Genomic DNA, 71,518 nt, shown 5'->3' on the forward strand with positions numbered 1-71,518 from the left:
AAGACATTATAGTACAAATGTGAGTTATACTTCTTCTTATATGTTTTAATTAAAATTAAAATGTTTTATTATAATATAATATGTTTGATTAATTAAAGAAAAATTCATGTGAGCCAGCTTTACAACATGAGGAAGACGTTGACAAGAAAAATTGATAACATGTACATTGATTGAAGCGAATGTTAGTGCTCTTCTTGCTCCTATGAATGAGAAGTTGGAAACAATGGAAAAGGACTTTCAAAGAATGAAAGAAAAAATGTAGCTGATGAGAGAAAAAATTATGCAAATTCTAACGTTAATGAAAATTCCGATGTAAATAGCAACGATATGATATGTTTTAACTTTTTCTATAAAGATTATGACTTGTGTTTTGAACTTTTATATGTAATGCGATGATATATTTATCTTGTCTAGTCAATTGACTTTAATACATTTCTTTGAAGTCTTGGATGACGGAGATGAAATCCACATTGCATGATTGTTTATCTACTCAACGGTGTTGTTAAGAAAATGAAGAAGTAAAAAAAAATGTAGAGATATGAGATTTGACAATGTTTTTTTTATCTAGTGCAGCATGACACTTACATAGAAGTTGGAGATCGTTTAGATGTCTTCGCATCCATGGCTAGAAAGTTGAATAACCATACATCTCTCACACCTTCCCCACTTAGCACAAGCGCCAACACAAGCGCCAAACAAAACTAGTTTTAATCTTGGCTGTTTACTTTCATATGAAATTCTACCGTTAAGCGCATCATCAATCTCAACATATGATCTGTTTGTTGTTGTTGACGAAGATAAAATGCGAAACCTATTACATTTTCTACGGGGAAAAATATGTCTTCATATTTATCTTAAGTTTAATTTTGTCTTATGATTATATTTGTTTACATCTATATAATGTTCTTTTATGAAGAAATCAAACATAACTTGCACTAATAGTTCATAATTCTATAAAGTGATTTATAACTCCAAAAAGTGACATACACTTAAATATGGCTGGTTCACTAACATGGTAACCCTTCTTTGCCTTGATTCTCTCTTCATATTATTTGTTAAAGTTTTAGGGTTGATTCTCTTATTGGTAAACATATGGTTGGCTTGTATTCAAATGTTGTTATTTTTATTTTTTGGCCACTTAAGGTTTTGTTAGTCTTGTTAAGGTTGTTAAACTTTATAACTTGGGTTTTAGGAAAAAAGTCTGACCTTTGTTTTTCATACAATTTTACTATAATTTTTAGTCAATGTTTTATTATAGGGAACATGTGATTCAGACTGAAGTTGTCTTGAGTTTTAATGATAGATTTGTCATTTTTCTAACAAATTATTCTTCTTCTTATATTTCAGTGTATGTTATCTGCAATTCATATTTTCTATAAGGGATCACTTAGTGATCCTTCGCCATACAATTATCGGTGCATTGCATTATTAAATTAGTGAGTCGTCACCAAAATACTCAATGATTTCAAAGAGTTCAACCCTAAAACCAGGAAAGTGACATATACATGTAAGGGTATCTTCGGTGATGCATATCCGGCTGACCAAGTTACAAACAAGAATTGACTTCATGATGTTGATCATCTATACGCATGTCATTACATAAATGATAACCATTTAGTTTCATTGGACACTAACTTTAGAATGAGACAATTAGTGTTTGCATTATGACGGTATTAGATGATAAATGCATTCAGAACTACTGCCGACCATTTCCAAAGATGATTATGTCGATTATGAATGTTATGCTACCTACTACTGTTTGGAAGAAGAACGATAAAAAAATTATTGTACGTAGATTGAAAAATGTTCCATTTTTTTTTCTGGAGATTGTGGAGTCTATATTATAAAGTACATTGAGCGTTTCAAAAGGTTAACTGACGAGTTTCATTCATGACCTTTGATGGAAGCTAGCTGATGATATTTACGATGCTGTTGGAGATCCTCAAATCATTCATTTATTCTCTAATTCACCAAAGTCGTATTGTAATGTTTAGTTTTATTAGTGAAACGTTTAGTCTTACTTGTTTTAGTTCCTGCATTTATTTATTTAGTAATTTCAACATGAAGTTTTATCAATGTATCAAAATTTGTTTTATCTTCAGTTTGCTGTCTATTTTTACGTATATATATTAGAATAAGAATGTAAATAATACCATTTAGAAATAAAACAAGATGAGGAAAGAAAGTATCTATCACCTCACATATCCAAGGCAAATTAATATATGATGCAAACATGTAGAAAGAGTACATGGACAATGCAAACAGAGGAAGTAAGAGAAAACTAATTTTGATTTTTCTTCCATATCACAACAACGATTGATACCCAAACTTGGAAAAAATAAAACAAATCTTAAGAAAAATCATTTTTCTACTTAGTCCGGGAAAAACTTAACAACAACAACAAATCACCTCAATTTAAACAATGGTGTTCATAACTAGAAGGACATACTCAACTTCACACTCATCAAACTTAGTTTCAGGGCCGGCTGAAGAGTAAGGGTCAGTAGTGCGACCGCCTTAGGACCCACTACTGGTGGGATCCATATTGTTTTTATGTGGTTGTATAAATTTTTTATTGGAAACTAAAAATGTTACTTTTTTGTGAAACGGAATTAATGAATTTTTTTTTTGCAAATCTAAATTTATAGAAACAAAATCTCATATATGATAATTTGAATAAATTTTCACCAAATTGTAATTAACTAATAAAATAATATAATTAGCATTAAATAGTACTTAGTCGTAATGTGAGTTTTTTAGGTATAATTATATTGATCAAATTTCTTATTTCTCTTCTAAAAACTGTTCATATTTCCAGTTACGATTTTATTTTAAAATATTTCAAAATCTTGATTCTTCAAGGCTTCTTGAATCTGTAAGTGATCCTTATTATTTTGTTTACTATTTTGTTCTTTTTTGTTTTTGCTCTACACTTGATCTTTTAGAAAAATCATTGATTTTTTTGTTTGATTCTAAAGTAAGATGATTTTACACGTATGGACTATCAATTAGTATAAGAGAAGACGTGCTTAAAGAAATACGGACGGATCACTGATTTTGGTTTGGTATTGAGAAACTTTTTCTTCTTCTAAACCCGAGAGGAGGATTGTTTTTGTTTTATTGTGATATTATTTGTGGAAGCAAATCATCTCATTTTCAACAAAATCTATAAAAGAATCAAGACTGTTTTAATTTTACGGTTATGTTTACTGGTTATGTTTACCTTTTCAAACAAAAATTGTTTTATATTACTTAGTAGCTACAATATCAACATTACTGTTTCACATGTGAAGGATCACTTTTTTTTGGTCGAAGTTAAGGGTCATTTTTTTTAGTTTTGCCTCGGGGCCCGTGAAACGTTTGAGCCGGCCCTGCTTAGTTTCTACTCAAAAAATCAGAAGTCATAGAAAATGACTAACTATTAGCTAAAACTTGGCCTTGCAATTCCTACAGTTACGTTCAAATTGATGACACCTTGAACATACATGTTGTTTTCTAGGTCAGTTTTTCAATGACCTTATCGAAATAAGATTTTATCCTTGAATTTTTTGGTCTTCCTGGTTGTTTGTGTACCAACGGAGGCAAACAAGTCTTTGTTGTGATATTTTTTAGAACCAGTGAAACAACATCTCTTGAAATTATAGAAGTGGAATAAGCGTTCCACATATATGATATGTGATAGTAAGGATGACAAAATGATATAATGTATTTCTTACGGGCTTCTACTGCCGCAATTTCATAAACACATGGTAACTATTTCTTATCAGAGTGACGACAAGTATATTGTCTTCTTGTTAAATTAACTATATGCAGAGAAGAATCAGCCATAACTTGTGAATGATGCAAATTGATTGCTTGCATTGTAAGCATCTTTATATGTGGTATACATTTCTGAGAAAAGAAAATATACAATAATGTTACTCATGACTACAAATAACAAGTAACTAGAATAGGCAGACCATTTTAGCTCAAACATTTTCTTAATTTCACGAGTCAAGGTTGTCTTTATTGTTCCTATAGTTGACTTCCTATCCGCAAACTATCTTGTCATCATTAACCGTAATGCATTCAAAAATTTTACAATATGAAAACTTCTCAAACTTGAAATGACTTTGTTGATGGACTCATTAATATTTGTAGTCAATAAGTTGTATCCATCTCCATGAAAATGCACACAAGCCCACTTTTGTATATCATCCAAAAAAATTTGTAATCATGGATTCATGGTTTGGATCTCTTCAAATCTTGTATTAAAATCATTCAATGTAACAGCACTTGCAGTTTTTTTAACCAATCTAAATTCATCACCGCATATGAAACATACTAATATTATTTTTAGTGATGGTACGCACAAATTCTACGAATATACTAAGGATACACTTTTCCAATAGCATTTTTATAGCTTTATGCATATCATATATAAGTGAAAGTTCTTCGTCATTGGGAATTATATTTTCTTAGTTGTTGAAAGAAACATTCCCAAAACACATCATTTTCGGTATTAATAACTGCAAAAGCAATAGGAAACATCTGTAAATTTCCATCTTGAGTTGTTGCCATTACTAGTGTTCCTATATATTTTTCCTGAAGGTATATACCATCTACGACAATTACGTTTCTCATGTAGGGAAATCAAGGTATATTATCATTGAATGCAAAGAACAAATACTTGTATCTGTTAACCTCATCAACTTCCAAACATGTGAAAGTTTCAGGATTTGCTCTTCTTATATGATATAAATATGTGGGCAACTCTGAGTATCCACTCTCTGCAGAGCCTCCAACAATATTTCTTGCGCACAAAAGGTTCCGTTGGAACTTCCAATAATCCATGAAGTTTCAACTTTTTTACAATAATATATTAGACACATTATATTGTGTTATAATTAAACTATATTAATTATTAAACTTGCCGTTTCAGATGACACAACTTGACACCAAATCTCATATTTAATGCTTGCCCAACATATATTAGGAGAACTTTTGAATCAACATGTCCAACATATTCTATATATTTTATTGCTAAAATTTATGGACTTGCTTATAAGACATGGCCAGAACGTTCTATAATAAAACATGAATGTTCTGAAATGTGTGTATAAATGATAAGCTGGGTAGAATTTCCAACTGGTGTAGGTCTTACTCTCTGTGTACAACCTTCTACCATGCACTTAATAGTCAATATATTTGTCGCTGATTTATCCACAGTTGGTAATATGCTTTTCAAAATCCATTGATAGAATATTTTTCTTTGGAGTGATGTTGATGTCTAAGGAACGCTCTGTAGGAGTGTAACAAAATCCACAACATTGTGTACATATTTCACTATCTGATCATTGACTTTGAGGTGCTTTAGTGCAAATATCATTATTATCACCAGCATCATAAAACGATTCATCATAATAGATATTGAAAACTGGTTCACCATAGATCTCGTTGTAGAGATCTTCTTTTCTTTCAGACACTGTGAAATGATCCAACTAAAATGCGAGTGAGTCGGTCGTATCTTTCATCATTCTATTACAATTCTGAGTATTTCTTGTCATTTGATATGTGAGTATGTCCCTCTTTTATGAGTGTGCGTTTGCAGTGCCGGCACAGCTTTTTGTCATGTTGTACAATGGTTGGCAAAACAAGAATATGGTTTTATTTACGACACAACTAGTTGACGCTGCAACTCTGTCCGCTCATTTATTTTATTCCTCGATACATTGATTTGCTGTGAGAGGTATGATGGTACAATAGGTGAAAAAATATCTTAAAGAGAAAGTAATCCGAAAAAAGTATGGACATAAACATGCTTGCCCTGATACTAAACTGGCGCAACATCAAGTTGGATAGGCGCGAAGCTCGTTGCTTCCAAGGGATATATCCACTCGATGAGAACTGATGATCGTTCATTCTTAAGAATAACCATTCAAACAAGAGTTCTTGATAATTGTTACATGTTCTAATGCGTTGACAAAAAAAAACATTATGTGGAGGGACAGCAAAACTTTTATTGAAGTCTTGTGTGATTCAATTTTTTATTGTCAAATATGATAACACACGTAAAAACTTTATGAAGATTTTTGATTTTGCAATGAAGTTTGATGTTCAAGACCGTAAGTGGACAATTTTTACAGTTGATTATGTGGAAGCATTAAGAGTTAAGATTCAAAAATGAATCTTATCAAATCTGGAGAGAATGATGCATAGATAATATTCAGAAAATATTTTAAATTTCATGATTATCTGATTTATTATATATTAATAGGATCATTATTATTATTTTTAGGGTTTTATGGTTTTTATATATAGTTATATAGAATTTAATTTGTATTCAGTTTTAAGATTTAGTAAATAAAATTGAGAATTATCTTTGTTCCTTGTTTTTAGATCTATAGAGATTTTAACAAATTAATAAAAAAAATATTATTCAAAGATTTTAATACTAAACAAATAATCTTATGATTATCCTAGTTTCCACCTATTATCAGAATGGACGACTACTATCTATTTTCTAAAGCTTCAAATACATCATAATGAAAGTGCACAAAAGGTATAACAATGTTTCGATGAAGCCCAATTTTTAACTATTTACAGCCAGAAAAATTGAAACCCAACTTATGAAACACAATATACCCATAAACATAAGTTAAAGAGGCCACATGTACACGGAAATTTAAAGACTTTCCTCAACACCAACAGTGCGAAAGTTCTTTCCTCAGGTATCGCCGCTGTTTTGTAAGAGAATCATCTTGATTAAAAACCAAAAGCTTAAATCAAGTTTTTCTCCTCAAACGTATCACTCACAGCGGAGGCTCCATCTGTAACCTTATATAAGGCTCGCAGATGAAATGATGAAGATATTAATCATGGGGGAAAAGGGGCTATATGAGTCGTGCCTATTCTTTTCTGAACTTTGAAGTAGTGTGTATTTCATACTGAACTAAACAAAAATTTTGAAATACTATATACACTTTACGGTGTTGTGCCTTTTCATTAATAGACTTTATAGTAGTGCATCTTCCATGATGAACTAAACAAAAATTCAAAAATATTACATGAACTCTTAAAATCATGCTTATATATATTGACCGCAAAAGTGTTAGACATCTGTTAATTTATCAAAACGACGTCATTTTGGATAAATTATGTAAAATTAAAATTTTAAAATACTACATGAACTCTCAAAATCGTGCTTATATATTTCATGACCGTCAAAGGTATTAGTCACTGTTAATTTTATCAAAACGACATTAATTTATCAAAACGATGTCATCAGTTCAACTAACACCAGCGTAAGAGTCAAACTGGTTTTTTTTTTTAATTTTACATAATTTATCCAAAATGATGTTGTTTTATTAAATTAACGGATGACTAATACCTTTGACAGTCAATATATAAAAAAACACGATTTAAAGAGTTCATGTAGTATTTTTTAAATTTACAGAATTTATCCAAAATGACTTTGTTTTGATAAATTAACGGATGACTAACATCTTTGACGGTCAATATATATAAGCACGATTTTGAGAGTTTCTGTAGTATTTTTAATTTTTAATTTTACAGAATTTATCAAAATGGCGTCGTTCTGATAAATTAATGGATGACTAAACGGTCAATATATAAGCATGATTTTGAGAGTTCATGTAGTATTTAAAATTTTAATTTTACAGAATTTATCTAAAATGACGTTGTTTGATAAATTAACGGATGACTAACACCTTTGTAGGTCAATATATATAAGCACGATTTTGAGAGTTTGTGTAGTATTTTTGAATTTTTAATTTCATAGAATTTATAAAAATGACGTCGTTTTGATAAATTAACGGATGAATAAACGGTCAATATATAAGCACAGTTTTGAGAGTTCATGTAGTATTCTTAATTTTTAATTTTACATAATTTATCTAAAATGATGTCATTTGATAAATTAACGGAGGACTAACACCTTTGACGGTCAGTCTATATAAGCACGATTTTGAGAGTTTATGTAGTATACTTGAATTTTGTTTAGTTCATTATGGAATATGCACTGCCATAAAGTTTGAGAATAAAAAGGCACAACGCGTAAAGTTAATGTAGTAGTTTTTTTAATTTTTGTTTAGTTCAGTATAAAATATGCATTACTACAAAGTTCAGGAAGGAAAAAACACGCCGAGTATAGTTCATATTGAAATAGTCATTTTTCCCATTAATCATGCATATAAAAATATAAATCATGTATATAAAGATAGGTTAAGCAAATCTTCAGTTATTGTAGTATCAAGTAACAACAATACAAATATATCTCGCATCCCTTATATATTAATTGAGAAGCATTACAACATGTTTTGGTAGTCAAGTGTCATCACTAGGATGATTCTTAGAATCCTTAGAAAAATAGGTTGGTCCATCTAAACATATATTATATTTTTTATTAAATTAACTATCAAATTGATTAGTTGTATACAAAAAAATATTCTCCATTATTTTCTTAAATAAAAGCTATAGAATTACTTAATATGATTAACATATTTATGATAATTAATGATTATGAATAATAAAGATTTGATAACAATTTTTGTATCATCTCTCCTTTTTTAATTTTATATTATTTATAATTAAACAATCACATTAACCATGTAATAAAAAATTTAGATTTTTTCTTATATGTTATATTATAAATGTTATAAAACGACTATAAATTATTAAAAATGTTTAAAGTCCCACACCGAAAATTTTGTAATCAATGGTTTAATCTTTTTTGTTTGTTATAACAAGATACCAATCATAAAATCGTAGGAATATGAAGTCTCATTTAATAGATATTTATAATATATATATATATATATATATATTTATTTATTTATTTTAATATCGTTTAAATTAAACTATATGCCATATAAAATACAAAAATATGTTAACTTTGAAATTTGCATTGAAAACATATTGAGACATTAATATTTTAATTTTGAAATTTACATTGAAAAAAATCTCGCATTGAAATTTTTTTGATTAATGGTTAAATCTTTTGTTACAGCAAATATACAAATATTTCTAAAATAATATGAGTTGGAAGTCTCAATATCATTGAAATTTAATTATACAGCATATAAATAAATAAAATGATTGTTTTGATTTACTTACCAAAAAAATATTGTCGATAAACAATAGGTATTATTTTTATTTATACGTTTACTCTAATTTAATTATGTACATAGTATATAAATTAACACAAAATAAATTTTAATAAGTAAAAAATTATTTATATACATAATCTCATTCCGCGCATGGTGCGGAACTTAACCTAGTCCTTATCTATTTCAAGAAACACCCCCTCCCCTAGATTATTTTTTGGGGAAATTTCATATTTACCACTTTCATGGTACCATTATTCATCTTTACTACCACTAAAGAGATATTTTCAAAAATATTTTCTTCGTTAAGTGACAAAACACTTTTATACCCTTGTTATATATATATAATTATTTAAATAAATAAATAAAATGTTATCCAATTATACTTTTTCAAATTCAAACTTTTTTATAATTTTTTTTTTGAATTTTTTTACTTACGAAAAATATGTTTGAAACTATCTCCACATTGTTTTTCTAAATTTCACATTCCAAAAATCCTACTTCACTCCTCAACTTTAAACACTAAATCTAGATTAGTAATCCTAGGAGTATAAATGTATTTTACCATTTATTAAAAGTGAGAGTAAAAGTGGATAATGTAAACATGAAAAGTAGTACTATAAATGTCGTATTTGTGCCAATTTTCTTTATTATTTTTTAATGAATTAACCTATACAAGTATCTATCTATCTATCTATTATTATAAAGTAGACTTACTCTCTTGTTAGAAAGTGCCACGTCATTAAATAGGTTGTCCAGAGCACGACACGTGTCCTTTTTTCTATACTTTGTGTTTCATTAAACGGGAAAGAGATATATATGGGCTAAGTCTTTTATGTGGGCTTTAATCTTGGCTCAAGAAACACAACCTGATGGCGAGCAGCCCTAACTCTCTGAACGCGTTGACTCAAATTTTATGGTTCTTCCTAGGCCTGGGATTTTTGTCCGAACCGAATGGGCCGAACCGGACCGAACCGGTTTTTTTCGGTTTTCGGTTCGGTTTTCAATTTGGTTCAATTCGGTATGGTTTTGAAAATTAATTCGGTTTTCGGTTCGGTTCGGTTTTTGATTTCCAAAAAAAAAAAATTTTAAAACCGAAAATAACCGAAAATCCGAACCGAAAATAACCGAATAATCCAAAAATAACCGAATTTAACCGAAATAACCGAATTTAACCAAAAATATCCGAATATTTTGAAAAAAGTATACCAAAATTAACCGAAAACTTAAAAATTCGGTTATTTTCGGAAATAAAATTGAAAACCGAAATAAACCGATAACCGAACCGAACCGAACCGAAATTTTATTCGGTTAATTTCGGAATTGTTTTTAAAAACTTCGGTTAACCGAAAACCGACGGTTCGGTTCGGTTTCGGAAAACCGAAGTGGCAGGCCTAGTCCTTCCCATTCTATAATCTCCGCCATTCTAGAGACTGAGTTGCTCAAGTTGGCGTGATGAATCCGTAGGGTTTTGATCACGTCAAAGTTTCGATCACGTCCTTTGACCTCCTTTTCCATCAATAAAAACTAAACCATTTAAAGATTCATGGCATTAAACATCTTCTTAACTCCTTTAGCCACGATATCTACTTCAATGTGAGGTTAGCTTTTCACCTTTCAAGGCCGTCTTCCAAATCTGTCTTAGTAAACTTATTCTCCGTGAATGGCTAACCGATTGAGATGCTGAAGTCGATGACAAAGAGAGGAAACTTGGATTGATATTTGTCGATTTTCTCAAATAATTGCAGAGAATCACTTTCAGGAAACGACCACACTACTCTGTCTCCTCCAGGTTATCATCATAAAGATTGTCTGTGAGCAGGAGTACTCAATCCTGAATACATAGAAGTTTCTGCTATGAACTTCAATATTTCTTGAGGTCAGTTGCAGATTATTTTAAGAGATTTTACATTCTTAGTTTTGAATTTGTTTTTTTTTTAATGATTTGTTGATTATGCTTTCTTCTTTACATTTGTTTCAGCCGACCCTCATGCCTGCCACCGTCAATGTTCAACCGTCTCACCTTGCCACTTTATGACACCGCTTCAAGGCTGGTTCGAAAAATTCTTAAAATGCATTATACCACTGATTTGTCTGTTTGAGCAGATCATAATATGTCGAAACTTCTATGTGGTCATCTTTTACATGTATTTAAGAATGTATATGTGTTACTGAGAGGTGTCTTGATGTGCAGCAGCGAGAGACGGCTCAGAAGATAGTTTTCAAACATTGGGAGAAGCTACGGGTCCCTGAAACAGTTGTTCGTCATTTCAGGTATACAACTCCGTCTCCTTCTATTGTTTTCATTGTATGGTTCTATGTGTTTTCAAGTTTGAAAATGTGATAAAGTTTCCTTTTTTTTGGACAAAGAAAATGTGATAAAGTTCTTGGAGGAAATACATAACGTTAGCCAAACTAAGAAAATCAACACAAGCTGATTGTCCGGCTGCGTTCTTTGAGGAGTTCTGGAATTTTACAGACAGATATGAGTTAAATTGTTTCCATTGTCCACCTGTTTCATCAGCTAATGACAATAAATCTAAGGATTGATTTTCTTCGATATCTGACGAAATCCAGCACAACCCTATTGATCAGGAGAAACCCGCATCTAAGAGAAGAAATAAGCTCCCAATCAGCAGCAGACCATAAGCATATGAGATCAAACGGTGAGAACAAGAACCCATCACTAGCTCCTACTTACGGGTTAGGAAACATAGCGAAGTTGACTAAAGAGATAAAGAAAGAAGCTGCAAATTGGTTCACAATGTTTATGGAGAAGGCCCTGGAAAGGGGATGAAAAGTGTAAAGGCACGGGTGATGCAGAAGTTAGCGAAGTTCCACAGTCTCTGATTTTCCAAGCTGTAAACTGGGTGGAAGTAGAACAGTCCAAAAGCATCATAAGTCACTAGAAAGCTCAGAATCAAAATAAAGAATTTAAGCATTATTCTTTTATATTGTTCCCACTTCTACTCCAAAGGCTTCTTAGTTTTCAATTTGTATCGATAAATTTATTCATGGAATCTATTGTTGTTAATCAAGTTTATAATAAAGTGGCTGTTCTCAAATGTCCCAGATAAAAGATGGTCATAATAACAGTAAGAAGAGAAGAAGAAGAAAAAGACAAATAACAAATATTTTATAAATTACATATGTAGCTTTGTGTAAATGTTGTAATGAAGGTCAATATACCATCAGCATAAGTGCTAATCCTTTATCAACCATAGTCAAGAAATAAGCATAAGACCAGCTATTAAGGGGGAGATACCTGATTTAGTTTAGGGCCAAGCTGGTCCCTTGATGGCAGTAACAACAGGCTTGACTTGCAAGTAATTGAATTTTGTTGTGTTTCACCGAATCCAGACTTACAAAAGAAAATAAAAAGAGCGAATAGCATGGATTTAATGAAATTTTGTATAAATACATACATAACTCCACTACAGGATAACTAAATTTAAGGAATGAATCTGACATAATTTTATCATTTTTTAGTCACAAAACTTGACCTTTGAAAATTTAATTTAAAAATGATAACACCACAACCAATGATTAATACATAATCAGAAAATTGTAAGAAAAAAACAAAAACAGACAAGATATAACAAATATAACAACAAAATTATTGAAATACATAAAATAATCCATAATACATAAATAAAAACACATAATGTTCACATATTTAAAACAACAAACAGATTATAAATCACATGAAGAAAAAAACACTACAAGATATATTTTTTTTTTTGGAACATCACTACAAGATATACCAAATGAAAATATTTAAACAGAATATACATTACTCATGTTTCAATTTTCGTGTTGAAGAAATTGGTCAATCACATATGATAACGAGGTTGTATTTTTGTTAATCAAAAAAACACAATACTAATTAATTAAACTAATCAAAATAAGAAAATATAAAAACATTTGTTTGATAGAAATTTTTTGAAAAACACATTAATATAAAAACAATTGTTAAGCTGCAAAATTAAAAGAAAATAGAATATTCCGCGAAGCGAATAACGTAATACAAAATGACAATAATTTTGTGAACAATGTGGAGTTGAATTTGTTGATTCTCGGATACGAAGATATCAAATGGGATACATAAAACTGACATGTCCCTATAAGATCCCATACCTAGAGCTAACATCATATAACCCAGTTGAGACATTGTAGAATAGGCTAAACCTCTCTTAATATCTTTTTGAGCAAGAGCTAAAGTGGCTCCTAAGAGTACTGTTATTATACCTATCAAAGATATTATATACATTATAGAAGGGATAACCGTTGCTACTGCGGGCTTTACGCAATCGATCGGATCATCTAGATATCCCTTCAACACAACATAGGTCGTCGATAGTAGAAATAAAACTAGATGATCTATACTATCATAAAAGGGATATATAATCATCAGAGAGGCCCTCCACGTTAGATTGGAAATTAAGACCAATCAGAAGCAAGTTTTTATACACGTCAGATAAACTTAACCGTCTGGGCTTCGTGATTCTGCTTAAACCCAATTCTATGCAATTCACTTCCTTCTCCATGTGGGTTAAGAGCATCCGCGTAAGCGTCAGCTACGCCTTCTCTTTCTCTTCCGTTTAGATCTAAGATTTCTCCATCATAGCTACAAAACTCACACCCACATACATTAACTTTTCGTCTTCTACAATTAAATGGATGCACTGTTTATCTTCTTATATCTCCCCATCTCCCAGATAATCAGACAATCAATTATGGTTGCGTTTATTAACCTATGCGAAGTTCTCCCCTATATATATATTTATACGACACACTGGAGCAGTGTATCTCATATCAAGTCAAAGCTTTGTTGAACCGGCACAGATTTCAACCAATCATCATCGACAATGTCCTCCTCTGCTGCTACGGTTGCTCAAACAGCGTCTCCTCTTCAACCTTCGACGATCTCTGCCTTGGTTTGACTTCTCAGGTGGTTGTTGGCCAGATCCTCCGCTTTTGGGATTCAAGGAACATCAAGAAAAATGTTGAATTTATAGGTATCACCATCTTCATGAGAAGGTATCAACATCCTTCTCCTAACCTTTAAAGATTTATCTTTGTTTTTAAAAAAAAAATTCTGAAAAACGAATAGATAATAAAGCTTTACTTGGATTTCAATAAAATGTTCTTTGACGGGTATTTGCATATCGGAAAAAAATGCTTTGCCTTACGTTAATCAAAAATACACAGTCAGCTAATAACACTGCGTCCATTTAGAACAATTCAGGACCTTCCCTAAGCTTTTGAATCATTATGCCTATCCACGTTTAATTGCAAGTTTGATATAGCTTAAAAGAGATTCATCGAAAGTTTGTATTTTTGCTTTGCTATGTAACATGTTCATTTATAGTTTTGTGTGGTGGTTGTTGTTCTTCAAATTAACATATTGTTTCTGCTTGGTTTTATTTAGGTGTAAAACATCGACTGATGGAGTCTAAGATCGAGAAGCTGAATCTCACTCTGGTGAATTTGTTTCAGTGAGTTATCACATTCTTTATTGAATGAACAAGTACATCTATGATTTTGTTGGGTTTCCTTAGATAGAAGAAAGACTGAAGTTATCATGCTCTTTTTATCTCTGTATTTTGTCAAGAAAACGAGCCGTGACGACAACTGAACAAGTGAATCGTTTGGTATCACCGAATAGAGGCAGATCAAAGAATGCAGCTCTGCCATCTACATCTCAAGAGACTTGCGGTAGACTAGATGTTGAAGGCATGGACCTACAAAGAACTTCTTCTAGAGAACTAGGAAACTCATTGCAGGTTGTGATAGGTATGTCAATTTTCTCTTTACGAAGTATGAAGGAAGTTGATATTTCCTTTGTTTTAAGTATAGTAGAAGGTTCATGGATATATAATATATCTTAATTTCTCACTTTGTCAATAATTAGCTCTTAAGTCATTACGCTAATGATCATAAAGCGATCAATGAATCTGTACCCTCAGATAATAGAAACCTTTCTTACGTTATTAACAGATCCACTGTTGCTTATCACTGCTAAAGGGCAAGCAGGAAAGTATACGGCTGTTTACCAGAAGCTCGCTCAGAAACACCCTTCCTTCAGAGACAACGCTCATCTTATCGTGGTAATCTCTTTGAAGCCTTGGCTTCCGTTCATACCAGACACTGTCATTTGTCTTCTCTGGTATCCTCATTCCTTTACCTGCGTTCGGTGTCCTGTTTGACAACGAATAAGTTAAAGGCCCTGTGATCCAGTATCTCATCAGACCTGAAGAATGTTTAAAGAGATTTCATCCTATTGATCTTGAGATCTGTTATGTTCGTTGGAGACTCTCTCAAGATTCTGAGACAAGAGGTCGAGGAACATGCTAAGGTATTGGGTTTCGTTGGAGCGCCTTGGACACTGAGTACGTTGTGTAATATAACCAAAGTCATCACAGAGTACGTTGTGTACAAAGTTGAGGACGTAGCTCACTGCATTCAAATATTCGATTTATGTAGGTGGACAGTTGACTCCTGTGATGTGGGAGCCTTGGTCCAAACCCTACATCAAAGAGGTATTGGTTAAGTACTTTCCATCTTGAATACTTGGAAAGATTCTCATTTGGCTTGCCAGATCATTCATGCTGTAAAAGAAAAGATGTTCAGTCACGCCTATTGTTTTCTACATAAAATGGAAACATGGGTCTTCTTCAGCGGATGTTATTGGACTTGACTGGACTGTAGATATAGCTGATGGAAAGAGGTGACTGGGGAGCAGTGTTAGAGACTTAAGAGTCCATCGAAATGGTGATCCATCTAACCTATTATCTCTGATTCCTGCTTTTACTGAAGAGATTTATAGGTGGATAGTTTACTTTGTTGAGCTGAAGGTAATAGTTCTTTATATTAATTCAAGAAACTGAAAGAAAATGTCTTTCTATGTCAGAGTCGTGAAGATTGCTGGACCAACAGGGCATATACTCAAACCAAGGACACGGTGTCTTGGTAGGGACGTCAGAGGAAGCCCTGGCTCATTTCTTTGAAACTGCGAGGAGCTTGGCTTACGAAGCACTTTTCCTTTTTTATGTGAGATTTTTGTTCTATGTATAGATTGTATTATACGTATTTATATCAACAAGTATCCACTTAAATTGTTTGTTTCATAGTTTTGTGTATACGAGTCTTAGGTAGATTGAAATTAACATTTAATAATTTAGTGTAATTCAGATGTTATTACCGAATGAAAAACAAAGAGAACATTAAACTTCCGGATGAATCGTAAATTTGTGTTAAATTATTTACACATGTTTAAATTGACAAGAACCAATAAAATGTTATTTTATACAATAATGTTCATTTGAGGTGTACTACGTAGAGAGGTCGTCAAAAAAAAGGAAGTGTACTTCGTAGAGATGTTTATGCAAAACATTTCCCATATTATGCTATGATTGACATGTCTAAATGATAATTTTCTTTGTCAGATTTAAAACTAGATTTTGCATTATCTTACATTGAGGCGTATGCAATTAAACTACACAATTTCCAGCACATATGGTAGTTAGTTCATCAAAGCATATAATTTTTTTTAAATTATTATATAACTTATGAACTAATTTATTTGAGATTTGAATGTACTTTTTTATGTAGCTCTTTCTAGGTTTGGACATTTTATATGGTTCTAAAAAACTGAATCGAAACCGATCTGGAAATACATGTTCAGTTCAGATCCAAGTCTAGGTTAAAGTATCTATTGAGTATTTTTCTGATCCGTAATCTCCGTTTGATTTTGGATTCTAACGAGACCTGAATGAGTATCCTAAGTACCAGAAATGTTTTGTATATATTATGTATATTTTTATGTCTCAAAATTTTTTCCGGTATCAAGAATATTCTTTTAAGTTCCAGTTTCGGGATTTCATGTTTCAAGTAAAATTTTAGATTTTTAGAAAAATATTTCATATATTTAGATAGAATATTGACTATAATTAGAAAACTTTAAAGTATTTTTTATAGAAAATTATGTTTTATATAAATTTTTACAATTCTATGTATAAAAATTTTAGTTCAAAATAATATGTTAATAAATGTTGTAAAGCAGCATTTATGTTGGATCGGACATATGTTCATCATAGTCACAAATATGTTGTAAAAGGCTTTTGTGATTTTATTTGTTGTGACTGTTAAAGATAAATAATTTACCGACAAAAAAATTATATCTAAACATTATCTTTCTATTCGGTATTTGAAAATCAATGCTAATTTTAATAGCATAGATAAAAGAGTCTAACAATCTTTTTAAAGTAGATTTTTGGAGATGATTCCCTTTTAATAACATAGATAATGTGCAAGATTCCCGTATAAAAAAAATATCACAAACATATGAACATCCTTATAATTTCCGGACCATAAAATAAAGCAGAAAATTGAAGAATACTTCAACAAAAGTCATACCCTGTAAATTCTTATTGCCCTATCATTGACTGATTTCTAATTTAAAACCTCATAGATAAAATCATGTTTGTAAAAATATTGATCCAAAATATATAGAAAAGTAGAAAAGAGAAATAAATTTTAATTTCTATGTATAATATTTTTAATTTTTTGTGTCAATAAATGGATGAACTTAAAAACGAAAAATAAATTTTATTTCATCAACAAGAGGGAAATTACCATAACTTTATATGTCTTTTGGAATTAACATAAGGATACGAGTCAAGTGAAGAAATAACAAATTTAAATTGTGGTGTTATCCAATCTTTGGTTTTTGGCCGAATATTATGTATTATTTTAAGTTTTTAACAGAATTTAAAAATAAAAAATTTATAATGTGTAATCCGGGTGTAGCCCGGACGAAGCCCTAGTCTAAATAAAAGAGATAATTGGCGTCTCTATACCCACTCATAACCATAATTTGCAATTTACCATGATGATGACCAAAATAATTTCGTTTATAATTTTGCCCCTCTAGCCTATAACTTGATTTATGTGCACTGTCTGTTAAGTGTCAGCCTAGGAGTCAGAAATCATGTTTTTATCCAGCAAATAAACCAATTGATTTAACTCTTCTATTTTTTTCTGAAAAAATGTAAACATTAAGCAAATAAATCATGTTAGTAATTCCAAAATATGTTTGTTTATTAGTCCTGATTCTAGTATACATTTTTTCATACATGGTTTGTTACTTAATAAATTGGTATATACATGATTTACTAGTTGATACACTTTTTATAAATTATTTGTTATCTGATAAATTATTTTGTTACATGGTACGCAGATTTGTTGTCATCCGATAAAATATTTGTTATCTGGTATATGTTATGTTACCTGCTACATAGACTAGTTTTTATCTGATAAAATATTTGTTACATGGTACATGTTCTGTTACCTGATATATAATTTGACATAAAAAACCGATAGATGATTTTGTTACCTGATACATGTTATGTTAGCTGACATATAATTTGTTATACGGTACATGCTATATTAGATCATACATAACACTATGTCTTAGCGATTACAAATTTCATTAGCGAAACCTTTACGTGTTGTTATAACTATATTTCGCCAAAAATATATGACTAACTCATTTCTAGTAATTCTTTTTATATTGTTATAACTATATTGTTAATTATTTTTCTTCATTAGTTTCTCTTCATAAGTTATATTTATCTAAATTCAGTATGAATGAGTGGAGGAGAAGTGAACAGCTGGCAACCTACGACCTCGAACGCCACGCTACTCGCCGGATATGCTTTTCGGCTACCTGCTGCAGCAGAGTACGAACCTGCCATAGCTCCATCACGTCGATGGCAAATTCGTCCGTTCATTACCAAAGAGATATGGTGTGGACCGATATTATCACTTCATGTATATTTTGCTAATATGAGCTTATTCTAGGTATATTGAGCTAATTCACTCTAAATAAAATTAACATATCAAAATATTCATGCTGTCAAAATTAAAATAGCTAATTAAATTTTAACATAATTGTTTAAAAAATATCTATGAAATCTATGTGTCTTATTGGTATAGTTAAACTAAAATAAACATTGAGAGAAATAAAATAATTTTATTTTAATTTTATTATAATTAGACAAGTTAATAATTTATAAAATGAATTTTACAATATATAAATATTTTTTTTGTAAAACAATAGCGACCATTAATGGTATTGTATTATTAGTTTATTAATTTTCCTGCCGGTAGAACGGGTTTTACCCTAGTGTATACAACTGTCCCAGGCTATTCAATTTAATAAAATTGCTCCAGATTATTTTTCGTTTATTACAAAAAAAGAAAAGAAAAGAAAAAGAAGTAAACTGGATTCATGAGATTCAAGGCAAAGAGGGAAAATAATAATAAATCAATAGATTGGCGCTCCTTTACTATTTTCCAAGTCCTTGTTCCATCGGATTCTTTTCAAATCGAAAAGAGGAGTACAACCCTAGCAAATCCTCACACAAGTTCCGCGAACCCGTCTCCGAGATCTACAGAATCTTCGACTCCAATGGCGACAAGAAGACGTACATTGCTCAAGGTCATTGTCCTCGGGGATAGCGGGTAATATAAAAATAAAACGCTGATTCTTCGATTTAATTCCTCACTCTTTGATGATTGATATTGTGATTGTCGCTCTCCAGGGTTGGTAAGACTTCCTTGATGAATCAGTATCCTTCCAAGATTTTCGACAAGTTTATTCGAGTTTGATTCAGTCAATCATTTGTATTTCTATTAACGTGATGATTTAAAGATATGTGCATAACAAGTTTAGTCTGCAGTACAAAGCGACTATTGGTGCTGATTTCGTAACCAAGGAGCTTCAGATTGGAGACAAGCTCGTTACTCTACAGGTGCTGGTGGTGGTGGCTCTTTTACTTTCTCAAAGATCCATTTTAATTAAAACAGGACTGTTTTGGGTTTTCTTTTTTTGTAAGATTTGGGATACTGCTGGACAAGAGAGGTTCCAGAGTCTCGGTGCTGCCTTCTACAGAGGCGCTGACTGTTGTGCCCTTGTTTATGATCTCAACGTTGCCAAGTCATTTGACTCCCTCGACAACTGGCACGAGGAGTTTCTTAAACAGGTTCCTCTCTCACATTGTTATATTCAAAACAAGATGATTTGAGTAATGTAACAATGCTTATATGTAACAATTAATCTCCTCGTCCTGCCCAGGCTAATCCATCGGATCCAAAGACATTTCCGTTTATAGTGCTTGGAAACAAGGTTGACATAGATGGAGGGCGCAGTAGAGTGGTAAGAAGTAGTCCATCGTTTTGAAAAACATATCTTACGCTGTCTGGTTTCATCCTCTATATAACTAATAGGTGTCGGAGAAGAAAGCGGCTGACTGGTGTGCTTCAAATGGAAACATACCCTATTTCGAGACTTCAGCAAAAGAAGACTACAATGTTGATGAGGCTTTCCTTACCATTGCCAAAACCGCTCTTGCCAACGAGCATGATCAGGACATGTATGTTTTCTCTTTCCTTTTAGCGCTTTATATATGTGAGAGCTTGGGCTCTTTTAAGATTCTTCTTTAAGAATAGTGCAGAATCTCAATCTAAATCTGAAAGGCAGAACTTTATCAACACAGAGACATCGTATCTGAGATTTATTTGTCTACATATTCCGTGTTTTGCAGATACTTCCAAGGCATACCAGAAGCAGTTATTGAGAACGAGCCAAGAGGGGGTGGTTGCGCTTGTTGAAGCGTGTATTTTCATTTTCATTTACATTCTTTTTTTCATGCATTTTGCCTACTATTCATTGAAGTTTGGTGTACTCTTTTGAGTTGCAGAACGATAAGCTTGTAGAGGCAAATTTTTTTGCCGTTCCATCGTATATTTAATTGATTGGAGGAACCGTTATTGCTCTTTAATCATTTTGCATGGTTAATGGCTTTTGTTTAAATCATAGAAGTCGATCAAAATGTTCCAAAAGTGTCTCGGTCATGTGACTTGAATAGTGCTCCAGCTCGTTGGTTACACTCAAGTAGCTCTGAAAGTGATTATCTTGGCCAATGTTCTTGGCCCATCCAGGTTGCATCGTCCACCCTAGGGAATGCGTGATAGAGGCCGTAGAACTTGTTACAAGATGTCTCGGAAGTGACTCATCATGAACTAGCATTTGCCCTCCAATCACGCCACACATCACTTGTATTATGCTACGTGAATTACAAAATCCCTCAACTATTGGATAGGATGGTACTTTTAAATGGCACTGGAAAGAAGGATTTATTGCGGTTCCTGCCTCAGTAATACACTAGGTTAAGATCAGCTTTGCCTGAAATAAACAATCATTTATCTATTTTATATGTAGTCAGTTACAATAAACTTGAGCCCATGAGTGGCGCTTGTTCTCTCGAGCAAATACGTCACTTCGAAACGAATCACAACAATATTGGGCCAATCCTTACCATCCGAGGATCCTTTGTTGTAGGTTTCCTGACATGTGAATTCCTAGCAAGAATATTTTTGGCATATTCGTCCTCGGTGCTAACGTTCCTCGCGGAAGAACCTCCTGCTAGCGTTGAACCGGCATCAATCCTACTTCTCGACAAAAATGACCAACTATTTTTGATAAAAATCCAGTGAAGCTATATCCCTCAAAGCTCGGCGATGCTCTTTGATTGGATTGTTGAAAGGACGAGATCCGCCAGATAAATCCAGATCTGGACTAGAAGATTCAGCGATTTCTTTCTCACTGCGCGAATTCTTTCAAGCTAAAGGCATGATCTCCTTCAAACCCAGAAAAGGACAAAGATCAGATCGTAAATTTCGGGATAATCTTTGATGAACAACTGTATCAAACTCGTCGGAACCAAAAATCGGGATGATCAAAAGATGAAGAAAACTAAGAGAGAGAAAGTAGAAAGAGGCGAGAGAGAATAATTTAGGATCAAAAGCGAAAAACAAAGAGACAATGACTCATTCTCCCTTTTATAGAGAATGAGCGTGATTGTCAAGGCATCATCATGATTAGTTGGGCTGGGCAAATAAACTGAACCCGAAAATCCGAACTGAACCTGATCCGACAAAAATGAATCCGAACCGATCCGAATCCAGCATAAATACCGAATAGATTTTGTTTTATGATATTTTGGGTTATGAGTATTATCCGAATGGTACTAGGTTTAAGCTATCTAATTAAAAAAGTTTCTCTCTCTCGAAACACAAAAAAGAAAACTTTTCCCGTCGATTGCTCCGGTCAACCTCCGGTGTGCGTGTGTCGCCGGCGCCGCCGCCGCCGGAGGGTTCCTCTCTTTCCCCTCTCTCCGTTTTCCTTTTTGCCTTTACCTCCCCTCTGTCCCTTCTCCCGATATGCTGGATGCTCTGGAGTCCTTGGTTTCTCTGGCGAAGGAACGGCCGTCGGATCTGGAGCTTCCTTCGTCCTCTGGTGTAGCCGCGAGGTAGTAGCGGCGGAGTCGGTGGTAAAGGTCGGTTTTTTAGGGTTTGTTAGAGGGTTTCGGTTTTCCTGGTTTGGACCCTCTTCGTGTGTGACGGCGGCGCATGGAGGAGCTCGTTTCGGCTCGCGTTGAAGATCCGGTGTGCAGTGTTCCAGATCTGCTTTTTTCTGGTCTTTGGTGAGCGTCTCTCGGATTCTGGATTGTCGACATATCCTCGGCGTCTTGGTGTGTCTCATCCTTTTTTCCAGAGACAGGAGAGCTTCGGAGGTCCCATTACCTCGAGGTGTGTGGTTCTGGTTATCAGCCTTAGCGTGGTGCGAGGGTTGGTGGTGGTCTCACATGGAGGTTAGATGTGTTGCGACTGGGATTTGCCGTCTATGGCCTCTCCTGTCCAGCTTTGTCGAGTCTCCCTCTCTTCTGTCAATTCCTCTTCCTGGTTTCGTGGCCAGTGCTCCGTTTGAAGCGTACCGGTTTGTTTCAGCGGAGGTTGCTCTCTTCTCTCATCGTTTTGTACAGTTCGGTTCCGTTTTCCACCGGTTCCGGCGTTTGACGATTATAGGTTACCTCTCTTCGGTTCTCGAAGGAGGCATAGGGTGGAGCGGTTGGTCTATTCACGTGGTCCGTGGGTTTGATCGACTCTTCAGTGGTTCCCTTTGGTGATTCAACAATCCCAGTGCTGTGTCTCATCATTTGATTGGTCATGGTGTGTTGGTTCTCTAATCCTTTTCAGGTCATGTGAGCTCTGTGGTTCTCGACGTTGCGGCTGTCTCGAGCCCGGCTTTTTGCTTGTTTGCTTCCATTGTTATTATCGGATTCATGCTTCATCTCCAAAGAATGGTCTTTCGGCTGATGGGTTCGGAGGTGACCTTCGTGATTCTTCGGGTTTGAGCTTGGGTGAGCGAGATAGGTCAGTTGGGGATGGCGGTTCCCCTCAACGGTGCGGTCCGTCTCAATCTCTCGGGTCTCGGTCTCGGCTGAAGAAAGAAGTGTCGCGTAAGCCTTAATTCTGTGTGTTGGCGTCTCTTTAGAGAAGGAAGTGAAGATAGAGTTGTCGGCTTCACTCAGGTGTAGTCGGCGTCGTTGGCCGCATAGAGGATCTACGGTAGTGACAAGGGACTGGGTCCGGTCCTTTGAGCCTAGATTTTTTTCCCTCCCACTGTTTCATCATTTACTTTTCCATGTACGTTATTGATAAGCCTAATCTATTATTGAGGTCTACTGTTTCTCCGTCGGTTAGCCGGAGGCCTGTTCCGGTGCCTTTTACGGTTTGTTTAAAAAAAAACTGTAATTTTAGGAAAAAAACAAAAAAAATTATCCGAACCAAACCCGAACCTAAATAGATACCTGATAGAACCTGAAACATTCAAAAATTTCCAAAAAAAAACTTGTACCAAATATGATCTCAATTCCTAATATGTATTCAAAATATATCGAACATCTAAAATAATTATCTATTATATGAAGATTGATGGTTGAAGGTGGTGGTTGAAGGTTGAAGTTTTCAGATTTTGGTTTTGTTTTCATTGAATAATGTTTTTCATTTTATGAGAACTTGGTTTTCGTTTTATACTTTCATTTATTTGGTTTTCTTTCGATCAATAATTATGTTTACCTTTTACTTGATTTTGGATAATCACATTTGATGTTCCTTTCTTTTTTTTGAACCGATTTTATTTATGTTTTGGTTACAAAATAGGTACAAATAATGTATTTTAAAACCGAAGAACCGATTTTACTTACTTTTTGGTTACAAAATAGATATAAATCATGTAAATTTAAACCGAAAAACCGATTGGGACCCGAACCCGAAAGTACATTGAGTTATACCGGTTCTTTGAAGATTTACTAACCCCGACCCGAATCCGACAGAATCTGAACCGGTCCGGAACCGAATTTTTATATAACCCGAGCCGAAAAACCGAGACCCGATTAAACTAAACCGAAACCCGACTGGGACCCGAATGCCCAGGCAGTGATGAAGTGATGGGAGCGTTGAGAGAGATTTGGACCCCGAAGTGATGGGAGCGTTGAAACCCGATCTAATCGATGAAGTGATGGGAGCGTTGAAAGAGATGAACATAGAGGTTCCTACTGAGATTCAGTGTATAGGAGTACCTGCTGTTATGGAACGCAAGAGCGTCGTCTTGGGCTCCCACACTGGCTCCGGCAAGACTCTTGCCTACTTGCTTCCTATTGTTCAGGTCTCTCCTCAATTATTCTTCTTTGGATATTTGAATTTGATTGTTCTTCTTCTTTAGTTGTATTGATTTGAGTTGAGTTGTTGCAGCTGATGAGAGAAGATGAGGCATCTCTGGGTAAAATAACAAAGCCTAGGCGTCCTAGGACCGTTGTTCTTTGTCCGACCAGAGAACTGTCTGAGCAGGTGGCTTTTCTTTTTGTGTCTTTTGTCGTTGTAAAGAAGGAAACTTTTGATTATTTATGTTCCATAGTTTTCATCTTATAGGATGCCAATAGTGTGACATTTGGTTAAGAGTATCGTTCATGTCTTGAATCTGTTATGACTCGTTATACTTATTGGGCATAATCCGCGAGTTCGTTAGATTTAGTTTTTACTTTTAAACCGAAATAATAATAATCCACTAGGTTAAGATCCGCGCCTTGTGCGAAATAAATATTATATATAAAAAATATTTTATGTATTAAATATATTTACATATTATAAAATAATAAATATATATTAAATAATTAAAAGTCAGTAACTATTAATATAATTAAATTGGTGCGAACATATAAATCAATTTTATTAATCCAAAAAATATTTTTTTCTTATATGTAATTAAATTTAAATGATACTAACATACATATTAAATGATGATTTCAACTCATATAGTTTTAATAGGATATGAATATTTGATAGGATATGTAATCAATTTTATTAGTATATTTTAATATTAATGCCTATTAAATGATGATTTCTACTCATATAGTTTTTTTGATCATTTGTATCTTTTATAGAAAAAAATTTAAATTACTGATAACAAAATTTTCATTGTGGATTAATAGTTTTAGTAACTTATTATTTTTAAAAAAATAAGTTGTCAATGTTCGTTCAAAACTTTTATCAAAAAAGTTGTTCAAAGTAAATTTTGAAACTAAAATATTTATGTATTTTATATGTTTTATTGTTTAATTTAAAATAATATATATATATATTTTTTAATTTTAATAATTAATTAAATTAGACTTTTTACTTATATAATTTTGTAATCATTTGTATTTTGACATGAAAAAAAATTTAAAACCATGGATCACAAAATTTGAATGTGAGACTTTTAACAGTTTTAGTAATTTATATGCGTTTTCAAAATTCTAAATATAACAATACAGAAAAATTTAAAATTTTTATTATATGGTTATTGTGGTTTTTTAATTTATTTAAGGGGTTTTTGCCAAAACTAACCCACAACTTGATTTTAATCCCAAACCTATACCCAAACTTGAATCAAATGCAAAACTAAACTAAAAGCCTAGTGAAATTACAGCTCAACCCCTTGTGACCAAACAAAAAACCAGAAGCCATTTTTACGAATATAGCCCCAGTAAATCGTCTGAGTCGTCTGAGATGTTGGAAGTCGTCTGGACGACTGAAGTGTAAGTCGTCTGGTACCAGTTTATTTTAAAAATAATTTATAAATCTTGTAAAAAAATATTTTGATGCGTGAAAAATAAAAATCAAGTAATTATAAACAGTTTTAAGTGATATAAATTAAGATATGATAAAATTGATTTGTTTTGAAGATAGATGAGTGGAAGTAGTGAATCATGAAATATTTTGGTTTAGGAGTTTGGCAAACATATGTTGTAGTATTGTATGTATTGTTAGGGTTAGATTTTGGAAAACTAAAATGTTTTTTTCAAAAATTAGTTTTCACATATATGTGTTTATTTCTGTGTATAGTAAACACTTTTCAAGTTTGATTTGATTTTATGAAGTGTTTAATTAGATAATTAAGTTTAGGGGTTATGTTTAGGGTGTGGACGACTTAAATTTCAGTCGTCTGTTGAATAATTTACCCGGACGACGTATACTTCAGTCGTCCACATCGTACCGAACCTTTAATTTTACCAATGTACGTTTTAACCTAACCGGATCATTTTACTTGGACGACTTACATTTCAGTCGTCTGGTGAAGAAATTAAAACAGACGACTTACATGTAAGTCGTCCAAATATTCCCGCCTAAATTTTTTTTTAAAAATTATTTTTCCGCTTAAATAATTTAAACCAGACGACTTACTTGTAAGTCGTCTGGAAAGTCTTTTATTTTAGTTTCCCGCTAAAAAATATTTAATTTCCCGCTAAAAATATTAAACTCTTCTGGACGACTTACATGTAAGTCGTCTGTTTTAATTTCTTCAACAGACGACTGAAATGTAAGTCGTCCAGGAAGTCGTCTGAGTCAAAAATATTTAACCTAATTAGATTTTTTGTCTCCCTATATAAAAAAAATTTACACATTCTCTCTCCTCCTCTCAAATGGCTGCAACAAAAATGTAATGTTCATCATTCTAAAACTCTCCAACCTCTCTCTAATCTCTTTGACTTGAAAACACCAAACTTTATATGAATTTTTCAGTTTTGTCTCATGTATTTCTTACTAATCTATCTCTTTTGCAGGTTTTTAATCAAATGGTACTCATCTTCCACTAATTTAAAGGTAGATTTATTAATTTTAGATATGTATTTTTGTGTGTTCTATAAATGTAGATTTATCTAATCTTCCACTCATTTTCTCTATTTTTAAGTCATTTGAACGTTTTTAGATATGCAGGTTTTTCAGATCTGGATTTGATATGCAGGTTTTTCAGATCTGGAAGACTTCTGAGACGACTTACCTGTTAGTCGTCTGGAAGTCGTCTGGAAGTCGTCTGGAAGTCGTCTGGACTTCTTGGAAGTCTTCTGACAAAGTCGTCTGGACTTCCAGGAAGTCGTCTGGACTTCCTGGAAGTCGTCTGGATTTTTCAGAGCGTTTTGGTAAGTTCTTATGTCTGATTTTTCTTCATTTGGTAACTTCTTGTTGTATAAAGTTTTTACTTTTTTCCCAAATTAAAACTCTCTAAACCCACTCTAATCTCTTTGACTTGAAAACACCAAACTTTATATGAATTTTTCAGTTTTGTCTCATGTCTTTCTTACTAATCTATCTTTTTTGCAGGTTTTTAATTAGATGGTACTCATCTTCCACTAATTTAAAGATAGATCTATTATTTTTAGATATGTATTTTTGTGTGTTCTGTAAAGGTAGATTTATCTAATCTTCCACTCATTTTTTCTGTTTTTAAGCCATTTGAACGTTTTTGAATATGCAGGTTTTTCAGATCTGGATTTAATATGCAGGTTTTTCAGATCTGGAAGACTTCTGGGACGACTTACTTGTTAGTCGTCTGGAAGTCGTCTGGAAGTCATCTGGAAGTCATCTGGAAGTCGTCTGGAAGTCGTCTGGACTTCCTAAAAGTCTTCTGGACTTCCTGTAAAGTCGTCTGGAAGTCGTCTGAACTTCCTAAAAGTCTTCTGACAATGTCGTCTGAACTTCCTGGAAGTCGTCTGGACTTATTAGAAGTCGTCTGGACTTCTTAAAAGTCGTCTGGTCTTGTCTACTCAACTGGAATCCAAGCTTGTCTTTGTAGAGGAATGATCTATAATAGTTTTGTTTGTGGTCTGTTTTGTGAATTGCATGTCTACTCTTTTAGTTGTGAATTTTTTGTAAAATCAGTAATAATGTTTTCCAAGATGTATTAAATGTGCTAACAATGTGTTTACACATTTTCAAATCAATGAAATAATAGACTTCAGTAGCCTTTTTCTTATCTTTGGATCTCTCATATGCAATAATAAACTCCAATGGTCTTTTTCTCATCTTAATAAACAAGAATGTTGGTAGCTTCATATTGATACAACATTTTAAGAAGCATTTAACCCTTCTTCCAACTCATAACAATAGTCATCATTATTGTCTATAACAATAATACTTAAGAGATGGAAACAAACAATAGTAACTAGTCAAAGCATATCATATTTTTTATAAGTGCGTTGAAAAACTTAGTCAAATTTAGTAAAACAAAGGGAGAGAACATATTTTGTAAATATGAGTTTTACATATCTTGAAGTTACTTATCACTCTTAAAAATACAAGTTATTCAAAAACTAACGTAGAAGACCTAAAACCTAGCGGAGAAGACGCGGACGACTTCAATCTAAGTTGTCCAGACGACTAAACTATACGTCGTCTGGTCAACGCAGAGGTTATTTTTGCAATTGACTTTGAAATCTATTATTTCGGACGACTGAAAAATAAGTCGTCTACTATTGTTTGGTTAAAAAAAACTCCAAAAAAGCTAGACGACTTACATTTCAGTCGTCATAGGTTAGTTTTGCATTTGACTGGATTATTTCAGAAGTTTGACTTTTCTGGACGACTTACATTTCAGTCGTCTAGTAAAAATTAAAATAATAATCTTTTTTTAAAAGTAGACGACTTACAGTTAAGTCGTCATAGGTTAGTTTTGCAATTAAAAAAAAAAACTTCAAGATTTAATTATATACAGACGACTTATAATTCAGTCGTCCACGAGACGACCGAAATGTAAGTCGTCCAGGATTTACGAGGTTTGACCAGAATCTCGGAAAAAAATCCTAGACGACTTACAAGTAAGTCGTCTGGTGGACGACTTACAAGTAAGTCGTCTGGTGGACGACTGAATTATAAGTCGTTTGTGTATAATTAAATCTTGAAGTTTTTTTTTTCAATTGCAAAACTAACCTATGACTACTTAATTGTAAGTCGTTTACTTTAAAAAAAATATTATTATTTTAATTTTCGACAGACGACTGAAATGTAAGTCGTCTGGGGAAGTCAAATTTCTGAAATTATCCAGTCAAATGCAAAACTAACCCATGACAACTGAAATGTAAGTCGTCTAGGTTCTTTGGAAATTTTTTTGAAACCAAACAATAGTAGACGACTTAACTTTCAGTCGTCTCAGGTTACAGATTTCAAAGTCAATTGCAAAAATAACCTCTGCGTTGACCAGACGACTTCCAGGTAAGTCGTCTACAGCCAGACGACTTCCAGGTAAGTCGTCTACAGCCAGACGACTTCCCAAGTAAGTCGTCTGACGAACAGATCTGGAAAAAAACTCGATGTCATACCTTAAATTGGTGAGATAAGTTCCTTAGCATACATAAGGCTTCTCCAAGCACACAGAATCACAAACGAAAGTCACCCACCCAGAATCGTTAGCTTCTATGACTCTATGAACCATAAAAATTTTAGAATCAAAATATTGGGTTTTTTTATCTCATTATGGAGAGAAAGTGAGAGATATGTTGTGTTTAGTTCACAAGAATGGAAAAAGAAGAAGAGTAAATCGATTTTGGGAGCATTAAGAGCTTCAAATTGGTTGTTCATAGTGGTTGTGGTATTGATGACAATGGCAATCTTGTAATTACTTGAAGATGATGAGGGTGAGAGAGTAAATATGTCATTTTCAAAAAAAAAAAAAAAAAAATTGATGGCATTTTCGTAAATTATATGAACTTGTGGGGTGAATAGGGCAAAACCAATTTTCAAAAAAAAGAGAGGTTAGTTTTGTGTTTGACTTTAAGTTGTAGGTCAATTTTGCAAAAAGCCCTTTATTTAATAGTTTAAAATTAAACAAATATGATAGAAGATACACTAATTTTAATCAAATCTTTATTATTCAAAATCATTAGTTGTCATATATACTTTAGCCATATTAGGCAATTCCGTAAATTTTATATATGGAAATAATAAAATACATTAATGATGAATTTAATTATTGTTAGTTTAATAAATAGCTTATTATATAATTATGGACCGACATATTTCTCTAATGATTCGAAGAATCATCCTAGTGATGACATGTGGCTACAAAAATAAGTTGTAATGCTTCTCAAATAATATATAGGAGATATATATAGTGTTCTTGTAACCCTATCCTACTGTATCTGAAATTACCTTCGGGATCCGTTAATAATACTCTCTTTTTGTACGTGGTGAACCACTTTTGTTTAATTCATTTGTTTTTCTTATGTTCTCGTATCCGTTATTACAAGTATTCATGCCAATTTCATAATGTTTTTAGGCAGAAATTGTGAAAATCTAACTAAGGATTCTGCATTAGGTTTACCGTGTGCCAAAGTCTGTAAGCCACCACGCGAGGTTCAGATCTATATTGGTTAGTGGTGGTTCTCGGATTAGACCACAGGAGGATTCTTTGGACAATGCAATAGACATGGTTGTTGGAACCCCTGGTAGTTTTCTTCAGCATATCGAAGAAGGAAACATAGTCTATGGAGATATTGCATATCTGGTATGGGGATCTTGGCATTATGCTGCTTCTTGTGATTTTATGGAAAACAAATGGCAATAAGAATCTTTTTTTTATATTAAAGCAGGTGCTAGATGAGGCCGACACTATGTTTGATCGTGGTTTTGGTCCCGACATTCGCAAGTTCCTTGCCCCATTGAAACAGCGTGCGTTAAAAACAAATGACCAAGGATTTCAAACCGTTTTGGTGACTGCCACTATGACAACGGTGTGCATCTTTGCTGTTATCACGATTTATGCATATATTCTTTTCTCTTTGTTCATTCTGAACTTAAAGATAAGGTAATGAGTGAAACTGTGAGTTTTCAGGCAGTTCAGAAGCTAGTGGATGAGGAGTTTCAGGGGATAGAGCATTTGCGAACATCAACATTGCATAAAAATATAGCAAACGCTCGGCACGACTTTGTCAAGCTTTCAGGTAGTGAAGATAAGCTAGAAGCACTTCTCCAGGTAAATTGCATCATTAAGATTCTGATATTTGAAGAGGTTATAATTTGATGAGACTGCATGCAGGTTCTTGAACCTAGCCGCGCCGTTGACCACTATCTTTCAGAGAACCAGGTCTCCACCGTGAATTATCACGGTGAAGTTCCAGCAGAAGAGAGGTGTGATTAAAAACATAAATCCTAAGTCCATTTCTTGAGGAACCGGTTTGCATTTCAGGGTTGACAACTTGAAAAAGTTCAAGGACGAAGAAGGAGACTGTCCCACGCTTGTTTGCACAGATTTGGCTGCGAGGGGCCTGGATCTTGACGTCGATCATGTTATCATGTTTGATTTTCCAAAGAACTCTGTAAGTATATTAAGCCAAAATTCCTGTCTTCTTCTCTTAACTTGTTGATTTACGAACTTGAATGTCTTAGATTGACTACCTTCATCGCACTGGAAGAACAGCTCGCATGGGTGGTAAAGGTTTGTGTTCCGTAGCTCTACATTTTCCACGTTTCAAAACTTTCTATTTCAGCTATCTGGTTTTCAGTTTGGTTTATTCCTTCTCTCAAAGTAGCTGCTGTTTATGGTTTGATGCGCTGAGTAATAAAAAAAAAGGAGATCCTTGCTTCAAAGTGTTAATGTGTGTCTCTCTACAGGAAAAGTGACGAGTCTTATAAGCAGGAAGGACCAAATGTTAGCAGCGAGAATTTTTTTTTTTTTTTTTTTTTTTCAAATTAACTCTTATTTATTAAACATTCGCTTACAACTGAAAATGGCCTAAGGCCCAATTACCAAACCACTCTACTCTAGCGAGAACATCTCTCTCATCAACTACCTCATTTCACACCGAAAAAAAGGAGAGCCAAGTGGCTAACACTGAGTCTTGACCTGCCTGAATAGCAGCGAGAATTGATGAAGCTATGAGAAACAACGAGAGCTTAGAAGCACTCACCAACGATAACGTGAGGAGGGATTCTGCAAGAACCCAAATCACTCAAGGTAAAGGAAGGAACCTTAAGCAGATCAGAGCAGTGAGCAAGCAACGGAACTCCAGAGAAAGATGAGGAACATCATCATCATCTCCTCCTGCAAGATCACCTGTGAGAAAGTCTACTTCAGTGAGAAAGTCTACTTCGGTTTCAAAACCAGGAAGAGCATCATCTCCTCCAGAAAAATCCACAAAGCCTAAAAGAAAGATATTAAAGACGGTTGGATCCAGATCGATAGCTGCGAGGGGGAAGAAGGGTTCTTCAGAAAGAACAGGTAAGAAACTAAATGTTGTTGGATTCAGAGGTCGGTCTTCTGTGGCTAGACCATCTTCTTGATTGCGTTAACTTAGAGCATCTCCAACCCATTGCTATTTTCACCTCTATAATAGCATTTAGAGGTGAAATTGCTCCAACCCACCTCTATTTCTTCCTCTATAATAGAGATTTCTATTTTTTTCCTCTATTTATAGAGGAAGAAATAGCATTTCTCTATTTTTTACTCTATATTTTAGAGATTGCTATTTTAGGGGAATACATTGGAGCATATCTCACCTCTATTATAGAGTTCCTCTATTTTAAAGGTGAAAATAGCAAAATACATTAGAGATGGTCTTAGAAGTCAGTATGAATACAAAAGCGTTTAAAATGAATCATATTGAGAGACCAATGATTCTTTCTTTCTTTCTACGAATTCCATGGGGTTGTGTATTCTAATGGGTTTGGAAATACAAACTAAATCCAGTTTTATTCTTTTTGGATTTGGAGTTTCGGAATTTGAGATCCAAATTCAGTGTTATTTCTTCTATGATAGTAAAATCTACGTTAAAATCATTGTTATTAGTTTTTTATAAACTTCAATTCCTGGCTAGTTCGTCGTAACTTTACGAAGAAACATTTACGTGTTTTTTACGAAGAAATGATTTACGTGTTCTTTACGACAAAAATGTTTATGTGTTTTTTACGAGGAAACATTTACGTGTTTTTTTACGAGGAAATGATTTACGTGTTCTTTACGACGAAAATGTTTATGTATCTTTTACGAGGAAACATTTAACATGGTTTTACGAATAAATGTGTAACGTCGCTTTTACGACGAATGTATCGACCCCACTTTACGACGAAAATATTTTCTCGTAAAGTTACAACGAACTAGCGAGGAAATTTGTGTTACGACAAACGTTTAACGACGAAACGGCTTTCGTAGTTAATTCCTCGTAAACCCTATTTTACGACGAAATAACTACGGAAACCGTCATCGTTAAAATTGTGTTTTCTTGTAGTGAAATTAGAAAATCAATAATAACTAAACTTTTTGAATAACAAGAGATTTGAATGGATTTTAAAAAATTTTAAACTAATTACAATAGATTCTATTAAGATTTTTGAAATCTAAGAACCAATAACATTGGAATCTCAACAATTTCAAAGTTCATGAGAATTAATTTACCAATAACCTCCTACGTAAAGAACTATAACACAAAGCATACTAGAGACTATCACTACAAATATATGTGTTTTTACAATAAATTTTTAACTTACAAATGGTTCTCTAAACAGAACAATCAACAAGTTTAAGAACACCTTGACTTGTTAAGCTAGCCTCATTAAGATGGAATACAATATCTTAGAACTTCTCTCCTTATCTCTTTGTGTTTTCACGCACTTTACAAGCTATCAAAACTCACTTATGCCAAGAATACAATTTTGTGTGATCACCTAGTTCTTGCTGCAAAATCCTCCTACTTATACAAGGTATGAAACCGACTAACCCTAGTTTTCCATAGAGACATTCACAAATATTTCAAATTAGAATATTTCCTAAAATTTTACTAAGTCTTTGGAAAATCTTCCAGACTAATTTTTCCCTTCTTCAAAATAAATATTTTTCTGTGCCTCCAAGTAACCTTCAGCAGCTCTATCTCGGTTTCTGTTCCAGTTTCCAATTCAACCACTCAGTTATATCTCCATCACTGCATTGGTACCAGATAATGATGCACTTTCAACTGATAAAGTTTTTGTTTAGAATTTTGCATCTTCAATCATGATGGAAGCTATTCCACTTTTTTCATTAAACCATGCTTTTATATTTCTTTCAAAATAAAATTGATGACATATAATAAATATTTTTTAAAAAAATTGTATTATCTAAATATACTCAATTTTGAAAACAAAAAAAAACATCTCCACCTAAGTTGCATAAAATTGAAAATGGATATACGGAAGAAAAATGTTTTGAAACGTGAAAACATGATTTTAATTTTTTTTAAATAAAATGTTATAGAAATGCCTATAAATATACTTTTTATTTATGTACACACTACAATTTAATTTGTGAGTTCAATTATCTTTATCTGAAAGAGAAAACCAGTAATAAGAGAATATTTTTTTGTAGATTCTATATTTTTTTTTAACAAAGAGTATAAGTCGAAGTATGTCCTTCTATAAAATTTATTAAAACAACAAATAAATTCTTATATTAATTAATTTTATTTTTAAAGAGTTTCTTTCTAATTTATAAAATGAAAATATAAGTTTTCATCGCATTACCAAAATAAAAAAACGTATTTATATTCGATTTACATGGCTACTAATCGGTTTTTATCGGGTCGGATCTATTCGAATCGGTTCTTTTCGGGTCCGGATCTATTCGGGTCGGTTTCTTTTGGTTCCGGTTCTTTCGATAAAAGAAATTTAGATCCAAAAGATACTTGTAAATTTTTGGTTCGGTTCTGGGTCAAGTATTCTTTGGTCGGTTCCGGTTCGGGTTTTTGGGTCCAGGTTAAAATGCCCAAGCCTAATATATATCTATATTTCCACACAAAAAAAAAGTGATTCCTAAACGTTTTGAAACATCAAAACTTTCCGGACTATACCATCAACCAAATTTCCTGCGATCTAGATGTCCACCCTAACACGATAGTCAACCAAGCCATTATTTAAAGAAAGAATTACATTGAGAGGCAGTTTATGAGTTTTATTAACACAATAAGACAATTATTACTACTCAAACACTTTTTTCTAACTAAATCTCATTTTCATTCGAAAACTAACTAAATAACATTGACAGCTAATACTCATTACACTAACTAAAATAAAGTGGGACCATGTAACCTTCTTCTTCCTCTTACCCTTTATACTTCTCTGTAATTTTCGAAAATGAAATCTGATTCTTCCAAATTCATTTTTCCAGAGAAGTTATCTTTAATCATTGTCTTTTTTCTTAAGCTATCTTTTGAGATATATGAAGATACATGACTGATGGTGGTGTAGTGATGAGTTTTCGACGGTAACATCAACGGTAGAGACGTTGGGGACTCTCGTCTATACCATAAACATCTTCTCGCCACTCTGACTCATTATTGCCATGAATTAGGATTGAAATCTATCACATTTGGGTAAAAATACATAAAAAACAAGTTAAGAATGTAAAAAAATGTGGAAAATAGGCGAGATATGCGGAGATTAGGGTTTCTGGTTGACAATGGCTAAGGAAGAAGATGAAGTTATTTTTGTAATTTTGCAACATTAATGAAAAAAATGTCGTGTCTACATTACATTCAAAATGTACATGTGTACACTTAATTTTGTATTATACATCAAAGTGATTGTGTACACAATTTTGTATTATACATCAAGAATATATAATATTGTACATGCGTACACCAAATATTGTACATATGTACATCCATAATTGTATGTCACATAAACAAAGTCAGAAATATAAAACATATGCTATCAAGATCTTTTGTTCAAAAAAAAATGTTATCAAGATCTAAAGTAAGTCTCATTCAAAACAACGAGAACATTTTTTGATTCACGTAAACCACACTTCCTTGTCCTTAACCTACAAAGACAAATTTATCACTTTAACATGTACATGCGTATATTAACATTATGTACACATCCACGTGGTCATCCAATGTACTCGTGTACCCAAACATGTGTACACTAACATTATGTACACATCTACGTGGTCATCCAATCTTAAAAAAAAACTTTTTTGAATGAGTGGCAATTTTGTAATAATTTCATCTTCTTCATATCATGGTTTTCTGTATTTTCTGCAAATATAACTCACAACCGCCATTAATTTTTATCATGAAATCTTCATTGTTTTTGTGTTTTACCTTTAGAACTTACAAATATTATATAGATTAACCGATTAGAATCCAAAACCAAGAGAAAAAAAAACAGAAAACAAGTTTTAATTTCAAGCTTTGGCATATTATATCCAAATTGCCATAACTCTTCTCCACCAAATACGTATATGTCGGTTACCCAATCGTCTACACTGTGATACCACCGCGTCCTTTGTGGGATCCGCTGAAATTCCGATGGTCGCAAAAGAATTTTTTTTTTCACTGTCGAAAAATGTGAATTTGTGGCTGGAAATAAAAAGTAATTGTCTCTTTTTGTCAATTATAAAATTTAATATCATTTCAAAATTTAAAATAAGAATTGGTCAGCACATAAAAGAAAGAAACTAGAAGCCACTATCGTTAACAATTAATTAGGGACAAGTATGTAAATAACCTATAAAAACTACTTTGATAGCTAAAACTACTCTATAGTGTAATAAAAACATGGAAACTGATTCTCAGTGTTAATAACTCTAATTTAAATACTTTCTAAACATACGAAATATAATTGGTAAACAAAATTTCAGTCATGATAGCGGAAATCACAATTACGAAACGAAGATATTAAAGAATATAATAGAAAAGTGAGCACAAACTTTAAGAATAAAATCGACTGAAACACACAATAAACGGCTGAGGGAGAAGGAGAATAATATTTTTTTATACAAAAGGCAAAGGCATCACGTATTATTTAGAGCAAAATATATAAATTAAGGCGAATCTTGTCTCTCAGCCAGACGTTAATTCTTACGTCAATTCCATTTTTCAACTCTTTTGACTTGATTCTCACATGACGTGGACGTATATCTAAGTATATTTATACCCCAACAACAAAAATACCAACTCCAAATTCCGGATTATTGACGCTGATCCTCCATTTCAACAAAATAAATATTCCCTATATTCCGAAAATATCCATGGTTAAAAAAAAACAAGTGCTTCGAAAAGATTCAATTTTTATATTTTTAATATAAGACTAGATTTTGACTCGCGCTTTCTAAGCGCGGATTTATTTTTGAAACTAAATAAATTCTTCTTATATAAGAGATAATGTATAGGTTTGAGTACATTTACCCGAGTGCACTGAACCGTACCAAACTGAAAAAAAATTCAAAATTAAGCTGAATTTTATAAATAATCGAGTATAGTAAAAATAGAAACCAAAGTAAGGACCAAATGAGTACTTAAAATTTTAAAATACAAATTATATACCTATTAAACATAACTAAACCATTAAACATTTATACTATTAATAGAATTATATGTGGTAATGATCACATTTGAATAATCTATCATATATTCATATGGATTTATTGTTAGAGCAATTATATAATAGATTATGAGAGAATAATAAATAAATTCATTTAAATTATGTAAAGTATTTATAAATTAGAGAAATATAAGTTAAGACCAAATAAATAGTTAAGTCTAATGAAATGGTCCAACAACCTTGTTTAAATAGATTTTTTAGGAGTGATTCTCTTTTAATAGTATAGATTAGATCAATCGTAAACTTCAAAAAAAAAAATAGTAATTGTGTTATATTTTCTCAGTTTTATATAAGTGTCATTTTAGATTTTTTTTAAATAAGTATGATTCTACAATTCTAATATAACTTTGTACATTTAATGCATTTTTGAATAACCAATAAGCTTTTATTTAAACCATGTTCATTTAATTAATCACACATTAAATAAAGATATGTTAGTTTATTACATAATTTTTAATATAAAACGGAAAGAGTACTGAAATTTTGTTAGTTAAAAATACGGCGAATAGTTAACTATACAAAACAAGACGCATTGGTAATCTAAATTTTATATATTTTCTTCGTTTCAGTTTATATATAGTTAAGGTTTTTCATACAGATTAAAAATATTAAATTTATTATTTTACCATAATTAGTATATTAATTAATTTGATTATCTTAACTAATGAAATAGGAGAATAAGAGTAAAATTGGAAAAACTAATAAAAATGCAATGAAAGTAGAAAATAACTATTGAAATGAAACAAAATTTCAATTTTAAAACGACAATTAATACAAAACGGAGATAGTATTTCCACTGAGCATCACTCTTAAAATACAATCTTATATGATCACGGTTTTTTTTCTTTCTGTCAACAACCATCGCATTTGGAAACTTATTATGTTTCCTTTCTCGTGTATATATTAGGCACCGTGTTTTTTCCATCAAAATAAATATAAACAGAAAAATATATAGAAGTTTAGGTGAGTACGACGGAAATGTGAAAACTCTCAACGTTATCCTGTTCAAACGAGTGGTTGTATTAAAGAAACTCTATATTAAAACGTGTCGTATGTTGATCTGTTTACTAGGGAAGTGGAATACAAGTTGAGTTCTGCAGTTTACTAGACGCTTTAACTGCGACACAAGTAAGGAAGCTTATCTGTCTGAAAATCAGCAGCAAAAGGTCCGATGCAGTCGTTACCTTCTTTTGTCTCACTGTCCAAAATAGTTTATCGAACCTTGAATTATAGTATTATGGAGGATTTAAAGTTTTTTTTTTTGTCAAATTTTGTTTTGGTCAAAATGGAGGATTTAAAGTTTTAAACCTAAAATAAACTAGCAAAACTGTTTGGAAAGATCATGATATCTATACTATTAAAGCAGAATCCCTCCTAGGATTCTGTCCCTGCCTTTTCAATATATTTACAACCAACTGCCACTGCTTTTTTCTTTTTAAAAAAATATTTGACCAATCGGAATGCTTTGTTTTTTTAGCCCATCACACCTATTTAAGTCCACTACCGAGTAAGTTGGTGAATTTTTAAATCTAAACAGAAATTATTGTTCAGCCCATCAAATTCATATTCATAATCAAGCCCTATGGCCTATACTATGAAAACGCCATATACAATCAACTTTTTTTTGGTCAAACCCTATACCCTAAAATAAAAACACTAACCAAGATGAATATAACATATAGGTAAACAACAATGTAAATCAAACCCTATACCCTAAAATGAAAAGGCTTAAAAGAGGAAAAAAAACTTCCAACAAACGCACGTGTGCAAATAAAAATAAAAATATGACTTATTTATACTAATAATATTTTTCAAACCTTATACCCTTACGTATTCATACGCATTCTCATGTTTTTTACAGATAATTATTTTTAAAACATAACCTAATGGTTAGTTTATTCAATTATTTTAAAAATTAACCAATCCCATATCTAATAGATACGGTTTATTTTAAAATAACTGATTGTTTTTTCCTAAAGTTTCGATACCATATCTATTATAACTATAATTTTAACAACATAATATTCCCTATAAGATTTTCCGATTAAAAAGGTGGAAGGTATGTAGCGCCTACAATCATGGTGCAAATAAATGTATAACCAAATTTAGAAAATGAAGATACACAGAGGCTACATTCAAAGTTCGGAAATATCTTCCTATAATCTAGATTGCGTGTAACTTACTCACAGAATATATTTTTAAACATTTCTGGTAACTGCATTTAGTACTTATTAACGATAAAGATCTCGAAAATATTTAGAGTAGCCTACAAGTTTTCAAATAACCTAATCTACTCTTCCTATAACTTCTTCCTATTATAAATACCCACGCCTCTTGCTAAAACACTCATACCGCAAAACCAAAAGAATGGCTTCTAAAGCGCTCAACAACACAGCAAATGATTCTACTGAACAAATCACCGCCCTCAGCGACTTGAAGCCAAAGCACACTACTAAGATGGTTCATGTCAAGGTTCTACATTCCTGGTCACAAAACATCAATCACGGGGGGGAAACCATGGAATTCGTATTGGCTGATGAGAATGTAAGCAATCCAAACTTTTTCAATAGAATAGTGTTTTTTTAAAAGAATTGTGTAACTTGAGCATTGATATTAAGTGATGTTAATATTTCTAATTTATTTAATTGTAACATGTACAAGGGTCATAAAATTCATGCAAGCTGCAAAAAGACTTACTTTGAGAGTAAAGGAAGACTTCTTCTGGTTGGAGTATGGCGCAACATCAGAAACTTCCAAGTCAGGCCTGCTGGAGGAGCATATCGCACAACAAACCATATCTACAAGATTTCATTTAATCAAGCAACAGTCGTTAGTCGGTCCAATTTCATGAATGATGACTTATCTCTTAATTTGGTCGATTTTCAAAGCGTTCTATCTGGAACTCTTGATGAAAAATACCTAATAGGTAAATACGTAATGGATAGTTTCTGCAATTAAATTGTGTACTTGCTACATTTAATAACTTTTCAATGTTTTATAAACAGATGTGCTGGGCCAAGTTTTGGATTGTGGTGCTGTCGAAACTATTCAATGTGCTGGTGGAAACCAGCGTAAAAAACTAGAGTTCACCCTAAGAGACATCAAGTAATTTTTTCTGTCATCTAAATTCAATCCAATCAATTATTTTCGAGTGACATAATCAATTTCATAGAGTTTGACTAACCTCGCTTTTTTTACTTGTGAGATAGTGATTCAAGAATACCATGCTGTATTTGGGGCAAGTTAACCGACACTCTCCATTCTGCCTGCAATCAAGACGATGGTTTGGTTACTTTGCTTCTGAGGTTTGCAAAAATTGGAAAGTTCAGAGGTGCATATTTGAACTTCTATAGATTTCGTTAAAAAAATAACAATTATTATATACATAAGCCTGTATAATATCTAATCTACTAAATCGTATCCACAACAGGAGAAGTACAAATCTCTAACTCCTTTGATGCTTCTCAAATGATCATCAACCCTGCAATACCAGACGCAGAAGCATTTAAAGATATGTAAGGGGATGATCTTTTGTTTATTTTACAGTAGTTATTTGTCTATCATACTAACTTTGAGAGTATATTTTTGTAAGGGATATTTCTGTCTCTAAACCTTTGACTGCTCGACCTACTGTGTAAATCTCATGTTGTGTACAACAGACTGCACCACCTGTACATCAATTGTATATTTAATTAAGTCAACTCACTAAACGGTAAAACATATACCGTTTCTCATTTCTAAATCAACCAAATAAACCTATAGTCCGAGACTTATCTGTGTACTGCAAGGTTTTTATAGACTTTGCCTCATGGCCTTCATCATTATTCAACTGTCAGCTTTGTGCTGTTCAATTAGGAAACAACATTAAGTCTAAAGTCGATATTTTCCGAATATTGAATATGACTTTCGTGGATGAATAGATGAAAGAAAAACTTATAGGGAATATCGGCATATATATTATAGTTAATGTAAAAAAGACAAACTTTCTGAAAATAACGTATCTTTTATATTGAAGTCATGTTTTCCTTCATAGGAGAATGAAGTCTGTAGTCTTTGATTGATTCACATCGTCTTCACACTCTTCGAAATCATTCCAATCTCACATTGATAAGAAATCTGAAATCAAACAAAACGTTACAGTTTTATATCTGTTATTTAAAAATCTCAAGAACAGATGATATTATATTTACCATTTGGTTGTCTTCCAACTCTTCTTATGATACAATCGACAACCATCCCAGACTCATATTTGTTCACAAGATTTTGCCTTCAGCTCTGAAAAACAAAACAATAACATGTTTTTTAAGATCATCAATGATATTAGAGATGGGCCAAATATAAAAGAAAAATCTGACCTAGATATTGGGTATGGTCAAATCCTCTGTGAATCTACCGACTTTTAAAGCTTCTGTTTCACTTTGTTTCCTTAAAAAAAAAACAGTAAGCAACAGATTAAACTAAAACAGATTAGTTGAATCGGGCTTTCAAAACTTACATGCTTTTAAGATCTTTCACTTCCTCTTCGATCCAAGTTCTTAACAAGATCTGAACAGATCTGAGATCTCAGTGCTTATCATCCAAAGCTATAAGTTTTCGAAACTCTCTTTTACTCTGTGAGCTTTTACTCTGTCAATTGCATGTGGTTTCAATTGTTAAAAACAAAGAACAAAATATAACAAAGATTTAATCATCGAAGAATGTATTGTAATAATTACCTTTTATAACACACAGAGATGAACAAGACATGAGATTACTCCTTCTGTTTTTTTTGGGAGATCTTCGAATCGGAAACAATGAGGAGAGCGATTGCTTTTCTAATTTGAGAGAAGTTACGGAGAAAATGAAGATGTCGGCAGAGTTATTGTCTTTTTACTTTCACTATCTGATTTTTTAATAATACTAAAGAATCAGATTTTTTTGTCTTTTTAATTTCAACATAAAGAAAATATTTAATATATTTTTTGACTATCTTATAGTGTCTTAAGACGACTTATATATGCAAAAAAGATTTAGCGTTAATTTCCAATGTGGACTAATAAGATTGTAAAATAATTTCAACATCCCACTAAACAAATCTGACAAAAGGATATTAATTACACTTTAAAAAAACTTTACATAATTAACACAAATCATCTACTGCTACCCTTTCATATACATAATTATTACCCAAAACAAAGAAAAAAAACTACAAAACTATACAAAACAAGTTATATTTTTTTAATTTTAAAAATTACATTTATAGTTTTTACTTATGACAAATTTGGAAAATTATAGATACCAAATTAGTTTTTAGTTTTGATAGTAAAATATGTCTGATAATATTAAAAAAACCCACTTAATATTTGAACTCTTTCAAAACCTCTCAACTATAAATATATATATATATATATATATATATATATATATATATATATATATATATATATATATATATATATATATATATATATATATATGTATACATCTATACTATTATATTAGCATCAAGATTATATATTTTTATATTTATATATAGTTACTTATCATCCTAATTATATAAAACCACTACTAAAAATATAACATAAAAACACTGATTAAAAAATATACATGTTATACATGTTATAAATAAAATATATTTCAAAATAAGATAATCCCGCGCTTTGAAAGCGCGGATCAAAATCTAGTTAATATTGTTAAATTACAATGACATTGGCAGAAAAATTATGAATGTATGACTCCTATTTACAAAAATGACCAACCTCTTAATAGTATTATCTTTTTGGAAAACTTTGTTACAAATTAAATTGAGGAATTGACTGTTTCTGAAAGTATTTGCGAAACCTTCTAAAGTTCTTTAGAGTACTCTTTGGAAATGTCATTCTCTAATCATGGTAACATGATATATATTATATGGTTTATCTCGGCCCAACTTCTACAACGATGTGACTAATGTCTATAATGTGAATGCCATTTTCCGGATAAATAATGCATAATAAATTTTGTTCTTATCATCTTCTCACTATGTAACTGTGATGATTCAAAATCATGGGTCCAAGTTTGTCTTTCCTCTTAATTTTTAAATGAATCAAAATCATGGGTCCAAGTTTATCTTTCCTCTTAATTTAACCAATGAACTTGACTTCTTTCTTGATTTTCATGCCATTATTTAATACTTACAATTTCATAAAATAATACTCCATTTGTTTTAAAATAATACATGTTTTATGATTTTGATACATATTAATAAAATATATTAAATTTTAATTATAAATGTATAGTTTTTATGATTATTTATTTTCTATAATTTTAAACTAATAAATTTAAGAAAAAATCGTGAATTTGTTTTTAAGAAATGTAATTAATATTTTAAAATTTATAATTAATCATTATAAGTTAATAAAAAGTACTTTGAAAATATTAAAATGTATTTTAAATTATTTTTTCTAAAGCATATATTTTTATAAAATAGAGAGAGTATTTATTTCCGTGAGAAAAAAAAGAGAGTATTTATTTTTCTTTTGGTTTTGTCTTGATCTTCTCAACACAAACCCACCAAGACAAAGAGATAGATCTTTCCTTTCTAACGTCAAGACAAAAGTCCATAAATACCCCTTTTCTACACCTCTCTCATTCACCATGCAATTTGTCTTTCCTTCACACCAAGACTTCTCTCCAACAAAATCTTTTTTTTTTCACTCTCTCTATTTCGAAGTCTTTCTCTGGTTTCAAGATTCCTTGCAACTCTCTTGGTAAGCTACGTTTCATCCCAAGTTTGATCATTTAGTTAAACAGACTTCTTGATTTGTCAGTCCGTTGATACTAAATAGCTTACTTCTTAATCCTGACTTATTTTTTTTGAAGTTCCAGATGGCAATAGGAATCTTTGGATTGATCCCAAGCTCATCACCAGACGAGCTAAGGAAGATTCTGCAAACACTTTCGACAAAATGGGGAGACGTAATTGAGGATCTTGAGAGTCTTGAAGTGAAGCCGATGAAAGGAGCGATGACTAACGAAGTGTTCATGGTGAGTTGGCCTAGAAAAGAAACGAATCTTCGATGTAGGAAACTTCTTGTTCGTGTCTATGGTGAAGGCGTTGAGCTTTTTTTTAACAGAGACGACGAGATTCGGACTTTTGAGTTCGTGGCCCGACATGGCCACGGTCCAAGACTACTTGGCCGCTTCGCCGGCGGCAGAGTCGAGGAGTTTATCCATGCCCGGGTAACTTATTTCCCATTTCTCTATTCTTATAGTCATGAACATCCTGTTTCTTTTATTGGTCCACAATATTTACTAGCAGTGCCAGGGTGTGTTCAATTCGGATTTAGATTCAGTTTTTTGGTATTTTATAACTACTATGGTTTAGTTAGATTTATATATTTTCGGTTTTTCGACTTTTGATTTATTTGGTTTTATTAAAAATCATAATTATTTTTCATTTTAGTACTTTTAATTATTATTTTTAAACATATTGAACTATTTCAATAAAATAATAGTAAAATTAAATTAAAAGTAATTAAAATATTTCAATGTCAACAAAATAAAAATATTTTTTAACAAAATTTAAAATATTATTAAATAATTAAGATTTAGCAAAACAAACCTCTCAACAAAAAATATAGAAAATATATTTTATCTAAATTGTTGAAAATGAAAACAAATTATTAAAATCAGACTTTATTAAAAATGTAACAGTAAAAATTAATTTACGTATTCATATTATCAATTATATTATATAGTTTATATATAACTATAATACTATATTTTAACTAATCAATTTTCAGTTTATTTGGTTTGATTAACTATATATTATATGGTTTTATAGAAATGGTATTTATACGGTTGATACGTGTATTATTAGTATTATCAAATCTAATTTTATTTTCTTGGTTCTATTCGGTTTAACCGACTTGCTAATATATTTGATTCGCTAGTATAAAATGGTTTACCCTTGCTGTTGGAGTTTAAACCGGATGATTCCAAACCGAGGAGATTCATCCGGTTTAGATGTGAAAAGTGTAGAAAATGTCCAATCTTTTTTTTTTGGTTGCATCTTTATTTGATTTTCTATTTGTTCGGTTTATGAAATATTGAAATCGGATTGAAACCGAATACAATCATGGGCTGTTTGACTGTTTCCTTTATTTTCTATTTGTTTTCGGATAGTTTTTAACTCTGTCTATTTTTCTTTCGGTTCGCTCTCACTTATGAAATTAAAGAAACCGATATCGGTCTATACTTCCTTTGGTTTTGGTACAATTCTGGTCCAGGTTAACTAGATTGAGCAAAGTAGCAAACCTTATCCGCTCTTATAATTGGTTTTACATATTAATCTGCGTTTTAAACTGTAGTAAAATCCAACCGAGTAAATTAGTAATGGCCTGTTTAGCTTTATACCGATTGAGTTATATGAGGGTTTAAAAGTTGTCCACAGTGTTTCCATTAGATGCATAACCAAAATTCTTTGTTGATCTTTGGATCAGACCCTATCAGCAAGCGATCTTCGTGATCCCAACATATCAGCTTTAGTGGCAACTAAGCTAAGAAAATTTCACAGCATAAACATTCCTGGAGATCAAACTGTTCACATCTGGGACAGGATGAGGTAAGAAACTTCAGTTCGTATTAGTCCTTTTTCCCAATAAATGTTTAGATCACACAAAAGTAATTTTCATTGGAAACATAACAGGACTTGGGTAGGACAAGCCAAGAATCTGTGTTCAGCTGAACATTCAGAAGAGTTTGGTCTAGACAATATTGAAGATGAAATCAACTTGCTAGAACAAGAAGTGAACAATGAGTACCACCAACAAGAAATAGGTTTTTCTCACAATGATTTGCAGTATGGTAACATCATGATTGATGAAGACACCAATGCCATCACTATCATTGTAAAGTCTTACATACACATTTTTCTTTTAAACACTTTCATTTTCTTTTCTAGCATGGTACAAAAAAAAAAAACCTTACCATTAACTCAAAGGCTAAACATTGTCATCATGCATTGATGAAGCTGAATCGTTTAGTTTCTATGTCTAATCAATGGGGGTTTTGGACAGGATTATGAGTATGCAAGTTACAATCCAGTTGCTTATGACATAGCAAATCACTTCTGTGAGATGGTAGCAAATTACCATTCTGACACTCCTCATATCTTGGACTACACTTTATATCCAGGTACAGTGATCAATTAACGAATCTTTTGTAATTCCATCATCTAGATGTAGGCTTTTTGAATTCATGGTTTGGAGTTGCAGGAGAAGAAGAAAGGAGGAGATTCATCTGCAACTACCTCGCCTCTTCAGGTTAAAAAGCCTATTCCGTTAGTTTTAAAAATTTAGTAAGAAAGTTACTTCCTATGACTTAAGACTTGGTTTTAAAACAGGTGAAGAACCAAGAGAGGAAGACATAGAACAGCTTTTGGATGATGTCGAGAAGTATACATTGGCGAGCCATCTCTTCTGGGGTTTATGGGGAATCATCTCTGTAAGCTAATTCTCTCACTCTCTCTTTGGATAAACTACAAAGCATTTCAGAGGCTTATGATATTGTGTACATGCGCAGGGCTATGTGAACAAGATTGACTTCAATTATCTCGAGTATTCGAAGCAGAGATTCAAACAGTATTGGCTTCGAAAACACCAGCTTTTACCTTTCTACTCATCTCATAAGTAAAATATTACACACAAAAAAAAATCATGATGGGAACCATAACATGGCTACTATGCCAATGTTAAAAACCATGTGTATTTGTTATGTTCATCTGATACTATGTAATCATCCAGCACAATAATACTTTCCAAGGAAAGAATAGAAAAGTTTAATATTTGAATCTTATTCCATTGTGATATTTACCAGAGATCGATCACAAATTATTCTCGAGAAAAAAACCATGTAGAAGATATAGATTTTAAGGATCAAGAGCTGCCATGGAATGCAATGTGTCAATGACAGAGTCTATAAGGTCATGAGACTTGCTTGTACCTGCAAGCGTCAGATGTTTTGGTGCTTCTGCTCTATCAAAATAGAATGCACCAGAGACCAGCTTCTCTTTAGGCTGAAGTGCTAGCCAAACGACTGTGTCTGCCCCTTCTTCGCTCGTTCTAAGCTTACCAGAGAACCTGATTCAAAAAATATTTATTAAACTTAGATGTTTTGCTTTATATCAAATAAATAATATTTGTTAAGAGATTTTTTTTCCTTACGATTCTTTGAAACTGGGCAAACTCCTGGCGACACCAGGCGTCTCAGCCCAGCCAGGGTGCATTGAGTAGAAACCTATGCCTTTGTTCTTGTACTTCTCAGCCCATTTTTCTGTCAGAGCCACCTATAAATCATTTCCACATCCACAATCTTAGAAAACCAGACCAAAAAAAAAAAACGATAGATTTTCACTAATACGTAGATTCTGATTTTACCGACCTGGATTCTTTTATTCCGTGCATATTGTAACACTCCATCGAACTTTTCACCACTAAACTGCAGAAAAAAAACATACGCAAAGAGAGAGAGAGAGTTGAGTGATGCAAACAGTTGTTAGACAAAATGTGTTGTGGATGTCAGATTGGTTACCTGAAGATCTGTTGTAAGTGGCGACGTGTACATTCCACCAGAGGAGACCGTGATGACTTTGGAGTCAGGCGACGCTTTCTCCAACAGTGGAAGCATCAGCTCTGTCATTGTGTATGTCCCAAGTACATTCACCGCGAAGTTCAACTCGAATCTGATACAAACAGAAGACCAAATATGGAATATTAAACAAGGGTAAAATGAAGCTGTGGAATGCTCAAGAAAAGATAATAGAGACCAACCCTTCAGGTGTAGTCGTTCGTTTGTTCTCAAGCAAACCGGCGTTATTAACCTAAGAACCAAAATGAATCAAATAAACTCTAGCTAAATATTCATTCTAAGCAGCAGTACAAAAAATAAAGAGAAAAGAGAGGCATTATTACCAGCACATGAACCGGAACATCCTTGGAAGCAAAACTCGAAGCAAATGACTTTATATCATTAACAGAAGACAAATCACAAACCTAACAAGAAAAAAGAAGCAAAGCTAAAATGAGTTGTTATCTTCCAGTATGCATAGAACAGAGTATTCAGAACATACTTCAAGGTAGACATTCTGGTTTCCTGTAGAGTTTTGAATCTTAGAAAGAGCCTCTTCTCCTCTTTCCTTGTTCCGACACACCATGTAAACAGTTGCTCCACTATTATAAAAAGAAAAAAAAAAGAAAAAGAGAAAGACCTTATATACATTAATGTGACAAAAATCATTTTCAATTACTGAGAAAGCTTTACCGTGAAGCAAGACCTTCAGCAGCGGCGTAACCAATACCAGAGTTAGCTCCAGTGACCACACAGTTCTTTCCTTGGATTTGTATCTGCATATCTTCAGGTTTGAACTTCTTTGAATGGTCTCTGCCATAAAACAAAATCACATGAAATTCAAAATGGTTTTCTCCAGTTAGGTTAAATAGACAAATTCTTGGACTTACAGGAAACCATTCTTGGTGAAATTCATATAGCCATAAATCCCGAAAGCGGTTGATCTCCATGTCTACAGATCATAATCAGACAGAAGTGCTACAATTTAGTCCTACACTAGACAAGAAACGGACAAACAGAGATAAGTGAATCCAAGGAAATAAAGTACATACCTTTAAGAGGAACATTTTGGTTTTGTTACGGGAGATGATAAGGTGATGAGAGTTCCACAGAGAGAGAGAGAGATGTTAGATTAGTAACGGTGCCAAGGAGGAGTTACGAGTCATGTGAATCCTTAGTCAAGTCGTCGATTCAGATTTCCTGGTAGACATTGCGCCACGTAGAGATAGCCTCGCCATACAAAATAGTAAATGACTTCGATGGTTCAAAATTGCAAAAATATATTTTACTAGTGGTATTAGGCCTGCGCATTCGGATTACCGGTTCGACTCTGGGTCCGAGTCAGATCTTTCGGATTTCGGTTATTTCGGTTCTAGAGAAAATGGTACCGGTCAAATAATTTTAAAATCCGGTTCGGTTACGGTTTGGTACATATCGGATCTGGTTATATCCAAAGTAACCAAAAAATCACGAAATCAGTTCGGTTCTTAGTGTATGAACAAACTATTTTATCCAATAGAACCGAAAATTTTGTAAAAGAACCGAACATATCAAAAAATCTGAGAAGGACATAAAGTTACAATAAAACAATATATAACATAAGCATTTGAAACTGAATATAACCAAACCAAATTTTAAACTCCAAAATGAAAAAAAAAAAACATAACATAAACATTTTAATATAACCAAACCAAGGTTTAAACTCCAAAGTGAAAAAATAACATAGCATAACATCAACTCCAAAGTGAAAAAACATAGCATCCAAGAAAAAAACATAACATCCAAAGAACAAGAAACACATCAAGTTCAAACTTTAAAGAAAGACACATCAAGCAACATCAACATAACTTCAGTTTTCGGACCACCTTCTTCTTCCCCTTGATCTCCATCTTCCTCGACTTGAATACATTCTTCTAGGACAGGTTGAGAGTGTAAAATAAAAACATGAAGCAATAAAAAAGAAGAAGAGAATGTACCTCTCTCTAGCTTGTCATGGAGCTCAACCTCAGCTAGCATTTGAGCATTAGTCACACGTTTCTCACTTAGATTGATATCATCCTTCATCCTTCATCCATTGCTCTGTGCACATCAAGACCTCAATCATGTAGTGTGTCAAGCAACTCCTAAATGGATCAATAAGTGGACCATTGGTGCTGAAAGTACTCTCAGATGCAACAGAGGAAACTTGCATTGCAAATACATCTTTGGCCATCTCTGCTAAGATCGGATACTTCTGACAGTTAAGCCTCCACCAAGACAACACATCATACTCGGTTCCAAGAAAGTTTTTGGGATTCTCCACCTTCTCTTTCAAGTATAGCTCTAACTCATCCATTGCTTCTTCAACTCCTGTCTCAGCAACCATTGCAGTATAAGCAAAATCCATCTTTTCATAATCGAGATCATCAACCAAATCCATTGCTTCTTCAATGTCTTCTCGTAACACTTACTCCTGATCTTGATCAACTCCATTTGATGACGAGGTTTGAGTAGACTGTGATGATGGTCCACCAGTTGACTCTCTCCTCAAACGAAGACTGTACTCTTTGAACATATCACTCAAGACAGTGTAAACTGACTGATACATCGCCTTAGCCTCAGGTGCTTCTTTGCCATAGAGCTTCTCAAAACACAGCTTCGCAAACTGCATTTTCTTAGTGGGATCAAAGATAGTAGCAACAATAATCATCTTGTTGACATTCTTCATGCCACCCCAATACTTATCAAACTTTCCCTTCGTGCCATCAGCCTTGCTTTTCAACTCCTTATCTAAACTCTGACTCAGCCGTGCCAGATTCCTCTCTATAGTGACTATCTCACCATAACACTTATGAGCACAGACGGATGTAGAAGCTGAGACAACTAATGTAGAGTTGTAGAAGATGATAAGAAACTTCACTAACCTCTCCATTGCATTGCAATACTAGCAGGCGCTCCAATCCTTTTGTTCCCATTCTCAACTTCGCTAAAAAAGTCATTGTAGAGCCTGTCTTATTTTTCCATTTTATCAAAAGCCACCTTGAACTTGATAGCTCTCTGAAGCATGAGATAAGTAGAATTCCACCTTGTTTTTACGTCCAAAGGTAAACTGCCTCTACTCATCTTTCCTGTCTCTATTCTAAGCTCAAATGACTTCTGTCTCTGAGTAGAAGACCTCACATACTGGACAGCATTACGTATTGGTTCCACGTTCCCATCAACATCCTGCAAACCATCTTTCACAACCATGTTGATAATGTGAGCTGCACACCGCATATGCATGAAGTTGCCATCCAACACCAATAAATCATCGCCAAGCAAGATGAACTCTCTGTGAAACTTTTGAAGGGCAGATGTGTTAGCTGTTGCATTGTCAACCGTGATGGTGAACACCTTCTCTATATCCCATTTAGCCAAACACTCTAGAAGAACATCAGCAATCGTCTGGCCTTTGTGATCACACACATGCTTAAACCCGATTATAAGCTTCCTTAGCTGCCAACTATCATCGACAAAATGAGCAGTAACCACCATGTAGCTCGCTCCTGTAGGATTTGTTGTCCAAATGTCTGTGGTAAGTGAAACTCTCTGCTTACTGACTTTAAACCAATTCTTCAGAGCCTCCTTCTTTCTCACATACATTTGGACAATGTCCTTGGTTGCAGTCCTTCTGGAATGAGGTTTGTAGAGACCAGCCCGGTCGCAGAAGTGTCTCCAAGCAACACTTTCAGTGAAAGAAAGTGGCAATTGACCCAGCACTACCAGGTCATTACTCGCCTCTCTAAACACAGCTTCAGAAGTTTTTGCATTAGTCAGACCTCCATCATTGGTAATCACAGTTGAACCAAGAGCTTGGCTCTGTTTCCACGCCAGACTTGCACGAGAGTAGATGCTTCCTAAGGTTGGAAGTTCCTTTTGAAGACGCACAACCGAAGTTACGTTGGCAATGGTTGCATCTGCACCTGTCACGGTCTTTCTCTGTTCTTGTGTAGTGTTCCCAGACGTCTGATCTTGTGTTTGACTGCTTCTTTGCAGCTGGACGAGAGCTACCTCTTGAACAAACCTTCCTCTTGCCTGTCCTATCACGGCGTGCTATCTCCTCTTGAGTTTCTTCAACTCCATTCTCTGTCTCAGAGTCAGTCAATGTTCTCCGGTAATGGTGAAGAATCCATCTATAAAATAAAATAAAGAGTAAAGAACATCAATAAGAGAAGACAGGATTACAAGCACATATCAATAAGAAGATAAATAACGTTTTAAAAATAAATGATTTCAATCTCAACTCTATAAAACAAATCGATTTCAATCTCAATTCAGCAATTCTAGTTCTACAAGAAGAAAAAAAAAATCAAATTCAACGTCAGACCATAACATAACATATAAATACAAATCGATTTCAATCTCAATTCAGCAATTCTAGTTCTACAAGAAGAAAAAAAATCAAATTCAATGTCAGACCATATCATAACAATTACAATCAAAACTCACAAATATTACAAACCTTAACTAAACAAATCCGAGAAGACAAATAGACAAAATCGACAAACTCATGCATGCAAATCAATTAACTAGAGTCCTAGACTAAATCGATCACAAGACTATAACCAAATACTGAAACAATGATCAAAGATAAAAAAAAATAGATTCTTACTTGAGATATGTTTCTCGATGAATCAGAAGCAAACGAGAGAGAATGAATTTGAGATTGGTATCGGATATTCATCTCCTTTTATACGCATATGAAGGGAGCAACAGTAGGGTTTCAGAAATCGCAAAAGTTCGGAAGAAGAAACGCCTTATACGATAATCAAGAGAAGTTTTGATTTTGGAAATCGCAAATTGCATAAGGCGTGGAGGGAGGCGTGGTTATTTGCATTATCTAGGGCTATTGAATAGGGTTAGTGGTTACATTAACCAAACCTTACTCGGGTCTACTCGGTTACCCGAATTGATCTCGGATTTAACCCGTATCCGAACCGATACCCGACCACTTTTAAACTCTCATCTGATCGGGTATTTTTCTAGAACCGAACCCGATCCGAGACCCGGTTTTTCGGGCAAATACCGGTTCGGATATTCGGATCCGGATAATTTGCCTAGGCCTAAGTGGTATTCCGGCTTCGTATATATTTTCTTAAATGAATCTATAATTCATATTATGGTTTTATTAAACAAAATATGTCAAATTCCAAGAAAGTTCTACAAACATGTAGAAAATATTTCAATAGAGAACACTCTCCACCAAAAAACTACAAAGCTCGCTTTAAAAACCAAATGAAAACCAAAAAAGGAGGAAAAAACAAATTAACTTTAACCTGACAAAAAACATCGACAACAAAAGAACACAAATAATCTTCACAAATTGTATCAATGGTCCCACTGTTAACACAAACCGACTATGCATATTTGTTAATTGTGTAGTAGAATGTCTGATATTTGTAAGCAATTTTTTATTAAACAAACTTGTAAGAAAAATATAATTATTGATGTTGTTAATTTACGGGTGGACGTCTGGTAAGTTAAAAATTGTATATTGATTGAATATCCAGAGGTTTTTATATTACAATGGTAAAAAATATTTTTGACTAACTACATTATAAAAATCTCTTAATGAATTCTGATGGAAAAACTGTTATAGCTGCCCCTGAATAGAGACTGTCTGATGTTGTAGCTATTTGTCAGAGTTGTGGAGCCGTTATTATGGAAGTCTCAACAATTTTGAGGATCAGATTTGCATTTATCAATTGGATGTTTATTTTGTTTATGAGGGATTTGCTATTTTATGTACATACGCGAGGTGAGTAAAATATTTCAAGGCAAGGCGAACAATGTTTATATTGTTTGAATACACAAATTGAATTGCTAATAGTTGGAGCATAAAATATAAATTTTTATAGAGTGGGTTTTATATGGAATATATAATTTCTTTTGTTTGCGTGTAATAGTAAGATTGGTTGCATATTTTTATGTTGTTGGGGAGATATATGTTACTGTGACATTTGTTGTTGTGAGTGGTGTTAAGTAACACTGGTGTTTTTTACATGTGCTTAGTTCACTGACTTTATTGATGTCTTTCGAACATTAATATCATGCGTTTTTCCTTTGTGTTCTTCCTAATTTGTCCAAGTATATTTTTCCGAGTGCCATTTCACTCATACATAACTTGCTAATGCAAAAAAAAGCTTGTTAATGGGTATAGGTGAACTACATTGATATATTAACCTTTTGCGGCTGTTTGGAGATAATAGACTCCTAGGCAGTGTTGTTTTAATAGAAATATTCTTATTTGTCTTTTACATAGTGAATCTTAGCGTTTCTGGCGGAAAGGTATTTGGTAGTTAAGTCGTGATAGTTGTTTGTAAGTGATGCAAATAGATGGTCTGCCAAGAGGTTGATGTTGATTTTTTTTATAGAAGCGGTTGTGATAAATGGAGTTGGCTAATACTGGTAAAGATTCCTTGCATGCTGGATCCTTCCTTAAGGCAGTTAAAACATTGGGCATAGGCCATATCTAATTATCTACAGTTCCAATGTGGTTCTAGTGTAGTTGTATTATGAAATCCTTGAACGTCTCTCTTTCCTTTCGTTATTTACAAACTTCAACATCTGATCTGTTCTTTTATTTATTATATAGCCTCAAAATTTATGTGCAACTATTAGCAAAATCTCTGCAAATATGTTGATTTGATTTGGACTGGTCGTATTGGCTCTTCTTGAACCGGTTTTCCACTTCAATGGATTTGTTCTTCTCAACCCCTTTGGATCCGGATGGAGCCCATGGCGTCTTGTTCCTGGCACTAGAGGCGTTCTTCCTTTTAATGTGCTGCTCGGCCTGGATGGCATAGTGGAGGAGATCGTTGAAGTTGATGTAGGTCTGCCTCTCCACCTTGCGAGCGATGCGGCCTTGAAGAACTTCCAAGAACTGAGCCATCATAACCTCTTCGGTCTCGCGCGTCCTGAGCTTGTTCTTGAGAGCCTCAAACTCCTCAAAGTACTCCTCTACGGTCCTAGTACCCTGAGACAACTTGCGAAAACGTTTTAGTAAGTCCCGCTGGTAGTATGAGGGAATATACCTTGCACGGAGCTTAGCTCGCATCTCCTCCCAAGTCTCAATCCTATAGACTCTGCCAACCTCGGCTACTTCTCTGTCACACCAGGTTAGGGCATTGTCTGTCTGTTGGGCTGCGGCTAGGGCGATCTTCTTGGCCTCGGTATAGCGGTAGTACTCAAAGATGTACTCCATGCGCCTCCCCCATTCAATGTAGGCGTCCGGGTTAACCTTTCCAGCAAAGGTTGGAGGAGTAAGTTTCAGATCCTTGCCTCCTTGCCAAGCTACTTTATCGTCTTGGAATCTCCTTCGGACCGGGCTCCCATCGGCTTGGACCCGATACTCCCATCGGTTCCCACGTCCGGCCCGTTCGTGCCACGGCTCGTCCGGTTCGGTACGGTCAGTGTCCGAATTGTCCTCACTGGATTGGGACTGTTGCTCTTCTGGAATGGGTTGGTTTCTCCTCCTTGGCTGTGGAGCGTTAGCTCGGTTCCGCCAGCACACACAGAACATCTGTGGCTGTCCGTGTCTGTCTGTGTGTGTCCGTCTGTGTTCGTCAGCACACACATGACGTCCGTGGCTGTCCATCAGTACACATATCAGCACGTTGGTCCTTGGACTCAGCACGGTAGCCCTTCCCGTGGACTGTTTGGGTGATTTTGGGCCACGTGGGCTGTCTGTTCAGTATACATAGGTCGTCTGTGGGTGTCCGCCAGCACACACAGGACGTCTGTGGCTGTCCATCAGCACACACAAGACGTCTGTGGCTGTCTGTGTGTGTCCGTGTGTGTCCGTGTGTGTCCATCAGCACACATAGGACGTCCGTGGCTGTCCATCAGTACACATATCAGCACGTTTGTCCTTGGACTCAGCACGCTGACCCTTCCCGTGGACTGTTTGGGTGATTATGGCCCACGTGGGCTGTCTATTCAATACACACAGGACGTCGATGGGTGTCCGCCAGCCCACACAGGACGTATGTGGCTGTCTGTGGCTGTCCGTCAGCACACACATGACGTCCGTGGCTGTCCGTGTTTGTCCATCAGCACAGACAGAACGTCTGTGGCTGTCCATCAGTACACATATCAGCACGCTGGTCCATGGACTCAGCACGCTGGCCTTTCCCGTGGACTGTTTGGGTGATTTTGGCCCACGTGGGCTGTCTGTTCAGTATACACAAGACGTCTGTGGCTATCCGTCAGCACAGATAGGACGTCTGTGGCTGTTCGTGTGTGTCCGTGTGTGTCCATGTGTGTTCGTGTGTGTCCGTCAGCACACACAGGACGTCAGTGGCTGTCCATCAGTACACATATCAGCACGCTGGTCCTTGGACTCAGAACGCTGGCCCTTCCCGTGGACTGTTCGGGTGATTTTGGCCCACGTGGGCTGTCTGTTCAGTACACACAGGACGTCCGTGTGTGTCCGTAAGCACACACATGATGTCTGTGGGTGTCCGTCAGCACACACAGGACGTCCGTGGGTGTCCGTCAGCACACGCAGGACGTCCGTGGCTGTCTGTTTGTGTCCGTCAGCACACACAGGACGTCTGTGGCTGTCCATCAGTACACATATCAGCATGTTGGTCCTTGGTCTCAGAACGCTGACCCTTCCAGTGGATTGTTCGGGTGATTTTTGCCCACGTGGGCTGTCTGTTCAGCACACATAGGACAAATGTGGCTGTCCGTGTGTGTATGTGTGTGTCCGTCAGCACACACAAGACGTCTGTGGCTGTCCATCAGTACACATATCAGCACGCTGGCCCTTCTCGTGGACTGTTCGGGTGATTTTGGCCCACGTGGGCTGTCTTTTTAGTACACACAGGTTGTCTGTGGGAGTCCGTCAGCACACACATGACGTCCGTGTGTGTCCGTCAGCACATATAGGACGTCCATGGGTGTCCATCAGCACACACAGGACGTCCGCGGGTGTCCATCAGCACACACATGACGTCAGTGGCTGTTCGTGTGTGTCTGTGTGTGTCCGTCAGCACACACAGGACGTCTGTGGCTGTCCATCAGTACACATATCAGCACGCTGGCCATTCCCGTGGACTGTTCGGGTGATTTTTGCCCACATGGGCTGTCTGTTCAGTACACACAGGACGTCCGTGGGTGTCTGGCAGCACACACAGGACGTCCGTGTGTGTCTGTCAGCACACACAGGACGTCCGTGGCTGTCTGTGTGTGTCTGTGTGTGTCCGTCAGCACACACAGGACGTCCGTGGCTGTCCATCAGTACACATATAAGCACGTTGGTATTTGGACTCAGCTTGCTGACCCTTCCCGTGGACTGTTCGTGTGATTTTTGCCCATGTGGGCTGTCTGTTCAGTACACACAGGACGTCCGTGAGTGTCCGCCAGCACACACAGGACGTCCGTGGCTGTCTGTGTGTGTCTGTGTGTGTCCGTCTGTGTTCGGCAGCACACACATGACATCTGTGGCTGTCCATCAGTACACATATCAGCACGTTGGTCCTTGGACTCAGCACGGTGGCCCTTCCCGTGGACTGTTTGGGTGATTTTGGCCCACGTGGGCTGTCTGTTCAGTATACATAGGACATCCGTGGGTGTCTGCCAGCACACACAGGACGTCCGTGGCTGTCCATCAGTACACATATAAGCACGTTGGTATTTGGACTCAGCATGCTGACCCTTCCCGTGGACTGTTCGTGTGATTTTTTCCTATGTGGGCTGTCTGTTCAGTACACACAGGAAGTCTGTGGGTGTCCGCCAGCACACACAGGACGTCCGTGGCTGTCTGTGTGTGTCTGTGTGTGTCCGTCTGTGTTCGTCAGCACACACATGACATCCGTGGCTGTCCATCAATACACATATCAGCACATTGGTCCTTGGACTCAGCACGGTGGCCCATCCCGTGGACTGTTTGGGTGATTTTGGCCCTCGTGGGCTGTCTGTTCAGTATATATAGGACGTCCGTGGGTGTCCGCCAGCACACACAGGACGTCCGTGGCTGTCCATCAGCACACACAAGACGTCTGTGGCTGTATGTGTGTGTCCGTGTGTGTCCGTGTGTGTCCGTCAGCACACATAGGACGTCTGTGGCTGTCCATCAGTACACATATCAGCACGTTTGTCCTTGGACTCAGCTCGCTGACCCTTCCCGTGGACTGTTTGGGTGATTTTGGCCCACCTGGGCTGTCTATTCAGTACACACAGGATGTCCATGGGTGTCCGCCAGCCCACACAGGACGTCTGTGGCTGTCTGTGGCTGTCTGTCAGCACACACATGACGTCCGTGGCTGTCCGTGTGTGTCCATCAGCACACACAGGACGTCTGTGGCTGTCCATCAGTACACATATCAGCACGCTGGTCTATGGACTCAGCATGCTGGCCCTTCCCGTGGACTGTTTGGGTAATTTTTGCCCACGTGGGCTGTCTGTTCAGTATACACAAGACGTCTGTGGCTGTCCGTTAGCACAGATAGGACGTCTGTGGCTGTTCGTGTGTGTCCGTGTGTGTCCATGTGTGTTCGTGTGTGTCCGTCAGCACACTTATGACGTCCGTGGCTGTCCATCAGTACACATATCAGCACGCTGGTCCTTGGACTCAGAACGCTGGCCCTTCCCGTGGACTGTTCAGGTAATTTTGGCCCACGTGGGCTGTCTGTTCAGTACACACAGGACGTCCGTGGGTGTCCGTCAGCACACACAGGACGTCCGTGTGAGTCCGTCAGCACACACAAGACATCCGTGGGTGTCTGTCAGCACAGACAAGACGTACGTGTGTGTCCGTCAGCACACACAGGACGTCTGTGGCTGTCGATCAGTACACATATCAGCATGTTGGTCCTTGGTGGATTGTTCGGGTGATTTTTGCCCACGTGGGCTGTCTGTTCAGCACACATAGGACATATGTGGCTGTCCGTGTGTGTCTGTGTGTGTCCGTCAGCACACACAAGACGTCCGTGGCTGTCCATCAGTACACATATCAGCACGCTGGCCCTTCTCGTGGACTGATCGGGTGATTTTGGCCCACGTGGGCTGTCTTTTCAGTACACACAGGATGTCTGTGGGAGTCCGTCAGCACACCCATGACGTCCGTGTGTGTCCATCAGCACACACAGGACGTCCGTGGCTATCCGTGTGTGTCCGTGGGTGTCCGCCAGCACACACAGGACGTCCGTGGCTGTCTGTGGCTGTCCGTCAGCATACACAGGACGTCCGTGTGTGTCCGTCAGCACACACAGAACGTCCGTGTGTGTCCGTCAGTACACATAGGACGTCCGTGGCTGTCCATCAGTACACATATCAGCACGCTGGTCCTTGGACTCAACACACTGGCCCTTCCCATGGACTGTTTGGGTGATTTTGCCCCACGTGGGCTGTCTGTTCAGTACACATAGGGCTTCCGTGGGTGTCCGCCAGCACACACAGGACGTCTGTGGCTGTCTGTGTGTTCCTGTGTGTGTCCGTCTGTATCCGTCAGCACACACAGGACGTCCGTCGCTGTCCATCAGTACACATATCAGCACGTTGGTCCTTGAACTCAGCACGCTGGCCCTTCCCGTGGACTGTTTGGGTGAGTTTGGCTCACGTGGGCTGTCTGTTCAGTATACACAGGACGTCTGTGGCTGTCCGTCAGCACACACAGGACGTCCGTGGCTGTTCGTGTGTGTCCGTGTGTGTCCATGTGTGTCCATGTGTGTCCGTCAGCACACACAGGACGTCCATGGCTGTCAATCAGTACACATATCAGCACGCTGGTCCAAGGACTCAGCACGCTGGCCCTTCCTGTGGACTGTTTGGGTGATTTTGGCCCACGTGGGCTGTCTGTTCAGTATACACAGGACGTCTGTGGCTGTCCGTCAGCACACACATGACGTCCTTGGCTGTTCGTGTGTGTCCGTGTGTGTTCATGTGTGTCCGTGTGTGTCCGTCAGCACAAAGAGGACGTCCGTGGCTGTCCATCAGTACACATATCAGCACGCTGGTCCTTGGACTCAGAACGCTGGCCCTTCCCGTGGACTGTTCGGGTGATTTTGGCCCACGTGGGCTGTCTGTTCAGTACACACAGGACGTCCGTGGGTGTCCGTCAGCACTGTGTCTGTTAGACACACAGGACGACTGTTGTCGCGCCCCCAATCCTGAGTAGGATTGTTGGGACGGCCATGGGTCGAGGAAACGTACAAGCCAGTCTTAGGACATCAAGGCAAGCGTTCCATGGTCGAGATGAAGGTTAAGGACATAAGGAAACTTAGACTTAACCTTATACAAGCTAAGAGACAGCTAGGACGAGTAAGACGGTAACTGGACGAAGTGGACAAGTAGCGCGACCAGCTCAATGAAGCTAGGTTTAGTTCACTCCAGCTCAGTCCCTACTAAGTCAGCTCCACTAGCTGGACTACTAGCTCACCCAGCTGAGGCAGCTGAGAGTCAGCTCACCTCAGCTAGACAGACTGATCGGGCTTTAGGCCGATGGTCCGGGTCCGGGTCAGTGGCGGGCTGTGAGGTCCGGCCATGAGGCCATGGGCTGTTGGGTCTTTGAGCAAGGCCGTGGGCTAAGTCCTTGAGGCTTGGGGCGTGTGTTGGGCTTGTGACCGACCCATAACCCAACCAGAAAGGGCGAAGGGATGCAAGTGGCCGAAAGGGGACAACCCTTGGCCGATGGTGCCCATTCGCTAGCAAGTCGTGCCTGTTCGTGGGGCAAGACTTACCCCCTCGTTTTCTATAAATATGGGGTCTCTCCTGTCAATTTCATTAATTCCAGAGTAAAATACTCAGAGAAAAACGTAGAGAGAAAGAAAGAGAGAAAAAGAGAGTTCCGGCCAAGAGAAAGGCCGAGTGTGGTGGTGTTGTGTTCCGGCGACTCTGATCGTTTGGGAACTAACTCCGGTCAAGAATGGGAGATCAAGACAAGGAGAAGAGCATGGAGAACCCAGACGTGGTTCACAAGGTATGTGATAGGCCGTGGCTCCATTAGACCGAACGGATGGTCCATGCGACCGCACCGCGGCTCTGCTCGGTTCCTAAGTCCCATCCGGCTCTCCTTATCTGTTTGAATTCGTTTCTCTTCTCTTCTCTCTGGTTAAACACGAAAGGTTGTGTTGGTTGAGTCCAAGGGACACGTCCCTGGGCTTTGGCCGAACATAATCAAACCGCTAGCCTAGACACGGGTCGGTTAGTCGGATGATCCGATCGCACCAAGACTGGGCGGTTAGGACGAACGGTTGGGAATGACCCAAAGGGCACGAGTTGTCAAGAGTCATGAGTGTCCAAAGGTTGTGAGTTGCCAAAGGGTGTCGGTGACCAAAAGGTACGAGATACAAAAGGTTACGAACATCAAAAGGTACGAGGACCAAGAGGCACGACTGGCCAAAGCGTGCATGTTCCAAACGGTGTCTTTCGGGACAGGTTAAGACCGATTCTTATGGATCAGCCTATGCCTTTTCTAGTTAAGACAAGGTCACGGTTTGTCTAAGCCAAGGTAGAGTCGCAAGGTCTGACCGGTTGCTAAGCCTTCCGGATTAGGCTTGAGGCTTACTCGTCCGATTGGATCCAGGCCTAAGGCCGGATCAGGTAAGGAAGTCCGTTGGGCCATTGAGCCGGACTTCATTGGCCGGTCGCACCTAGATTCTATCCGGTTAGACAGATTGGTCTTTGGGGACGATCCGGATCTGTTCGTGTGTTCTGTTTATCTATTCTGGACTATCTATCTGATTCTAAGTCAAGGGGTGGTTGGTTGAATGACTTAGGATACAGTAGATAGGTTCATACTTTTATGATTATGCTGACTGAGGTTTATCTAAGTTCTAGGAACCAAGCCAAGCATTGTAGAATCAATCCGTTCTATTCTCGGTTATGATTAATGCTTATCTGGTTGTGGTTTCAGGAACTAAGGATGGTTCTGGTCAAGCCAAGGAGCCGTGAAGGATTGGTCACTGAGAGGCTGTGTAACGTGTGGTTAGATGATGCTAGGGATGAACTAGCGATTGTCTATGAGACTGTTAAGAAGTTGTGTATTGAATCTCATGTTTCTAAGTAATACAAGTTAACACATTATTATTCCGCTGTGCAATCTGTTCCTTTGTTTATGAACCTCATATTCGAATATGACTTAGTAAATAAAAGACTTAAAATGGATCAAACAAGCAAAGAAATTAATAAGTAAGCATGCGGACCCCATCAGGTCGAGAGGCCAGGGTTCGGGTCTTACAAGTTGGTATCAGAGCATGCTTGATTCTAGGATAGTTGGGTTATGTAGTCCACACACACACACACACACACACACACACGAAGCCAACTGGTTAGGTCTCACGGTGAGGTTTGATTGCTTAGTCTAGGGATTGTTTTGTTCTGTTTATGTTTAGTAGGTTTCGTACTAACATTATCTGAATCCTTAGGCTGGAAAAAGCAAATCGGGAAAGTCCCGAAGGAGTAAGAAAACGGCCGGTCAGTCTAGTCAAGTGGCCATGGACGGAACAAATCTGTCTGGATTGAAAACCGATCCGGCCGCGGCTGACACTAGAGATGTGTTGCCAACTGATCAGGCTAACCTTACGGGGACGCAACGGGATGGTCAGGAACATCAGGAGAGGGATTAGGAAGTGGGATCCTCGAACGCTAACCGTGATGGTGACCAGCATGAGAGAGTGGCCGATGGAACGGCTAATGTGCCCGCAACACTGTCCAAAGAGGACTTGTTAGAGGCCATGAAGGTAATGGGGACTCAGGTGGCGGCTATGGCCCAACTGTTCACACCACTAGTGAACTCCTCGGTTGGCCAGGCTACGCCTGTGGCTACGACCACCCCCAACACCAATGGTCCAGTTGTGGAAACGGTTGAGGTGATCGAGATCGATCCACCAGAAATGTCTGAAAAAAAGGTTGACTATCTGAGTCTGCTTCAACATTTATCCAGGTTGGGTACGAAGCATTTCTCCTGTAGCACCGACCCTATTGTGGCAGACGAGTGGAGGAGTTGGCTGGTCCGAAACTTTCAATCAACTCGCTGTCCAGAGGATTATAGGCGAGACATTGCGGTTCACTTCCTGGAAGGGGACGCGCATAACTGGTGGCTTGCAGTGGACAAGCGCACCAATGGGAGTCTTGAAAGTTTTGCAGACTTTGAAGTTGAATTCAACCGCAAATACTTCCCTGCTGAGGCTTGGGATCGTCTAGAAGCTCAGTTTCTAGATTTGGCCCAAGGCCGCAGGACCGTACAAGAGTACGAAGAAGAGTTCAACCGGCTCAGACGGTTTGTTGGAAGAGAGCTGGAGGACGAGGCAGTCCAGGTCCGTAGGTTCATCCGAGGCCTAAGGCCAGAACTGAAGACCCATTGCTCGATCCGCACTTTCAACACCGTCGGAGAACTGGTGGAACGGGTGGCATTGCAAGAGTCTAACTTGGCTGAAGAAGTTAAGCTTAAGGCTAAGTCACAGTCTGGCCCGTCGGGCAAGACAAATGATAAAAAGAGGAAGTGGGACCAGGTGGACGGAGGTAAGGCCTCTGGTGGCCGACCTATATGTCCCAAGTGTGGAATGAATCATCCCGGTGAGTGCTGGAAGGCCATGGGGGCTTTTGTGCGATGTGGCAGCATGGATCACACGATCTAAAACTGCACTCGACCAAACCGATTCTCAGACCAGTCCAGTGGCAGCGGCTCCGTGACTTGCTTCCTATGTGGCAAGACTGGACACTACAGGTTGGACTGCCCTAAGCTACAAGGAGGACAAGGGAAGGGTCGTGGAGACACAGGCAAGTCGACCCAGAGTAGGCCGACCACAACACCAAGGGTGTATGAGCTGTCCCAGGACGACAGCGCTTCTGGATCGTTTGATTTGATCTCTGGTAATTCCTAAATTTTTCTTTTTACATTCAAGTAGAAAATGCTTGGTCTGGAACCTAGAATGTCTAGGGGATTCTGATGGGGGTCTCTGTTAGGAACCCTCATGATTGGTGGTGTGGAAACCCACGTACTTTTCGACACAGGGGCTACACATAGTTTTGTAAGTCCAGGACTTGTCGGAAAGGGTCTGTTCTGTCTGGTCGCTGGAGATAATTTTGGGATAGTGAGGGCGGCCGGAGGGCAAGCCATGAACTCACTAGGTCTCATGTCAAATATCCCAGTGTCAATACAGGGAAAGGTATTCCCTGTGGATTTGGTCTGTGTCCACCTAAAGAATCACGAAGTGATCCTAGGTATGGACTGGTTGGGAAAGTATCGGGCCACTCTTGATTGCCATAGAGGTCGTGTGCAATTGGAGACTGGGCTTCATCCGATCCAGTACCAATGTCTGTGTCCGGCTCAAGAGAAAGTAGTGGTTTCAGCAGTTTGAGCGATTCTGATGTTGGAACAGGGTTGTCAGTCCTTTTTGGCTACAATTACAACTACAGAGCCGGGCAGTTTTGTCTGTCTGAAAGACCTTTCAGAGGATTTGTTGGTGTCCAAGTTCCCAGATGTGTTCCAGGTACCACAGGGTGTCCCCCTGATAGGTCGGATCCATTTACGATTGAACTAGAGCCAGGGACAGCTCTGCTGTCCATGAGTCCGTACCGAATGGCTCCGGCCGAGATGGCCGAGCTAAAGAAGCAACTAGAAGAATTGCTGGACAAGGGGTTCATACGTACAAGTAGCTCCCCTTGGGGTGCACCAGTCCTCTTTGTGAAAAAGAAGGATGGTAGCATGCGTCTGTGCATCGACTATCAAGGGTTGAACAGGGTCACTGTGAAGAACAAGTACCCGTTGCCCAAGATAGACGAGCTGTTGGATCAACTCAAAGGAGCCAAGTGGTTTTCCATGATCGATTTGGCTTCAGGATATCATCAGATTCCTATAGAGCCAAATGATACTAGGAAGATGGCATTTAGGACCAGGTACGGTCATTACGAGTTCGTAGTGATGCCGTTCGGTCTGACCAATGCACCTGCCGCTTTCATGAAAATGATGAACATTGTGTTCCGGGATTTCTTGGATGAATTTGTGATCATCTTCATTGATGATATCCTAATTTATTCCAAGGATGAGGAATCTCATAGGAAACACTTGAGAGCCGTGCTGGAACGATTACGAGAACACAAACTCTATGCTAAACTCAGTAAATGCAGTTTTTGGCAGTAGAGTATTGGGTTCCTCGGCCATATTATTTCCGACCAGGGTATCTTGGTGGATCCAGAGAAGATCAGGGCAATCAAGGATTGGCCCCGACCACGCAGTGCAGCGGAAGTCAGAAGCTTCTTAGGGCTGGCAGGTTACTATAGAAAGTTTGTGAAAGGATTCGCAAGCTTGGCTCAGCATATGACGCTGTTTACTGGGAAGGACGTTAAGTTCACATGGGCTGAAGAGTGTGAGGGATGTTTTTCCGCACTTAAGGACATGCTGACTAGCGCACCCATCCTGGTGCTTCCGGAGGCCGATCAACCATATGTGGTCTATACGGACGCGTCCATCACTGGACTAGGTTGCGTGTTGACCCAGCATGGGAAGGTCATTGCGTATGCGTCCAGGCAGTTGAGAAAACATGAGGGAAACTACCCCACGCATGATCTCGAAATGGCTGCGGTAGTATTCGCCTTAAAGATTTGGCGATCATACTTGTATGGCGCCAAAGTTCAGATACTTACGGACCATAAGAGTCTTAAGTATATATTCACCCAGCCTGAGTTAAACTTAAGGCAGAGGAGGTGGATGGAATTCGTAGCTGACTACGATTTGGACATCACCTATTATCCGGGAAAGGCTATTCTGGTAGCAGACGCTTTGAGCTGGAAGAGGGCTGATGTATCGGCCGAAAGGGAGGCGGACGACCTGGATGGTATGGTCCGTGCTCTGCGGCTGAACGTGCTGACTGAGGCAACCGAAGCTTTGGGGTTGGAGGCAGTTAACCAAGCCGACCTGCTTACTCGAATCCGGTTGGCTCAAGGTCAGGACGAGAACCTGAATAAGGTTGCTCAGAATGATAGGACGGAGTACCAGACTGCAAAGGATGGTACCATCCTAGTAAACGGTCGGATCAGTGTTCCTAATGATAGAAGTCTGAAGGAAGAGATTATGAGGGAGGCTCATAAGTCCAGATTCTCGGTTCATCCTGGTGCAACCAAGATGTACAGAACCTTAAGAAATTCTATCATTGGATCCGTATGAAGGCATATGTCGCAGAGTGGGTGGCCAAGTGTTCCACTTGCCAACTCATCAAAGCAGAAGATCAAGTGCCTAGTGGGTTATTGCAAAGCTTGCCTATTCCGGAATGGAAATGGGATCACATCACAATGGACTTTGTGACTGGGTTCCTTACCACGAGGAGTAAGAAAGATGCCGTTTGGGTTGTGGTTGATCGCCTAACCAAATCAGCACACTTTCGGGCTATCAAGAAGTCAGATAGGGTCGACCAGATTGTACGTATGTACATTGATGAGATCGTCCGACTACATGGTGTGCCGGCAAGCATAGTTTCAGATAGGGATTCATGGTTTACATCTTACTTATGGAAAGCTTTCCAAAAAGCTTTAGGAACAAGAGTGAACATGAGTACAGCCTATCACCCACTGACTGATGGACAGTCGGAACATACGATCCAGACGTTGGAAGATATGTTGCGAGCATGTGTTTTAGACTGGGGTGATTCCTGGGAAAAACATCTACCTCTGGTAGAATTTTCTTACAACAATAGTTTCCATAGTAGTATTGGCATGTCGCCATACGAAGCTCTGTATGGGCGTCCATGCAGGACACCCTTGTGCTGGACCCAAGTTGGGGAACGCAGCATGATTGATCCGGAGATTGTCGAAGAGACAACCGAAAAGATCAAGTTCTTGAGGGACAAGATGAGACAGGCACAAGATCCCCAAAAGAACTATGCAGATAGAAGAAGGAAAGATCTCGAGTTTCAAGTAGGTGACTTGGTATATCTCAAAATGATTACGTTCAAAGGACGAGTCCGAATTTCCGGGAGACGGAAGTTAGATCCGAGATACTTGGGGCCGTTCAAGATCATTGAAAGAGTTGGTATGGTGGCCTAGAAGTTGGACTTGCCGGCCAAGATGGATGCATTTCATAATGTGTTCCATGTCTCCCAACTCCGGAAATGCCTGACGGACCAAGACATCGCTCTTCCTGCCATTCCAGACGATCTTGGTAAGAACCTAACCTTGGAAACGAGGCCAGTTCGAATCATAGATAGGATGGAAAAGGCAACAAGGAAGAAGACGGTCCAGATGGTAAAGTTTGTCTGGGACTGTAATGGTCAGGATATAATCACTTGGGAAACCGAAGCTAGAATGAAAGCAGAGTACCCAGAGTGGTTGGATCAGTTTGTTTCTGAGGAAGCATTCGATTCGGATTCCAGGACGAATCCATCCCAAGGGAGGAGACTTGTCACGCCCCCAATCCTCAGTAGGATTGTTGGGACGGCCATGGGTCGAAGAAACATACAAGCCAGTCTTAGGACATCAAGGCAAGCGTTCCATGGTCGAGAAAGAAGGTTAAGGACATAAGGAAACTTAGACTTAACCTTATACAAGCTAAGAGACAGCTAGGACGAGTAAGACGGTAACTGGACGAAGTGGACAAGTAGCTCGACCAGCTCAATGAAGCTAGGTTTAGTTCACTCCAGCTCAGTCCCTACTAAGTCAGCTCCACTAGCTGGACTACTAGCTCACCCAGCTGAGGCATCTGAGAGTCAGCTCACCTCAGCTAGACGGACTGTTCGGGCTTTAGGCCGATGGTCCGGGTCTGGGTCAGTGGCGGGCAGTGAGGTCCGGCCATGAGGCCATGGGCTGTTGGGTCTTTGGGCAAGGCCGTGGGCTAAGTCCATGAGGCTTAGGGCGTGGGTTGGGCTTGTGACCGACCCCAAACCCAACCAGAAAGGGCGAAGGGATGCAAGTGGCCGAAAGGGGACAACCCTTGGCCGATGGTGCCCATTCGCTAGCAAGTCGTGCCTGTTCGTGGGGCAAGACTTACCCCCCCGTTTTCTATAAATATGGGGGCTCTCCTGTCGATTTCATTATCCAATTCCAGAGTAAAATACTCAGAGAAAAACGTAGAGAGAAAGAAAGAGAGAAAGAGAGAGTTCCGGCCAAGAGAATGGCCGAGTGTGGTGGTGTTGTGTTCCGGCGACTCTGATCGTTTGGGAACTAACTCCGGTCAAGAATGGGAGATTAAGACAAGGAGAAGAGCATGGAGAACCCAGCCGTGGTTCACAATGTATGTGATGGGCCGTGGCTCCATCAGACCGAATGGACGGTCCATGCGACCGCACCGCGGCTCTGCTCGGTTCCTAAGTCCCATCCGGCTCTCCTTATCTGTTTCAATTCGTTTCTCTTCTCTTCTCTCTGGTTAAACACGAAAGGTTGTGTTGGTTGAGTCCAAGGGACACGTCCCTAGGCTTTGGCCGAACATAATCAAACCGCTAGCCTAGACACGGGTCGGTTAGTCGGATGATCCGATCGCACCAAGACTGGGCGGTTAGGACAAACGGTTGGGAATAACCCAAAGGGCACGAGTTTTCAAGAGTCATTAGTGTCCAATGGTTGTGAATTGGCAAAGGGTGTCAGTGACCAAAAGGTACGAGATACCACAGGTTATGAACATCAAAGGTACGAGGACCAAGAGGCACGAATGGCCAAAGGGTGCATGTTCCAAACGGTGTCTTTCGGGACAGGTTAGGACCGATTCTTATGGATCAGCCTATTCCTTGTCTAGTTAAGACAAGGTCACGGTTTGTCTAAGCCAAGGTAGAGTTGCAAGGTCTAACCGGTTTCTAAGCCTACCGGATTAGGCTTGAGGCTTACTTGGCCGATTAGATCTAGGCCTAAGGCCAGATCAGGTAAGGAAGTCCGTTGGGCCATTGAGCCGGACTTCATTGGCCGATCGCACCTAGATTCTATCCGGTTAGACGGATTGGTCTTTGGGGACGATCCAGATCTGTTCGTGTGTTCTGTTTATCTATTCTGGACTATCTATATGATTCTAAGTCAAGGGGTGGTTGGTTGAATGACTTAGGATACGGTAGATAGGTTCATACTTTTTATGATTATGTTGACTGAGGTTTATCTAAGTTCTAGGAACCAAGCCAAGCATTGTAGAATCAATCCGTTCTATTCTCGGTTACGATTAATGCTTATCTGGTTGTGGTTTCAGGAACTAAGGATGGTTCTGCTCAAGCCAAAGAGCCGTGAAGGCTCGGTCAGTGAGATGCTGTGTAACGTGTGGTTAGATGATGCTAGGGATGAACTAGTGATTGTCTATGAGACTGTTAAGAAGTTGTGTATTGAATCTCATGTTTCTAAGTAATACAAGTTAACACATTATTATTCCGCTGTGCAATCTGTTCCTTTGTTTATGAACCTCATATTCGAAACTGACTTAGTAAATAAAAGACTTAAAATGGATCAAACAAGCAAAGAAATTAATAAGTAAGCCTGCGGACTCCATCAGGTCGAGAAGCCAGGGTTCGGGTCTTACATCCGTGGCTGTCTGTGTGTGTCCGTGTGTGTCCATCAGCACACACAGGACGTCCGTGGCTGTTCATCAGTACACATATCAGCACATTGGTCCTTGGACTCAGCACACTGACTGTTCCCGTGGACTGTTCGTGTAATTTTGGCCCACGTGGGCTGTCTATTCATTACACACAGGACGTCCATGGGTGTCCACCAGCCCACACAAGACGTCTGTGGTTGTCTGTGGCTTACCGTCAGTACACACAGGATGACCATGGCTGTCTGTGAGTGTCCGTCAGCACACACATGACGTCTGTGGTTGTCCTTCAGTACACATATCAGCACGCTGGTCCATGGACTCAGCACGCTGGCCCTTCCCGTGGACTGTTCGGAATATTTTGGCCCACCTGGGCTGTCTGTTCAGTACACACAGGACATCCGTGGCTGTCCCTCAGCACACACAGGACATCCGTGGCTGTCCGTGTGTGTCCGTGTGTGTCCGTCAGCACACACATGACGTCTGTGGCTGTCCATCAGTACACATATCAGCACGTTGGTCCTTGGACTCATCATGCTGACCCTTCCCGTGGACTGTTCGTGTGATTTTGGCCCACGTGGGCTGTCTAATCAGTACACACAGGACGTCCATGGGTGTCCACCAGCCCACACAGGACGTCCATGGCTGTTTGTGGCTGTCGTATGTGGCTGTCCGTCAGCATACACAGGACGTCCGTGGCTGTCCGTGTGTGTCCGTGTGTGTCCTTCAGCACACTCAGGATGTCCGTGGCTGTCCATCGGTACACAAATCAGCACGCTGGTCCTTGGACTCAGCACGCTGGCTCTTCTCGTGGACTGATCGGGTGATTTTGGCCAACGTGGGCTGTCTGTTCTGTAACGCCCGAATCTGGCCTCTCGACAAGACTGGATCCGTTTGCTACTTAATCAATTTCTTTGCTTGTTTGATTCATTTTAAGTCATTCATTTACTAAGTTATGATTGAATCTGAGGTTCTAAAACAATTGAACAGATAGAACAGCGGAATATAAATGTGTATAAAATGTATTACTTAGAAACATGAGATCCAATACACAACTTCTTAATCATTTCATAGACAAATACTAGTTCGTCCCTAGCATCATCTAACCACACGTTACACAGCCTCTCACTGACCGAGCCTTCACGGCTCCTTGGCTTGACTAGAACCATCCTTAGTTCCTGAAACCACAACCAGATAAACATTAATCATAACCGAGAATAGTACTGGTCGATTCCAAAATGCTACGCTTGGTTCCTAGAACATAGATAAACCTCAGACAATATACTTATAAAAAGATTTGAACCTGCCTACCGTATCCTAAGTTATTCAACCAACCACCCCTTGACTTAGAATCAGGTAGACAGTCCAGAATAGATAAACAGAACACACGAACAGTCTGGATTGTCTCGAAGACCAATCCGTTCATCCGGATAGAATCTAAGTGCGACCGGCCTAGTGAAGTCCGGCTCAATGGCCCAACGGACTTCATTACCTGATCCGGCCTTGGGCCTGGATCCAATGGCCGAGTAAGCCTCAGGCCCAATCCGGTTAGGCCAAATGGCCGATCAGACCTTGCGACTCTTTCCCTGGCCTGAACGGACCGTGTGCTTGTCTCAACGGACAAGACATGGTTTGATCCCTAAGGAACGGACACGACCTGTCTCAACAGGCACTGTTTGGAACATGCACCCCTTCGGTCCTTGGTACCTCTTGGTCCTCGTACCTCTTGGTGTCTGTAACCCTTGGTTACTTACACCCTTTGGCAACTCACAACCCTTGGTAACTCGTGACC

General features: G+C 37.1%; 5 protein-coding genes, 1 long non-coding RNA gene and 1 pseudogene across 15 annotated transcripts; 5 read left to right on the forward strand and 2 right to left on the reverse strand.

The window, feature by feature from the left end:
• Positions 1-10,997: 10,997 nt before the first annotated feature.
• On the forward strand, positions 10,998-17,782 carry LOC103838844 (annotated as a pseudogene).
• A 1,577-nt stretch (positions 17,783-19,359) lies between these two features.
• LOC103838846 (ras-related protein RABG3a) lies at positions 19,360-20,960 on the forward strand. The gene is made up of 7 exons (XM_009115302.3): positions 19,360-19,631; positions 19,712-19,738; positions 19,822-19,921; positions 20,006-20,152; positions 20,245-20,325; positions 20,397-20,542; positions 20,714-20,960. Exons 1-7 carry the CDS (start codon positions 19,399-19,401, stop codon positions 20,778-20,780), a joined length of 801 nt encoding a protein of 266 aa, XP_009113550.2. The 5' UTR covers positions 19,360-19,398; the 3' UTR covers positions 20,781-20,960.
• A 1,374-nt stretch (positions 20,961-22,334) lies between these two features.
• LOC103838871 (DEAD-box ATP-dependent RNA helicase 39) lies at positions 22,335-36,000 on the forward strand. Its single transcript, XM_033280045.1, has 10 exons — positions 22,335-24,678; positions 24,756-24,860; positions 30,643-30,831; positions 30,914-31,057; positions 31,159-31,299; positions 31,363-31,454; positions 31,513-31,642; positions 31,713-31,761; positions 31,938-31,976; positions 32,179-36,000. Exons 1-10 carry the CDS (start codon positions 24,496-24,498, stop codon positions 32,343-32,345), a joined length of 1,239 nt encoding a protein of 412 aa, XP_033135936.1. The 5' UTR covers positions 22,335-24,495; the 3' UTR covers positions 32,346-36,000.
• A 2,883-nt stretch (positions 36,001-38,883) lies between these two features.
• On the reverse strand, positions 38,884-43,973 carry LOC103838847. 9 transcript variants are annotated; one of them, XR_004451406.1, is made up of 7 exons: positions 42,175-43,973; positions 42,035-42,095; positions 41,870-41,954; positions 41,250-41,795; positions 41,119-41,160; positions 40,864-40,945; positions 40,271-40,477 (listed from the first exon to the last, which is right to left on the reverse strand). It is a non-coding gene; the product is annotated as an uncharacterized LOC103838847 (long non-coding RNA). The 9 variants fall into 9 exon arrangements; XR_004451405.1 differs by having other exon boundaries at positions 42,035-42,104; XR_004451402.1 differs by having other exon boundaries at positions 42,035-43,973.
• LOC103838872 lies at positions 40,287-41,157 on the forward strand. Its single transcript, XM_033280057.1, has 3 exons — positions 40,287-40,605; positions 40,685-40,784; positions 40,889-41,157. Exons 1-3 carry the CDS (start codon positions 40,332-40,334, stop codon positions 41,040-41,042), a joined length of 528 nt encoding a protein of 175 aa, XP_033135948.1. The 5' UTR covers positions 40,287-40,331; the 3' UTR covers positions 41,043-41,157.
• Positions 43,974-44,210: 237 nt separating the features above from the next.
• LOC103838849 (probable choline kinase 3) lies at positions 44,211-47,490 on the forward strand. Of its 2 annotated transcripts, none has more exons than XM_009115305.2 (8): positions 44,211-44,407; positions 44,526-44,879; positions 46,142-46,263; positions 46,348-46,549; positions 46,718-46,835; positions 46,916-46,963; positions 47,044-47,144; positions 47,223-47,490. In XM_009115305.2, exons 2-8 carry the CDS (start codon positions 44,526-44,528, stop codon positions 47,331-47,333), a joined length of 1,056 nt encoding a protein of 351 aa, XP_009113553.1. In that variant the 5' UTR covers positions 44,211-44,407; the 3' UTR covers positions 47,334-47,490. The 2 variants fall into 2 exon arrangements, with proteins under 2 accessions (XP_009113553.1, XP_009113552.1); XM_009115304.2 differs by having other exon boundaries at positions 44,213-44,407; positions 44,520-44,879.
• On the reverse strand, positions 47,468-49,553 carry LOC103838848 (dehydrogenase/reductase SDR family member 12). The gene is made up of 10 exons (XM_009115303.3): positions 49,319-49,553; positions 49,157-49,218; positions 48,960-49,079; positions 48,769-48,868; positions 48,611-48,691; positions 48,470-48,519; positions 48,231-48,381; positions 48,081-48,137; positions 47,864-47,985; positions 47,468-47,779 (listed from the first exon to the last, which is right to left on the reverse strand). The coding sequence occupies exons 1-10, from the start codon at positions 49,331-49,333 to the stop codon at positions 47,569-47,571; spliced, it is 969 nt and encodes a 322-aa protein (XP_009113551.1). The 5' UTR covers positions 49,334-49,553; the 3' UTR covers positions 47,468-47,568.
• Positions 49,554-71,518: the final 21,965 nt, after the last annotated feature.

The sequence above is a fragment of the Brassica rapa genome, chromosome A09 (genome assembly GCF_000309985.2).
Source record: "Brassica rapa cultivar Chiifu-401-42 chromosome A09, CAAS_Brap_v3.01, whole genome shotgun sequence".
Classification (NCBI taxonomy): domain Eukaryota; kingdom Viridiplantae; phylum Streptophyta; class Magnoliopsida; order Brassicales; family Brassicaceae; genus Brassica; species Brassica rapa.

Bases quoted from the DNA above. Each gene is read 5' to 3' on its own strand.
- LOC103838871 (XM_033280045.1), top strand. From the start codon at position 24,496: ATGGGAGCGTTGAAACCCGATCTAATCGATGAAGTGATGGGAGCGTTG. The intron at 30,832-30,913 runs GTATGGGGATCT...TTTATATTAAAG, and splicing joins ATGGAGATATTGCATATCTG to CAGGTGCTAGATGAGGCCGA. The intron at 31,977-32,178 runs TAGCAGCGAGAA...GACCTGCCTGAA, and splicing joins AAGCAGGAAGGACCAAATGT to TAGCAGCGAGAATTGATGAA.
- LOC103838846 (XM_009115302.3), top strand. From the start codon at position 19,399: ATGAGATTCAAGGCAAAGAGGGAAAATAATAATAAATCAATAGATTGG. The intron at 19,632-19,711 runs GTAATATAAAAA...GTCGCTCTCCAG, and splicing joins ATTGTCCTCGGGGATAGCGG to GGTTGGTAAGACTTCCTTGA. The intron at 19,922-20,005 runs GTGCTGGTGGTG...TTTTTTTGTAAG, and splicing joins ACAAGCTCGTTACTCTACAG to ATTTGGGATACTGCTGGACA.
- LOC103838872 (XM_033280057.1), top strand. From the start codon at position 40,332: ATGTACAAGGGTCATAAAATTCATGCAAGCTGCAAAAAGACTTACTTT. The intron at 40,606-40,684 runs GTAAATACGTAA...TTTTATAAACAG, and splicing joins TGATGAAAAATACCTAATAG to ATGTGCTGGGCCAAGTTTTG. The intron at 40,785-40,888 runs GTAATTTTTTCT...CTTGTGAGATAG, and splicing joins TTCACCCTAAGAGACATCAA to TGATTCAAGAATACCATGCT.
- LOC103838848 (XM_009115303.3), bottom strand. The intron at 47,986-48,080 runs GTCGGTAAAATC...AATGATTTATAG, and splicing joins CACGGAATAAAAGAATCCAG to GTGGCTCTGACAGAAAAATG. The intron at 47,780-47,863 runs GTAAGGAAAAAA...TTTTTGAATCAG, and splicing joins TTGCCCAGTTTCAAAGAATC to GTTCTCTGGTAAGCTTAGAA.
- LOC103838849 (XM_009115305.2), top strand. From the start codon at position 44,526: ATGGCAATAGGAATCTTTGGATTGATCCCAAGCTCATCACCAGACGAG. The intron at 46,550-46,717 runs GTAAAGTCTTAC...GGTTTTGGACAG, and splicing joins CCAATGCCATCACTATCATT to GATTATGAGTATGCAAGTTA. The intron at 47,145-47,222 runs GTAAGCTAATTC...GTACATGCGCAG, and splicing joins GTTTATGGGGAATCATCTCT to GGCTATGTGAACAAGATTGA.